Source organism: Ceratotherium simum, chromosome 5 (genome assembly GCF_057802395.1).
Source record: "Ceratotherium simum simum isolate JZ-2026a chromosome 5, ASM5780239v1, whole genome shotgun sequence".
Lineage (NCBI taxonomy): Eukaryota > Metazoa > Chordata > Mammalia > Perissodactyla > Rhinocerotidae > Ceratotherium > Ceratotherium simum.
The window spans coordinates 182,054-248,462 of NC_141904.1; the positions used below are offsets into that span (position 1 = coordinate 182,054).

Genomic DNA, 66,409 nt, shown 5'->3' on the forward strand with positions numbered 1-66,409 from the left:
TCTGTTTACACAAAAACCTGTATGCAAGTATTTATAGTGAGTTTATTCATAATAGCCAAAAACTGGAAATAATCCAAATGTTCTTGAACTGGTGAATGGATAAACACACACTGGTACCTCCATCTGATGAAATACTACTCTGCAAAAACAAAAAAGGAGGGTGGGGCAGAGCAGAGATTGCATCTCAATGCATAGTGCTGACTGGAAGAAGCCAGATTCCATCTATATGACATTTTGGAAAAGGCAAAGCTGTAGGGAGAGAAAACAGATCAGTGCTTGCCAGGGGCTGGGGGATGGGTAGAGAGATCGCCTTCAAAGGAGCACAAGGGAATTTTTTGGAGTGATGAAACTGGTCTATATCTTGATTGAGGTGGTGGTTACACAAGTATTTGTCAAAATCGTTTGTATTTGTCAAAATTCATAGAACTATACATTAAATTTTTACTATATGTAAGTTATTCCTCAGTAAATCTAACTCTCCCCCATAAAAGCAATTAAAATTCTGAGGATGAGAGTTAACTGGAAAACCAGCCAAGAAATCTGCAACCACACTTGGTATAGGAAGGAGCCACTAGGTGGTGGTATTGATTTTTGTCATAGAGCCCAGGAAAAACTTAAGGCTCAGAGATCACAGGCCTGGGAGTGGAGCTGTTTTTTTGGAAAATTTCCTGTAAATCCATAGCTGTAACTCCTGCTGTCTAGCCTTGAGCCAAATTGGTTTCTGCGTTCTTGCTAAGGCAGGTCTCCCAGCCTTTCACTGATTCTGGGAGGCCATCAATATCCTTCCAGTAAAATTCTGTCTCTCCGCTTTTTTTGTTTTCTGAAACAGACTGAATAGCAGAACTAATAACGGCTGTTACCCAATTTATTTTTTTGTTTGTTTTTCTTTTCATTATGGAGAATTTTGAACATGTACAAAATAAACAGAATGGTATAATGAACCCCCAGTACACCATCACCAAGCTTCAATAGTCATGAATAATCTGCCATTCTTAATTCATCAAACCCCCACCACCCCAACCCCCATGCAAATAGTTTTTTATAATCATTTTTTAAATGAGATAAAATTTACATATTTTGAAATGCACAGATTTTTTAAAAATAGATTTACTTTTGTGTGTGTGTGTGTGAGAGAGGAAGATTAGCCCTGAGCTAACATCCGTTGCCAATCCTCCTCTTTTTGCTGAGGAAGATTGGCCCTGGGTTAACATCCATGCCCATCTTCCTCTACTTTATATGGGACGCCATCATAGCATGGCTTGACAAACGGTGCTTTGGTCTGCCCCCTTGATCGGAACCTGCGAACCCTGGGTCGCTGAAGCGGAGTGCATGAACTTAACTGCTACACCACCAGGCCGGCCCCTACATTTACTTTTTTAAAGCAGTTTTAGGTTCACAGCAAAATTGAGCAGAATATACGAACAGAGATTTCCCATATACCCCATGTCCCCACTCATACACAGCCTCCCCCATTATCAATATCCCCTACCAGAGTGGTACATTTGTTACAACTGATGAACCTACATTGACTCATTATCACCCAAAGTCAATAGTTTACATTAGGGTTCACTCGTACATTCTATGGGTTTGGACAAATATATAATGACATGTAACTACCATTATAGTACCATACAAAGTAGTTTGATTCCTCTAAACATTGCATGCGCTCCACCTAGTCATCCCTCCCTCCCCCTAACCTCTGGCGAAATGCACAAATTTTAACTGTACAATTCCAATTTGTTTTTGAAAAACTTAGTTTAGAAGTTTCCAATAACATAGAGCAAAAGAAAAAAGAAAGTTATGAGAGAAAATTTCAAAGATAAATCCAGTAAACAAACTAAAAGTTTACTAGGAATTCCAGGAGGAATTAACGAAGAGGAAAAAAATGTCAACTTAAAAAGCAAATTCACCTGTTATTTTATCCTCGAAACAAGTTTATTCAGGAATAGCCCAAAGAATTGCCGTTGCGGGTGTACATGCTATGGTGAACAATAGGCAAATCCAGAGAACAAAGGAGGGAGCTGCTTTTATAGAGAAAAGGGGGGAGTAGGGACGGGCTCTAAAGAAAAGTCCATTGGGGGAGAGTAACAGTTCAGGGCAGCAACAGCTTCTCATTGGCTGAGCTGCAGTGTTTCTCATTGGCTGAGCTGCAGCACTTCTCACTGGCTGAGCTGCAGCATTTCTCATTGGCTGAACTGCAACATTTCTCATTGGCTGAGCTGCAGCATTTCTCATTGGCTGAGCTGTGGGCTTTCTCATTGGCTGAGCTGCAGCATTTCTCATTGGCTGAGCTGCAGGGTTCTCACTGGCTGAGCTGTGGGGTTTCTCATTGGCTGGCCATTGTTTGATGGGGAGAGAAATCTTTCAGCAGTAAGTAGTTTTACTTTCTTTCCAAGATGTAAGCTCTCTTTCTGTTTGGTGTAACTGACGTGTGATAGGTGTGATAGCTCCCCCTACAGGCCTTCCCGACTGCAGTTTAGTCACGGTTTCTTCTATTAATTCCCAGAGCCACCACCAGGAGGGTTTTGTGTTTGGCAGTTTCACCAGGTTCACCAGAGCACATCAATCAGGGAAGACCAGTTTCCCAGAGAGGGAGTGAGGGCACTGAGTGTGCAGGAACAGCTGTTCCTGACTGTACTGGCTGAAGGTCCCACCTGGCATCGGTCTTGTTCCATGGTGGCGGTGACTGCTCCTCCACATTTGCTGAGGGACACTGAGGGCCTGGTGGGGGGTGCCCTCGGGTTTGCAGGAATGTCTCAGGCTGTCCCACAGACAACCATGAGGTCTCCTGAGGAGGAAATAGCAGTTTGGGTGTGGCTTGGTGGTGAAGGCTTGTCTCTGCTCCACTGGCATCAGCAAGGGCAGATCATCTTGGGGGTGGAGGATTCACTTCCAAGACACACACACACACACACACACACCCGGTTGTTGACTGGGAGCTCAGCTAGTGCCGAGAGCCACAGGCCTTAGTTCCCTTCCAGGTCGTCCCTTAGTGCATGGGACTGGTCCAAGAGTGACCATCTCAAGAGACAGGAAGTGGAAGCTGCCAGTTTCATAAGACCTGGGCTGGAATTATTCCAGCATCACCCAGCTGTGTTCCATCAGTCAGTCGTTGAGCCAGAGTCAAGCGAAGGGACACAGACTCCACCTCTCAAAGGACAAAGTGACAAAGAATTTGGAAGCTAAGCTTTAAAACTGCCACATTAGTTTCAGGGAAAACAATTTCAGTTACTTGTAGATCCTCTAAAAGGCCTTGAGAGTTTAGATGTGGAGTCTGTGTGATGTATGACCGGCTGGCTTCACATTACATGGTCACCTACACCTTGCTGTAGTTAAACCAAGAATGCACCATATTCTCATCAGAATTTCCTGACCCACCCCTCACCCCCAACCTGCTTTTGGTTAAAATTCAGCTCCTTAAGGAGAGGACTTGACTAAGAAGGAGTTGGTCTCTTTTCGATGCAGTATCATCAGTTGAACGTCAGCTCTGGAGAGCCATGTAGAAACATTTACACCTCTGGCAGATGGCGGAGAAAGGCATAATGAGGACAATCATAAACATGAAAGAGACATTTGGAAACTATTTTGTATTTAATTTTTCAGTCAGCCTACACTTAACCAGGAGAATAAATATCAAGGATCAGTTTGATTAACCTTAGTTGACCAAACAGCCTTTAAAAAAATTGACTGTTTCATCTTTTTTTGGTGGGAATAAGATGTATTACCTATTGCATGGACTCTCTTGGCTGGCCTGTAAAAGTCGAGGGCGAATTGCATTATTTTGGATGATTTTAGACAACAAATTTATGTTGGTCCGTTGAATTTCTTGTTTTGTTTTTTGTGCCATAGTCAGTATGATCACATTTTAGTTTAGAAACTTCTAGCTAGTGTAGGCTCCTGTGTCCTGGATTCCTCCTGGTAAATTAACTGGGCTTTTAAAAACAATTAAGTACTGAGAGGTTTGTTTCAAATACTTGGAAAGGCAGGATGACCTGTCCAAAGTACAGGTCATGGTTGATGTGGAAAGTACACGAAGGCCATCTGAATACACAGGAGTAGCCCCGAGGGTTCACACTAAGGAGATCCAAATGTTTTGTTTATAGTAATCCATAGGTACCAATTACTATATGAATTTAGTTGGTCTGGGTGGACTTAAATAAATTTTGTTATAGTTTCTGAGTATCTTTCTAAGAAAATAATTTGACTATATAGTTTATTTCATTAATCCATGTTTCTTTTTATCCTTGATGTCCCTAGGGTTTCTTTGAGGCTCTAAGAAACATCACTCACAGTAACCATACCATTTATCAGAGTCCAGAGATACAGAGGAGGTGTGTCAGGGTTAGTAACATTAACTATAATTATATAACTATATAATACATACAAATATAACTATAGTTAATATTAACTATAATAGTAACCTACAGGATTTAGATGGCAAATACAACAGATTTGGTAATTCAAAAGATTTATAATATACCAGTATCCTTCCATTGGCACCTCTACCTAAGTTAAGCCAGAATTGCACCATTTCCTTCATGAAAAATTTTCAATTTAAAAAAACCCTTGAAAATCTGCAGATAAACTATTACATATAATTTTTTAAATAATACAAGAAAACTTCCCTGAAGTTTTTTTTTTTTTTTTTTTTTTTTTTTTTTGCTGAGAAAGATTCATCCTGAGCTAACTTATGTTGCCAATCTTCCTCTTTTTTCGCTCAGGAAGATTAGCCCTAACATCTGTGCCAATCTTCCTCCATTTTGTATGTGGGTCACTGCCACAGCATGGCTGACGAGTGACGTAGGTCCATGCCCGGGATCCGAACCCGCAAACCCAGGCTGCCAAAGTGGAGCACGCCAAACCTAACCACCACAGCACAGGGCCCACCCAAAATTTTTATCTTCGGATTGAAATGATTCACTAATTCCCAGTGTGGTTTTAAAATATGCCTACAGTCCTTTGATCTCCTCTCAAGAGGTGGAGCTTTATTCTCCTTCCCTTGAGTGTAGGCTGGACTTAGTGACTTGCTTCTGACAAACAGAATATGGTGAAAGTGACAGTGGCTGACTTTTGAGACTGTGTCATGAAAGCACTGTAACTTCCTCTTTGCTCCTTCTCTTAGATCACTTGCTCTGGGTGTAGTTGGCTGCCATGTCAGAAAGACACCTAAGCAGCTCTACAGAGAGACTCACATGGCAAGGAACTGAGGCCTCCTGCTAACAGCCATGTGAGTGTGCCGTCTAGGAAGTGACCCCTGCAGCCCCAGCTGACATCTTCTCTGCAACCTCCTGAGAGATACTGAGCCAGAACCATCCAGCTAAGCCATTTCTGAATTCCTAACCAACAGCAACGGTGAGATAAAACATTTATTGTCTTGAGGTGCTAAGTTTCAGAGTGACATGTAACCCAGCAACAGATAATGAATATATCCAGGAAGGATCAAGATTTTTTTTTTTTTTAAAAGGCACATCTAGAAATTAAGAAAAAATCTTACAAGCATCAGACAGAAAGAACAAGCTACTTACAAAAGAAACAAAATCAGACGAATATTTCTTTCTTATCAGTAATAATGGAAGCTGGAAGTCAACAACTACAATTTTTGGACAAGCAAAGATTCAGTTTACCTATACACCATATTTTCAAAAATAATGGAAGAGATTCTCCAACCATTTTAGAATGGAATAGAATTTAACCATGACTATACCAAGATCTTAGGGGTAAGACAGAGTACAAAAAAAAGCTATTATGCAATATTTAAGTTAAATCTAAATGAACAGAGACAATAGTTTAATAGCTAAATAGTTAAATCTAAATAATTTCCACTTACATAGCTTAGTATTAAACTTTCTAATACATAATTCATCATTCAACAAGTATTCAGTTCTAACTTACTGTGCATATATAGTAAGTACTTATAAAAAAACGTCTTAGCAAGTTCATTGAACTTTTATGCACACAAATGGAACTTCTCAGGATTACCATTCTTTAAAGAGTTGCAAAAAATTTCCTGAAACACTGCATAAAATTAGTTTTCAGAAATGTGGTATTTCTATAGTCTGGCTTCCTATCTAAACTCTAGGTTAAATTTAACAAATGTGTAACTTTTTGTATTCAAATTTTAATGTCCATCTTCATGAAACCAACCTTTTTTTCTCAACAATTCTGAGATGGAGAACATTATTTCAACATTTGTGTGAAAGCCCAGCAATAAAGTTTCATCTCTTAAACGGTGTGAGGTGTGGTACGTTTAACTTTTAAGTATAGCTTTTTTTGTTTTCAGTATTGAGTTAGTTAGCCAATGGAAATCAATCTATATTATACGTAAACTTTTATGAAACGTTCGATAGGTAACGTACTTTGTGCACATCACGCAGAACGCTTTGGTTCTCTATTTCAATAACGCGCACGTGTTGAGTCAACATGAAACAACATTTTAGTCTCTAGCTCCCACAAGACCCCCTCCAGTAGCTCAGAAAGACGCAGCGGGTCACAGTTCAGGGGACCCGCGGACCCCAACCAGCGCCCACCTCCGACGCCCAAGCCCTGCTCCCTGCAGCGGACCGCAGGGAGACCGCCCTCCCGAGCGCGTCTATCCCTCACCACGCAGGCGCTGCCGCCCAGCCCCGCCCGCGGACAAGGAATGTTCGGGAACGCCAGGCCCGGTCTTCCTGTGTGTGCGCGGCCCGCGACAGCCCCGCGTCACAGAGCCCGCCGCCGCGCAGGCCCCGCCCCCTTCCCTCACGTGGCCTCGCCGGCCCAATAAGCGAGGCCCACGCCAGACAGACGGGCGCATGCGCTCACAAAGTTTGGGTCGCGCGGTGCGCCGGCGTCAATCCTCCGGGGAGGTCCCGACCGCCAGGCCTGCGGGTACCTATCGCGCGTCGTTTCCGAACTCGGCCACGGGAGCGTGTGCTGATTGGCTCTCTCTGGAAGCGGGGAGAGGACTCATTTGAGCGTGGGACACTTCCTGCAGCGCGAGGCAGGAAGTGATCCGGTGGCTCTGGAGTCCTGTGGAGAAAGTGTTGTTCGCCGCGTCTGTGGCGGCGGGAGCCGGGGTGCCTGGGGAGGCTGGCCGTCCGGCCTCGCCGCAGCGGGGTGCCGTTGCCAGCGCAGCGCCACGGCCCGTCCTCCAGCCCCGAGCCCGGGGCGGGGTCGCCGCTCCTTCGGGCTCCTTAGCGGCGCTCCACGGGGCGCCCACCCGGGCATCTCCCGGGCCTCCGGCCAGGGCCCTGCGCCGGGCCCCCGCGCTCCGGGCCCCCGCGCCCTGCCCCGCTCCCCGAGCCGGCGAGACCCTGGTCCCGAGCGGCAGCCTCGGACCCGGGACTGGACGCCTCCAAGACGCTGAGCCCCGGCCCGCCGCAGACGGGGCTCTGCATCCTCCCCGACATGTCCCCCACCGTCTCCCACAAGGACAGCAGTCGGCAGCGACGGCCGGGCGCCTTCGCCCACTCTCTGGACGGGAAGAGCGGGCCTCTGCCGCCGGGCGCCTGGGATGACAGCCACCCGGACATGGGGGGCGGGGAGGGCGACAGGGAAGCGCTTCTGCCGAACGCCGGCGCCGCCGACGCGAGGCCCAGCCGGAGCTGCCGCGCCGAGCTGAGCAGCATTTTGCTGTTGCTTTTCTTTTACGTGCTTCAGGGCATTCCGCTGGGCCTGGCGGGAAGCATCCCGCTCATTTTGCAGAGCAAAAATGTCAGCTATACGGATCAAGCCTTCTTCAGCTTTGTCTTTTGGCCCTTCAGCCTCAAGTTGCTCTGGGCGCCCTTGGTTGATGCGGTCTACTTCAGGAACTTCGGTCGTCGCAAGTCGTGGCTTGTCCCTACACAGTACATACTGGGCCTCTTCATGATCTATCTGTCCACGCAGGTGGACCGTCTGCTCGGGGATGCTGACGGCAGAACCCCTGATGTGGTTGCGCTCACTGTGGCCTTCTTTCTGTTTGAATTCCTGGCCGCCACTCAGGACATCGCTGTGGATGGTTGGGCGTTAACTATGTTATCCCGGGAAAACGTGGGTTATGCTTCCACTTGCAATTCAGTGGGCCAAACAGCTGGCTACTTTTTGGGCAATGTTTTATTTTTGGCCCTGGAATCTGCCGACTTTTGTAACAAATACTTGCGGTTTCAGCCTCAACCCAGGGGAATCGTTACTCTTTCAGGTAGTGTATTTAAGCTGTTACACGGTTAGATTTCTTTTACGTCTATGAATCCCTTCCACAGAGTGTGTGACGTTGGAAGGGAGCTCATTATCTGATAGAAATAATTGTATGGGAGGTGACCCGAGGTGAGTTTTCTCTTCTGCTGAAATGAGCTTCAGCCAGAGTGATACATTGGAGCAGTCGTAATTGGTCAGGACTCTGCAGTGAGCAGGGAGAGCGGCCCATCCAGTAACGTCGCCTAGTGGCGAACAAGACTCAGGGATCACTTGGCACTTGCCTAATATTTAGATGCACATTTTTTACAAGACTGGTTCACGTTTTCCTTTTGTCTTTTGTTGGATTGGGATTTCTAGCTCCATGCGTTCTGGTCCATTTCTGCCTCTACTCTCATACCAAGAGTCCTCATCTAGCCTTCTGGTGAATGGAACAGGGTTAATTCATTCAAACGTTAATGAGTTGGCTGAATGACCGAGTTCTGAGGGCCTGCTATGTATGAGGCAGAGTCTGGCCCACAGGAAGGGGAGAGATGAAAATTTCAAGGGAGCTCAGAGTTGCCAGTCATTAGCTGCTTGTGCAAGTCAGGCTTCACGTTGCAGGAAACATTTGACCTTGTTGAATTATGAGTCCTTGAAGTGGATAAGTGGCATTCCAGATGGCAAAACACTAGGTGCATGGAAGCAGCAAAGTACAGAAAGATACAGGACAGTGCCCAGACGTTCAAAGTGCCTGAAGCCGTGATCATGGGCACTGGGTTTGGGAAATGGTCTGAAAGAAAGATTGTGGCCAAATGAGTAAGATTTTCTTTAATTGCTATGAGAAAGAGTTTGAAGTTTATCCAGTGGGAAATTGAGTGTAAGTTCTACAAAATTTACTGTTTTTCTGCATGAGTAAAATACATGCACGTGTAAGGTTTTCTGAGGTTTTTGTTTTTTTGTGAGGAAGATCAGCCCTGAGCTAACATCTAATGCTAATTCTCCTCTTTTTTGGTGAGGAAGATTAGCCTTGAGCTAACCTCTGTCACCAATCCTCCTCTTTTTGCTGGAGATTGGCCCTGGGCTAACATCTGTGCCCATCTTCCTCTACTTTATATGGGACGCCACCACAGCATGGCTTGACAAGCGGTGTGACGGTGCATGCCCGGGATCCAAACCCGTGAACCCTGGGCCACCGAAGGGAGCACGCGCTTAACTGCTGCGCCACCGGACTGGCCCTGAGGTGTTTTTTTTAACTTTGCTAACAACTAGGACACAAGTAAAATCACCAGTAACAGGAATAACCAAAGTCAGGAATATAGTAGAATTCTTCATTCTGATAGTGATGATGAATTTAGGTGATTCTCCTTTGAAATTTAAACAGCTAAAGTTTCTCTCATCTTCCCAGTACTAGGGGATTCTCAACAGGGTAAATGTGAGGGGTAGGTGTGTGGTGAGGGAAGTGTAAGGGTTATATCATAATATTCAGGAAGTGGGGGTGGGGGGATTCACAACTGTGCCGCTCATGTCATGAAATCTTACATACCCCCTCCACACCCCTGTAGCCTGTAAGGGACCCTCCTTCTACTTCTTCACACTGCTAGGGAGCCACTGCTACTGATGAAATGAGAATTATACTTTTCCTCAGTTGGTTTGAGGCAAAAAATGGTTGAGAGATAGACAGGTTTGTCTCTGAGTGTTCTGGGGTCCCACTCCTGCTATGTGGATAATTCTCTGCCTGAAATGCTTTGTGTGTGTCTCATGTCAGCACCTTGTTGCTTATGTATCTTGCTTTTCATTTTGTACTGGGACTGTTCATTTCAAGTAAGGACTAATGAGTTGATGTCTTGCCTAACGTGGGAAAATCTCAGTAGATAAGTCAAGATTTAAGAGGCTATGGAAATTAAATTACAAAGTAAATTAGAGCTTTTTCTTAAGTATGATATAAGAGTGATTGAAAAAATATCATTGTAGAGAATGCCATTATGCATTCAGGAACCGTTATAATCATATCCTCCCATAGCCACAGCTGTTCCCCATTGGGAAGATAAAAATTGTGCTGTTGGAGTTTGATTTACACTGATTTACTTTGAATAGCTGTTTGTTGTGTGGAATTTGAACTTTGTTCTCCAGGAAACTTAAAAATAACTTTTTAATTCAACTTTTTATATCTGTAGTGGACTGTCTATGATATGATTCAAACATTTTAGTAAGTTAAGAGTTGAAGAGTTCCTATGTTTTCATTCACCTTTTTATGACTGCACATATCACATTTATAGCCTTGTACTTTCTGGAACTTAGTAAGAGTATAACTAAGAAAAATCAGCAGTTTTGAGGAATTGAGAAAGAATCATAAAATGCAATTGCTTAGGTAATATAAGAAGAGTCAATCACTGAGATAGATGTTTAGAAAATCAGAAAATTAAAAAGAGGCATAATTATTTTTTCAAATTCTAAAATATGTTGTGATTAACACTGTTTTTAGTGTTACAGATACATGGAGATGGAGTATATTGAGAAAGAACAATTTTTACCATCCAGAAAGCAGTATTATAAGTAATAAATTTAGAACAGGAAGAATAGGATGAGAAATAAATGCCTTAGAAACAAAACCTTGATTATGCCGAGGTTGGCTTTCTGGTGCCTTCAGAGATCCAGGACAGTCCTGAACTCAGAAGTGGGCTTTTTCTGTCCTGCCTCCTTTGGTTTTCAAGGCCCTTTAGTAGCAGAAAGAGATGACCTTTTAAGCTACAAGAAATGATGAAAGTAACCCAGAAGAACATAGAGATTAGAAGTTAAAGAACATAAACTTGAAAACATCATATATTTCAGTTCCTTCATTCTTACAAATGAGGAAACTGAGGTCAAGTGGCTAGTTAGAGGTGGAGATATACCTATATCTTAGGTTTCCTGACTCCTTATCTGGTGTTTTTCCTGAAGTTGGCAGGAAACACCTCAAGGAAAACCTTACAACCTAAGTATAATATGTGCTGATTGGACTTTTCTCCCAGAGAAAAGTAGCACTCAGACTGCTGACGTCTAAAAACGTCAGCCCACCCCTGGAATGCCCGATGCCCAGAAGTGACAGACTCCAGTTTGGTTTGCTTAAGGGGCTCCTGTCTGTCGTTCGTGTACTCAGCGCTGAGTGCCTGTTTGGTGCCAGCTATGTGATAGGTGTTAAAATGATGAATGAGACCTGGGAATTCTCTGCTCCCAAGGAATTTAGAGTCTATAATGAAAGTTTGCGGAACAAAATTGTGGAGGGATGGATAATGTAAATGAGTCAAGTGAGTTGGTGCAAGACTGTGGGGATTGGAAGAGATATTGATGACCTGTGCCCATCTAAAGGTGGGGAGCTTCAATTCCAGGAAATTGTTGTCTTGTGGCAATAGGATCCCAGGATTGCTAGATCTTATGAGTATTCAAGAGAAGCTGGAAATTCCTTTTTTTTTTTGTTTATTTCCTAATGTTGGAAACATTTGTTAGACTCAGGTAAAATGTATCTTTAGGCCAGATCCAGCCTGTGAACTGGTAGTTGAGGCCCACTTGTCTAGAAGCAGTAGTAACAGTAATGAATAGAAGTGATTGGGATGGGATGCAGGATATTTGGGTTTGGGAAGCAGAATAGCCTGATTGCAGAGAGGAGAACTAAACATATGAGGGCTCGTGAATCAGTTTGCTTATAGGTAAGCATGCATTTACAGGAGTCACTTGGAGAAAAGGGGAGTGTTGCTTTGAAAAAAACTCATGCCCTAAGTATGAACTAATCAAACTTTGAGGGTAATTTAAAAAGCTGTATTTGTAAGACATTCATCCTTTGAACTAGGAAGAGAGCAGGACCATTAATTCTGACTTATTGACAAATTTCTCTGTCTTGATTTCTGAAGCAGTACTCATTAATACATTTTATGTAACTACTAGAAATGCTACTCAGAATTTGGGCAGGACTAACTGACCAATTTCTAGATAGACCAGTCATTCTTGTATAGGTAGTAATACATTCTTTAGCATCTATATTTAGGCTTAAAACAGTCCCTTACATTCTCGAAAGATAAGACTGTAGAGATGGAGAAGAGATCAGCAGTCATTAGGGGCTGTGGGTGAGGAGAAGGTGACTGTAAGTGAGTAGCATGAGGGAGTTTTGGGGGGTGATGGAGCTCTTCTGTATCTTGATTATGGTGGTGGTGATTTGAAATTTATACATGTGTTAAAATTCCTAGAGCTCTACACCAAAGAAATTTAGTTTTACTGAATAATAATTTTAAAAGTAAGACTTATAAAAATAAAAAAAAGTAATGTTACCTTAAAAGCTAATCTCTGGGTGAATATCATACAAAGTATATGATATAAAGTCCTTGAGTTTAGCTCCCTTTTTGCCTTGAATGGAACAAGTTCATAAATCTGGTGGGTCTTGCATCTCAATATAGACAAATGGAGCAAATTTGAACATCTTTTCAAATGTTGGGTCCTAGCGGTCAAGTGAGACCAGTGGAGGACAAGTGGGGCTGGTAGGTTCGGGAGGAGTTAGATATCGAAATCTGGAGCGCACACACCCCAGATGGAAGGTCATAAAGCCTTTTCTCTTTCTTCAAAGCAAGCAAAGGAGAAATGAAACTGTGTGCTTTCTTTGTCCAGTAAAGAACTGTGGAATTGCATTTGTGTACAAAAGTCAATTTACAGAAAACATTGTAAACCAAAAAATTATTTGATTTTATTTGGCATATTTCTTACTCTGAATTTTACTTCTAATTTTATTGCAATTTATTTAGAGGCCAATTGAATTAGCCTTTACTATATAAATTTATCAATGAAAGAATCACAGAGCCTTACTAATTACAAGCAGTCTCCTACTTTCATTTATAGTGTTCCTGAAAACTATATTTAATTTAAGAAAGCAAAATAGACTTAACTCGTATAAGGAGATGTTGTGTTCCTAGAAAATTAAAAATGAAAAACCTCTGGTTTCAGCTGTTCTTTTAAACACAATTTTGGATAAATCTTGCATTTTATACATGTTCTTTAATTTCATTCTCTTTTAAAAGCATTTCATAAATTTTAATTTGGGGTTTATATTTTACAGTGTATATATATGTATTAGTATAGGAGGTTACAAATACGTAATTTATATGTGAGAGTGCATGCTGAAACATTTTTAAGCATAAGACACATATTTAAAAAGCAAGATGTTGGGGCCGGCCTAGTGGCGTAGCAGCACGCACTCCACTGCCATGGCCCAGGGTTCGGATCCCGGGTGCGCACCGACGCACCGCTTGTCAGGCCATGCTGTGGTGGCGTCCCATGTAAAGTGGAGGAAGATGGGCACAGATGTTAGCCCAGGGCTAGTCTTCCTCAGCAAAAAGTGGAGGATTGGCAGATGTTAGCTCAGGGCTAGTCTTCCTCACAGAAAAATAAAAAGCAAGATGTTGGTTACCTTCCACCATTTCTATTCCCTGGTTTGGTGTCATTTAAGAATTTTTTTTTTTTATTCATTCTTTCCTTTCACTTTTGAACACTCTTCACTGGCTGAAGTCCAATGGTCATCAATTAAAGCTATAGAATATGTGATTTCAACACACCTAAAGATTTCTGTCGTTTTGGATTGTTTTATATTGTCTTGTATTTGAGACCTACATTTCTGATTTCTAGCACAGTCTTAGAACTGTTACATTCTTAAATTTCCCATTAATTTTTTTTAACCTTTTATTTTAAACAAATTGTACATTCACATGGGGTTGCAAAGGAATGTTTAGGGAGACCCATGCACCCTTCCTCCAGCCTCCTCCATTGTTAACAATATCAAAACCGAGAAATGGACACTGGTACACTCCACAGAGCTGATTCAGATTTCACCAGTCACACGTGTGCTCATTTGTGTGTACACGTGTGTAGCTCTGTGCAGTTTCATCACGTGTAGCCTTGCATAGCCAGCACCACCACAATCAGAATACTCAACTGTACCATCACCACAAGACTCCTTTGTGTTGCCGCTTTATTGGCATACCCTTTTCTCCTCTCCATCCCCAACCTAGCAGTTACTAATCTGTTTTCCATCTTTATAATTATGTTATTTCAGAAATGTTACGTAAATGAAATCATGTAGTATGTATCCTTTGGACATTGGCTCTTTTCATTCAGCATAATTTCTTTGAGGTTCATCCCAGCTGTTGCATGTATTGGTGATTTGTTCCTTCTTATTGCTGAGAAGTACTCCGTTTGTTAGACATACCACAGTTTATTTCACGACTCATCCATTGAAGGAGATTTGTGTAGTTTCCAGTTTTGGGCCATTGCTATATGAAGATAAGTATGTCTCTGAGATAAATGCCTAAGAGTGCAAATGCTGGTTTATGGTAAAGTCCATTTTTAGTTTTGAAAGGAATTGCTGAACTTTTTTCTAGAGCGGCTATACCATTTTGTCATCTTAACAGCAATATAGGAGTAATCCAGTTTCTCTGCATCTTTGCTAGCATTTGATGTTATCGTTATTTTTAGCTATTCTGATGTACGCTACATCTTCATGTGATAGTTCGGAATGTTCATTGTCAGCTGTTTATGGAAGTCTGAATTCAGCTTACAAAAAGTGATTTAGGTGTGTCAGGATATAGGTTGTACAAAAGCTGAATGCAAGAACCTCCTATCATAGCATCAGAGTAGAGATATATATATATTTTTTTTAAAGATTTTATTTATTTTATTTTTTCCCCCCAAAGCCCCAGTGGATAGTTGTATGTCGTAGCTGCACATCCTTCTAGTTGCTGTATGCGGGACTCGGCCTCAGGATGAACGGAGAAGTGGTGCCTCGATGCGCACCCGGGATCCGAACCCGGGCCACCAGCATCGCAGCGCGCGCACTTAACCACCAAGCCACAGGGCCGGCCCTATATGTTTAATTAAAGTGGATTTCGTGCCTGACCAGCACATATTTTAAAAAAACAAAAAGAATGATTCACTTCCATCGATTTAGTGATATAGGTTCACTTCCATCGATTTAGTGATATAGGCCCCAGAGACAGCATGAGATCGGAGCACTGAGTCTATTGGCCTCTCAGCCTCAGTCTTGTAGCCTGGACTGTGTTTGAGCCTAGTGTTTGGGGACCATCTGGCCCTTAGTAGAAAGACAGCTGCTTGATCTGGTGCTTGATTGAAGAAACAATCTCTCTTAGCCCAGAGGAAAATCTGAAATTGTTGGAGATAATGAAAAGGTATGTGATCTCAAACATGGCACCTTCCTAAGAGGTTAGAAAAACTAAGAGATTGGAAGATTTCAAAATCAGCTTTGTATTTACTCCATTTTTCCATTACACGCTGTCTTTTAAAAACCTAATCTCCAAGTAAGATATGACTGTATAATCAAAATAGCATTTTCTGAGAGTGCTCTTCAACAGCATGGATATTTTGAGGAAATGCTTGAGAGAGAGATTTGTGGAATGGAAGAAAGGTCTGTTTCTGCTAAGACTCAGCTGGTGATCCAGGGCCAGACACGTACTATTTCTATTTCAGTTTCCTCTGCTCTGAGAGTGAGAGGGTTGGACGGGGTGATGGGTGTCTGAAGTCTCTTCATTCTCCAACTTGTGAAGTAGAGAGCTGTGCCAAAAGCAGGGAGGTGAAAGGAAGGCCTAACAGTCATTTAGAACAGAAACCGGAAGTTTGTTTTCCTGCCACTGACTTCTGAAGGACTAAAGTTAATTTCCATACCATGAGAGTTAGAGAGAGAGAACCTCTAACTCTGAGGTTAGGATGAGCCAAGGATGGTTATGTCAGACAATGCTTCTTAATTTTTCTCTCTTCTGATGGTGCAAGAGAGTGAACCTACAGCACAAATGGTCTGGGAGCCTGGCCCAAACCTTTCAAAGCTTGACATTTTTTTGAAATCTAATATTTTATCTTAAAAGTTCTTGGAAATTTTGCCTTCTCCTTAATATTTGTGTGTGTGTGTGTGTGTGTGTGTGTATGTGAGGAAGATTGGCCCTGAGCTGACATCTGCCAGTCCTCCTCTTTTTTTTTTTTTGGCTGAGGAAGACTGGCCCTGGGCTAACATCCATGCCCATCTTCCTCCACTATATATGGGACGCCGCCACAGCATGGCCTGACAAGCAGTGTGTCGGTGCACGCCGGGATCCGAACCAGCGAGCGAACCCTTGGCCGCTGCCGCAGCAGCGGGCGCATGCACTTAACCACTTGCATCACCAGGCCGGCCCCTCTCCATAATATTTTGTTCACTAAAATGCTTCCCTATAAGTTATTGAGTAAAGTGAAGTCTTTAGGAAGATGCACTGTGTTTGTTTATCCTGTGGGTTTGCATACCCTTTGACGTGCCCCACATGGGGAGACGGAAGTGAGAGGGGATACAAGTAGCTGTGTAAAGAAGCACGTCCAGGTGTCTGTGCTCCAGACTCCGTGGGTAGAGCTAACATAGGGACCTTTTTTCCCAGGCGTACCTGGTTGATGGGAAAGAGAGCCTGCTTGCTACAGGTATGTCTGAACATCTGGATAGTACAGTGGAAAACATTCTTGCTTTAGAATCAGATCTGAGTTTGACTCCTACCTCTGGTGCTTTCTGGCTTGTGATCCTGTTTCATTGTATATAACGTAGGAATAATAATGCTTGTCTTGGAGAGTGATTTTGAGATTTATTACACTGTCCTGTGTTTTGCCTTGGCATAAGAGGCACTCAGTACTAGCTATTATATCCTACTTGGTTACTGGTGAATTGTTACCTGCTCTTAATTTTTGCATTCATGGGAGCACTAGGTAAGATCTAGTAGCTACTTCAGAATACTTAGTTTGTCTTACAGGTCTTTGCTCAAAAATCATGTTTATGAAACTTCAGTATCAGCTTTGACATCTTGATCATACACATATACATCATAATGCTTTTGTAGATAAAATATATAAATCAAAATTAAGCAAAATGTTAATAATGAAATATTTAGATTATTTTTGGTGATAATATCTTTATAGTAGTTGGTATCAGACTATGGATGTTCTCTAGCATCAAAGCAATGTTAATAAACAATAGACAGTAGACTAAAGCTCAGTTTATGATAATTACATTCGTAAAACTTCTTAATACATTTTCTGGCACTGGCTCAGCCTCTCTTTCTGAGCTCTTAGCTTCATTCTTTGTCTGTTTGAGCCAGGGACAACCTTGGAATTGGAACTCTGAATGATGCCTTGTCACGGCTTCCTTCTATCATGTGTACTCTTATGTTATCCTCAAAGCACAAAGAAACGAGAAATAATCTCATCTGCAAACAGTACTGAAAGCTGTTTAACTTGTTCTTTTTTCCTGGTATTGGTATCAAGAAGTTTAAATTCTAGATGAAGATTATGTTCATTAAGTTTGGGAGAATATACTAAGCAATTTAAAATATTTTTGCTTAGAGAACTGGAACCCGTAAAGTAGTATGTAACTGAAAAACTTTTAATTTTCATTAAACATTTATATAGAGACCATTAATTAAAAATTTCTGGTGAAAATAAAAGTAATATAGTTTTTTTTAGAGTTTTTAAAACAACAAATTTAAACCAAATGATGAACAGAGACTTTCTCAATGAGAACAATATTGTAGATGAAAAATTTGTAAACAAGTCATTATTTGTCACATTTCACAGATGAAATTAAGAATGCAGAAAGAATGAACTTTAGCCTCAGCAGAATAATCTTAAATTATTGTTATATTAACATTAACTAGAAATATATGTTATGATGTTATTTTGATGAACTTTAATCATGAGACTTGTATATATTACTGCATTTTAAAATGGATACCTTTGCATTTAAGAATGTTTTATGTTTTTCTTCTGATATCTAAAATTGATTATAAATTTCCCATGGTAGAGAAAAGAATTTACCCAGAATACGAATTTCCATTTATGTTTCAAAGCATTTAGACTTCTTTAATTTGCATAATTTGAGTAGCAGAGCCTTGTTTTTGGTTAAGCTTGTGGAGGCTAAATAATTTGCCAGTCTAGTAGATTCTTATTTCAACATTAATTAAAAGAACTCTTTAGGTAGCCAATGAGAAATAATGGAAAGAGGATGAAACCCAAATTCAGAAGATTTGGCAGAACCCAAATTCAAGTTCTGCCTCTTAGTAATTTGACCTTTGGCAAAGATTTCAATATTCTGAGCTTCTTTTCCTCATCTCTATGTAGTAATATTGCCTGCTTTGCATGTCTCTCATGTTTGCTATGAAAATCAAATGAGATAACATACAAGAGAGGAACGTTTAAATACTAAGGTGAAATTGGTCAGTACACAAGTGAAACTGGTCTGAACGCATCTGTTGTTTGCCTCCACCATCAGTGAGGCTCGAGCCGTAGTCGTCAGCCTCAGCCAGCACAGCAGCGGAGCCAGAGCAAACACACAGAAAACCCCGACTGAAGAACGTTCTGCTTGTTTCTGACAAAAGGTGACCGGGCTCCATGAACAGTTAGTTGTGCTAGATGAGCAATAAAATAAAAAGTACTATTCTAGAGTACTATTCTAGAATGTTAGAGCTAAAAAGCATCTGGGCCTTTCTAGCCAAGTCCTCTTATTTTACAAGTGAAGAAACTGAGACAGGGTTATCCAATAAGTTTTGTAGTGGCAGACTAAAATACGTTTCTCAGGGTGGTTAAGGATCTAGGTTTTGAAATTAGTTGTATAGAGCGTCAGATCACAGTTTTTCTGGTGACTTAAAATGTAACTTCAGGCAAGGTAACCTCTCTAAGCTTGTTTCTTCTGTGAATTGGGGCTAGTAATAACCTGGTCTATTGGGTTGTTGTAGTAAAGCAGATGACGGATGCAAAGTGCTTAGCACACTTATGGCGCATGTATGCACTCAATAAATGGTTCTATTATTTCTATTATTTTTAGCTATTATGCAGAATCTTACAGAACATTATTCACTCCGCCTGCTTAATTTGTTCAAAATAATGGTTAATGACCCAGCTATCTTTCACTGAAACAACCCAAGCGGTACTCTTAATGTTTCCCCATTGTGCACCTACGCTATGAGGACATTGCTTCTGTGTCACAGGGTTGAGAAGAGAAGGCTGTTCTTAGATTAAAAGCATTAGAAAGTTTAAAAATAAAAGTTGGAAAATCTAATGTAAATAATCATCTATTTGTTGTCTAAATTGTCATAATAAAGGACTGAAATGGCTTAGGTGCTTAAGAAGCATGACTAATGGATCTTACAGGATTCTTATGGGATATGAAAATCATCTCCCACTCCTAGCACTTTCCTTGAATAAAATGACTCGATAGACTTTGTTTCTTTCAACCCATTCATTCAGTTCAGTTCGTTCATACAGACTAAATGTCTGTAACCCTTTTCTTTTTCCTTGTTGGGTATCACTGTCTATTTGGGGTCTATGTAATGTAGGTACCATAGAACCAGGACTGTCTTGTGCCTCTGCTGTGCCTGGTATGATGCCTTCAACATGATAGTCACCTAAGTGTTGATTTTTTTCAACAGATTTTAGTTGAGGAAAAGTTGTATACAGAATTATTATTTAGTATCAATAAAGATATGTCATTTCAAAAGTTAATTACAGATTTAAACGTTTTTAATTTCAGATTTCCTTTTTTTCTGGGGAACTATATTTTTGATAACAACAACTTTAGTTGCCCTTCTGAAGAAAGAAAACAAAGAAGTATCAGTCGATAAAGAAGAAATGCAGGGGATCTCAGATACTTACAAGCTGCTTTTTGCAATTGTAAAAATGCCAGCAGTTCTAACATTTTGCCTTCTGATTCTAACTTCAAAGGTAAGAGATTTAAGGCCGGCCCTGTGGCATTGTGGTTAAGTTCAGCACACTCTTCTTTGGTGGTGGCCCGGGGTTCGGTTCCTGGGCACAGACCTACACCACTCGTCAGCCATGCTGTGGCAGCAACCCACATACTAAAGGAAGATTGGCACAGATGTTAGCTCGGGGTGAATCTTCCTCAAGCCAAAAAAAAAAAAATTGAGAGGAGATTGGCAACAGATTTTAGCTCAGGGTGACTCTTCTTCAGGGAAAAAAAAAAAAAGATTTATAAAGCAAATTTACCATTCTGTTGTAATTACCAATATCACGGGATACTTTCCTTGCCTTTTCACATCATAAGTCCCTTTCTACTATTATTAGAATTTAACAATAAAAAACAATATTTTCAGTTTATTAAGTGTGTTTTAAAGGTGTGATGATATCAGATATAGTTTCAAAATAAGCTAAATGTCTTGGGATCTTGAAAAGAATTATGCCAATTTGAAGTACTTCTAATGTGAATTTTATTAATGAATGATATTAATGCTTGGTATGGAAATTAATGTTTGAAAAAATAATAGCTCTCTACTGTTACAATGAGTATACATTTAAAGTCAGAGGTAGTAAAATTATGTACTTAAAATGTGATTTACAAAGATATGGAAATATATGAGTATTAGAAGTGTATTTAAAAATCAACCGAATTATTTTTTTAAATATTGGAAGGAAATATACCATCAAATAGACAGAGATTTTGGTGACATTTAGTTTGTTTTTTATGTTTTTGTATTAAGATGTCCTAATTTTATAGTTCTAAAACATTTTAAAACCATTATGCTAGGGCCGGCCTGGTGGCTTAGCAGTTAAGTGCGCGCGCTCCACTACTGGCGGACTGGGTTCGGATCCCGGGCGCGCACCGACGCACCGCTTCTCCGGCCATACTGAGGCCACGTCCCACATACAGCAACTAGAAGGATGTGCAACTATGACATACAACTATCTACTGGGGCTTTGGGGAAGAAAAAAAGGAGGAGGATTGGCAATAGATGTTAGCTCAGAGCTGGTCTTCCTCAGCAAAAAGAGGAGGATTAGCACAGATGTTAGCTCAGGGCTGATCTCCCTCACACACACACAAAAAAAACATTGTGCTAGAAGAAAGGTAAGTATATTTTGGTATAGTGAGCTATTGCTAGTGTTGGAATTAATATTCCTAAAATCTAAAATCAGTTATAGGATTTTCATATTACATATTTAAACCTATCTACATAAGCACATTACAGTTATCTTTTGACAACCCTGAAGTAAAACTTGTAGCCTCGTTGTTTTGAAATAGTGAGGTTTTCCTCCTCTCTAATGACAGAGCAGGTTAAACTTTAAAGAATCACTAGGATGGTTTAAACTTAAGGAACTTAAGGTTCAAGTTTATGAAATGCTGAAAGTTTCAAGGAAGATAGTATCTAATTGTATCATTTAGAGATGGCCATTGGTAACATTTTTGGTATATTTCCTTCCAGCCCCCCCTTCCCCATATATATATGTGTGTGTGTATATATATATATATACATATATATATGGGGGGGCCATGCTGAGGCTGCGTCCCACATGCAGCAACTAGAAGGATGTGCAGCTATGACATACAACTATCTACTGGGGCTTTGGGGGAAAAATGAATAAATAAATAAAATTAAAAAAAAATTCACTAGTGAATATTTTTGTATATAAGTCTTTCTTTGATGTTCTGAATATTCCCTTCCAATAAATTCTTTTTTGTCTTTCTTTTTTTTTTTTGAGGACGATTGGCCCTGAGCTAACATCTGTTGCCAATCTTCCTCTTTTTTTCTTATTTTTTCCCCAAAGCCCCAGTACATAGTTGTATATCCTAGTTGTAGACCCTTCTAGTTCTCCCATGTGGGACGCCACCTCAGCGTGGCTTGATGAGCAGTGAATAGGTCCGCACCCAGGATCTGAACTGGTGAACCCCAGGCCGCCGAAGTGGAACTCGTGAACTTAACTGCTATGCCACCGGGCCGGCCCCAATAAATTCTTAAATGGGCAGTTAGTGGGTCAGTGAATATGATTGCTAAATTGCTTTTTAAAAGATTATAATAATTTATGCTGTCCCCAGAAATGTATAAGGAGATGCTTCAATAACAGAGTCTAGAATGCCAGGTTCCCCTTTTAAACCAAACATCACCAAAAGTAACATCTCTCCTGGCTTTTAATACCATAGATTAGTTTTCCCTCCTTTTGAGTTTCATATAAATGGAATACCCAGTGTATATTCTTATGTCTGGCTCTTGTATTTTTTCACTCAACATTATATTTGTATAATTTATCCATATTGTTTTTTATAGCAATAATTTGTTCATCTCATTGATTATAATATTCCATTATATGAATATGCCACAAGTTATTTATCCATTCCGTCAACAGATGTTTAGATTATTTCTACTTTGGGACTATTATGAATAGTGCTTCTATGAACATTCATGTATATTGCTTTTGGTGAACTTGGGTGCACATTTCTGATGGATAAATACCTAGGAGTAGAATTACTGGATTGTAAGAAATGCACAGTATATACTGCCAAACAGTTTTCCAAAGTGGTGATTCCAGTTTCCCCACCAGCAGCAGTGTAAGCAAGTTCCAGTTGCTTTACAGCCTTGAAAACACAAGTATTGTCTTTTCAATTTTAGTCTTTCTGGTGGGTGTGTAGTAGCATCTCATTCTGGTTATAATTTGCACTTCCACAATGACTAAAGAAGTTGAGCACATTTCCATGTGGTTATTGGCCATTTAAATATCCAGAGTTGCCTTTTTCTTTAAATTTGTAGAGTTTTTATTTTTATATATTCTGGATATGAGTTTTTGTTAGATATGTGTGTTACAAATATCTCCTCCTTTTACCACTTTTAAGACAAAGTAAATGTTGAAGTCAGTTTGTATATCTAATTTGCCAAAGAGAATGGGTGAAATATAAGTGAAATTATTTTCTGGACTTAAGTGAAATATCTTTGACCTTTAGTGTTTTTTTATGGTGAAATTTGGAGCTCTTTGGGTCCATCCCAAGAAGTTAAAGTATATAGTATTTATCATTTCTTTTAAAAAAAATTTTTTTTATTTGATATAATTTCACACTTGCTGAAAATTTACTTGTATAGTTGAAAGAATTCCCATTTATCTTTATCCAAATTCTTTAATCGTTAACATTTATCTCCACTTTCTTTATTCTGTAAATTTGCGCTTTATTACATATTTCCTCTGAAATATTTGAGAGTGATTTGTATGTAATTATAATGTACAACCTTTATAACTTTATTTTTCCTGGTCAGAGACCCAATCCAGGATGACAAATTGCATTTAGTTGGTCTGAGTCTTTCTTTGTCCTTCATGAACTGGATATGTTTATTTGTTTATTTTATTATTTTTTTTGGTGAGGGAGATAGGCCCTGAGCTAACGTCTGTGCCCATCTTCCTCTATTTTGTACATGGGATGCCGCCACAGCATGGCTTGATGAGCGGTGCACAGCTCCGCGCCCGGAATCAGAACCTGCGTAGCCTGGGCTGCCAAGCGGAGCACACAAACTTAACCGCTGTGCCACCGGGCTGGCCCTGACCGGGACACGTTTAAAGAATACTGGCCGGTTTTTCTGTAGAATAGCCTTCCATTTGCATTTGTCCGATGTTTCTTCATGTTTAGGTTGAGGTTATGCATATGTGGCAGGAATACCACAGAAGTAACATGGTAACATCTTCAGGGAATTATGTCAGGAGCCGTATTATGTCCCCCAGAAATCAAAAATGTGTGTCTGTGGCAGTGATTCTTCATTTTAACCAGGGTTATTTGGAGTCAGTTATAGGCTTTTCTTTTAAACTTAAAACATACGAATCAGTAAATTTGGATTTGGACACACTTTATTATAAAAGGTTAAATTTCTTGAAATTGAAATTTAGTTATAACTAGAGCCATCTGCAGTTCCTAAGAGTGCTGAATTCTCAGTTGTTTTCACTGAATATTGTCAGTGGATGATGTGCAGAGTGTGCCTTCTGGAACTTGATTGTTGTACCAGATATAACAATGTGACGCTTACTTATAACTGGCCTGGGTCAATGATGAGATTGAGGTTCTTGAAGAACTTAACGTGTGCTTGGAGGAAAATATTTCGTAAGTCACAAATTAAAATATTCTTTTGTTTTTATATTGCAGATTGGTTTTTCAGCAGCAGATGCAGTAACAGGACTGAAATTGGTAGAAGAGGGAGTACCCAAAGAGCATTTAGCCTTATTGGCAGTTCCAATGGTTCCTTTGCAGATAATATTGCCTCTGATTATCAGCAAATACACTGCAGGTCCCCAGCCACTAAACATATTTTACAAAGCCATGCCCTACAGGTAAAAACGAAATAAAACCTTACTAAATAAGAGAAGTTAAATGAGGAACATTCATCAGTATCACTAATATATGTAGAGTATATACAGAAAAAGGCTTGAAAAGCATCTTTAACTTCAATGTCATCTATATGCATTTTTATCTCTTTTTAACCTCCTAACAGGTTTTAGATACAGGCTTCTTTCCTATGGTAGGCACACAGATTTCTGTTTTTGCTGTTGTTTTTTACCCTGAAGTGGAAGTCAGCTCCACGTTTCTTTCTTTTTCTGTAGATTATTGCTTGGATTGGAATATGCTCTGCTGGTTTGGTGGACTCCTAAAGTGGAACATCAAGGAGGATTCCCTGTGTATTACTACATTGTAGTGCTGCTGAGTTACGCGTTACATCAGGTAAGCTTGCGGTGGTTTTCTCAGGAAGGAAACTGTTCTATATAAAATAAAGAAGTAATTTTTCTACAATGGCGTTAGAATAATGCTAATAAATTTTAAGACTGAAGTACCAGTCTTATACTGAAGAAATTATTTGATGTGAACTTTAAACCTTGTGGCTTTTGATTTAATGAGTTCTTTTCGTGGAAAGAGAGTTCCTTCTTCATTCATTTCATTGTTTTTTTTTTTTTGTTTTTGTTTTTTTTTTTTTTTTAAAGATTTTATTTATTTTATTTTTCCCCCCAAAGCCCCAGTGGATAGTTGTATGTCGTAGCTGCACATCCTTCCAGTTGCTGTATGCGGGACTCGGCCTCAGGATGAACGGAGAAGTGGTGCCTCGATGCGCACCCGGGATCCGAACCCGGGCCACCAGCATCGCAGTGCGCGCACTTAACCACCAAGCCACAGGGCCGGCCGATTTCATTGTTTTGTTCATTCAGCAAGTATTTGGTACATTTCAGAATTTATTCCAAAGCTTGTAATTCTACCCTGGCTGAGTATCCCTCAGTCCATCTCTAGATTTGGGTTCTTTCTTCTATTCCTGATATTTTTTCTTTCTCAAAGTATTGAGAAATAATGATGGCTGCTGGGTTAGAAGTCCCAGCTTTTTGTTTAGATTTTGTATTGAAAGTTATGACTTACTCTTTGTGCTTTTGGAAGATATGTGTTAATCTGCTTTTTCTTTCTTTATTAAATATGTTTGTAATCCCTAAAAGAAGTGATCCCCACTTTGCCCCAGCCTCACCTACGCTGCTGTTGCAGAATGGAGTTCCATTCTGGGGGCATATGATTCAAGTAAATGGCAGGCACCCAGCAGTGACCGTTGATACTCAGTTGCAGTTGTTGCTAATGTGTGTTTCAGGGTCACTTTGGAGTTTTCTGTGGAACCTAGTTTAAACTCTTTGAAAGTTATATTTACCAAGTCCTCACTTTGTTTTTAATTGAAACTTAAAAATATGGCTACCAGGTAATATCAATAATTTTCTGCATACAATTATATCATTTAGGAGAATTCCATAGTGGATCATGTCTGACTAATTGTATGTTTGTAAAATCGCTGAGGCTAGGGCATCAAATAATAATTTTTTTCTGTTTTGTACATACTTAGTTAATGCTAGGCACAAAATCAAGTTAAAAGAAGTGCTTTAGCTTAGTAAATGCTTCACCATCTGTGTAAGTGAAGGAAAACTATGATGGAGTAGTCCAAAAATCATGAGTTTGGCTTCGGATTCCATTAGAGAATTTACCAAAGTGTAGTCATTGAACCTCAGACTACCAGATGCTTTCTGAAAAAAAGGTACAAGGCCAAGTAAATTTGAGAAGTGAAACATGACATAATCCTTCTTTATGCAGCATCTTAATCATTTCTTCAGGAAATATTAAGTGGACAGTTATTCCGTGCCAGAAACCATTCTAAGTACTAAAATACAACAGTGAATAAATCATGCCCAAATCCTGCCCTTAAGGAGTTTATATCATAAAGGCTTTCAGGAGGCCCGCAGTGAAAGGTACTTGCTTAATTTTGTGTCACTTAGTGTTTCTGAGTCTTATGACTTTGGAACTCCTCTTTCTGTGACCATCCATGGAGCAGTACTCAAAGGAATGCTATTTTGGAAATATGGCTTGTTTACATGTTCCCATGGAGGGTTAATTCTTGCCTCGTAAGCACTTTTTGCCTCTTAACTGCCTCTTCAGTTTGTCACATAAATTTTGAAATGTTCTTTTTCTTCTATACATGTAGAAGAAAATTGTATATAAATATATAATCATATATTCACATTCCTGTGACTATTTGCTTACATGTATAACATATATACATATAAATATATACATACACATATATGATATATTTAGGTACAGTACAAATATGGGGTTTTGCTTCTTGCTGTATGTATCCTTCAGTGCCACCTCATCTGTCATTTTCTCTCTTGAGCCTTCCTTGACTACTTGGGTAGAATTAACTCTCATTTATTTATGAGTACATATGTACATTTCTATTTACAGTACTTACTGCATTTCATCATAATTATCTATTCCCTATTTTCCCAGCCTAAGATATAAATACTTCAAGGGCCAAAGGGACTGTGTCTTATTCATCTTTGTATTGCTGTGATCTAGCTTAAAGCCTGGCCTACAGGAGGTGATAAATAAATGTTTGTTGATTAGAGTTTAATAAGGGTCATGAAAATTGATTTTCAGGTTTATGCTTTCAGTGTTCTTAATTCAGACCATAGCTTTATAAAGTTGAGTCATACTAAAGATGTTTTCCATTTTCCCTCTAGGTTACATTGTACAGCATGTATGTTTCCATAATGGCTTTCAACGCAAAGGTTAGTGATCCACTTATTGGAGGAACCTATATGACCCTTCTAAATACCGTGTCCAATCTGGGAGGAAACTGGCCTTCTACAGTAGTTCTTTGGCTGGTCGATCCCCTCACAGTGAAGGAGTGTGTAGGAGCATCAAACCAGAATTGTGGAACACCTGATGCTGTTGAGGTAAGCGTGTTGTGATTTTAGATAATATTAAGGTATTAATTTTCTTGTTTTGCCTCTAGACGTACTATATCTTTTAAAAATCATATCTGCCCATAGTTTCTAGTGTAGAAATCTACATGTTTTTTCCTTTCCCACCAGAACTGAGGGTTATAACACACTCAGATCAGGAAGAGTGGCTCACCTGAAGGAGCTTCTGAGCTGGGGAGGAGCTGTCTCTCTGCCACCTTGAGGATCACTGTCCTACACCACAGGCACTTAATAAGTGCATAATTAATAGCTAAGTTTTATAATGATAGAAAAAGGCAGGGGGTGCAGCCTGGTGGTGTAGCGGTTAACTTCCTGCATTCCTCTTCGGCGGCCCAGGGTTTGCTGGTTCGGATCCCGGGCGTGGACCTACCCACCACTTATCAAGCTATGCTGAGGCGGCATCCCACATAGAAGAACTAGAACAACCTATGACTAGGATATACAGCTATGTACTGGGGCTTTGGGGGAAAAAAAGAGGAAGATTGGCAACAGATGTTAGCTTAGGGCCTATCTTCCTCAAAAAAAAAAAAAGAAAGAAAGAAAAAGTAAGAGAAAATTCAGTAGCTGTTCATGTCACAATTGTAGCTAAAACCAAATGGTTGGTAGTTTGTTGATAAATTATTTCAAAGTAACATTAGCCCATTTCTAGAGTAGACTCATTGGAAATTTCTTCACATTTCCAAATATGAAAAGCTGTATCTTGAAAATGAGTAGTGTTTGCAGCAGGAGCTGAAAATTATTTTTAATCCTATTAGTAGCATTAGAGACATTAAGATACGTTAACATGTTTTGCCATTTGAAGTGAATGAAATGTTGAAATGTAACAAAAATGTTTTGATTAATCCTTTAAATTACAAAGTAAAAACGTGTAAGTTGCTGAATACTTCCATTTGGAAATTGTGGAATAGTTATTATTATTTTATTTTTACAGCTTTGCAAAAAACTTGGTGGCTCATGTGTTACAGCACTGGATGGGTATTATGTGGAGTCCATTATCTGTGTTTTTATTGGATTTGGTTGGTGGTTCTTTCTTGGTCCAACATTTAAAAAGTTACAGGATGAAGGCCCGTCTTCATGGAAGTGCAAAAGGAGTAATTAATGCGCTCACTACTGGGCATTCTGGAAAGGTAACCATACTCGAGCTTTGCTTCCGAGAGCCGTGACAGTCAGTGCACAAAAGTATATGTTATTTTAAACAAGGAAATTATTGATATAAAATGCCAAATGGTTAAAAAATAGAGACCTCTCTGTATATTTGATTCTATCTTTCCTTGCCTTGTCGATATATTTAAAGTTTGCCTAAGGTCAGGAAATTGGTTCTAAAACAACTCATCTGGCCTTGTTATTTGATTTATATCATTTTAATTTACTGACCAAAGTGTGTTTTAAGCTGCAATGCAGTTGTCATGGGGGGTAACCATGCAGTCAAGTATTGTTATCAGTACCCACATTGAGCTGTATTTTCAATTTTGGTAAAATATATTAAATGGAACAGAGCTTGATATTCAGGTACGAACTACAACTAGTCCGGCCTTGTTGGCAATTAAATCTTATTTTGAATTGCAAATTGGTAAAATTCTATGTAGGCTACTGAAATGTCATTTTAGTTGTTATTTTTCTGACCATAACCACGTTGTACTAATGAGTCTGTTAAAAAAGACTATCTTAAATGTATTCCCTGCTTTTGTAAGCATTAAAGATTTATAAGGTTATTCAGACTATTTTTTATAAAATGAAAGCTTTGATTTTTAATTTATTGATTCCCCTGCCTCCCTTTTTTTGGAAGATATTTTGATTCCTTGTTAAGTTTACATAAAGCTTATATATGTTTTTTGTTATAAGTGCTTCTTGGCACACAGACAGCACATGAGGGGATCAAATTTAGTGTGGTATGTATGTTTATGGCAAAGTTCTGAAAATAAAAATCAAATGTTTTTCTTCAAGTAGTTTCTTTTTGTTACTGAGAGAAAAAACAGTAAAGCTTTTCGATTAAGTAAAATTTAAATGAGTAATACCGTAATTGTAGAAACTAATGCTTTAAAGAGAGGGACAAAGACATTTTGTGCCTTTGACAAATTAAATCATGTGGTGAAAGGATGTTTCTTAATGAAGCACTTTACTAGTGAGAAAGATCTCACAATTACTTTATACCAAATCAGGTACTGTATTTCCACTTATGAAAACGCAGCCTTCTGTTTGTAAACTATAGTTTCCAGTGGAGAATTGATATCCTGGGAGAATTAAGTTTTTGAGTACCTTAGCGACTTCCAACATATTATGTATTCCCAGTAATAGGTTCTTTGCGTGTTTTGTGTTGTGTATTTCTCTGACTCTTTAGAAATTATAAAAATCCTTCAAAAGTTAGAGAAAAAGATTAAGTTGAATCTTAGTAATTTTGTCTTTGTGGGAAAATGTATACTAACTCCTGATTTTGTTAATTTTATAACATCGGTTGAATTTTAGAGTGGGGTTTTTATAAGTAATGGAGGATAAAATGGGTGGGAGAAAATGCACTCAGCCTCTGGAGGAAGATGAGGCGGTTGCCTCTGGAACCTGTGCGCTGCCACTGGAGAGCCTGTGTGGGCACCGAGGTCAAGTCCAGAAGAATCACCTCGAGTCGTCCTAGAGACGAGGAGGCCCCGCTGAACCACAGACTACAGAAATGTGTCACGTGGGCTGTTCATTATCTTGTATTATAATCAGAATGTTTCCTTGAATAAAGAAAAAAACCCACTTAATTCTCACATGTGAAATGTATTTTGACTTTTAATTTTTGGATTAAGAAGCTCACATTGCCATAATTACCTTTTATTTCTTCCCCATTCATATTATTACAAATTATACATACTTTCAAATATACTTTGAAGTCTGTAAATCTTTAATCACTTGAAGTTTTAAGATATATTTTAAGCCTTTAACTATAAGGTGAAAGCCACTACCTGTGTTTGCTCTAGAAATGAGCAGTTCTTTTGAATGTGGTCATTTGGTTATTTGGGCACATGGTTGTCATGCATGCCAAAAATGACGTGTTAACAGCTGCTTGCAGCTGCGATGCATGTACTCACCACTGGCGGCACCTTATGGACAGTCTGCCTGAATCTGAGAGTCTGCTCCTCATACATCAGTAGCACCAGAAAACACTGCCTATGTGTGTGTGTGTTTTCTTCACTGGTAGATCCTCATAAACTCTATCCTCCAGTATGAGCACTCACTCCCCTAGTTAAGGTATTGTGTACTTACTGGCTAATGCTGGGTGTGAGCACGTGTCTCGTTATCATCAGTGTCTCCATTTGCACATTGGTTGCAGCCTGCATACATCACATATGGGTTTGAAAAGTTCTTACAAGATTAGCTAAGACTAAGACTAAAACCTCCTTCCTTTGTAACTATTTTAATTTTGCCTGATCAATCATAAAAAATGTGTTCAACCTCTAAAATAGATTTCTCTATATTTTTTATATTAAACCTTTGAAATCTAAACCTACAATCTAAACTACTGTTTGATTTCATCCCTTTATTATAAGAGTTTTTATTCTAAAAAGATGTCAGTGAGGCCTTGAAACCCCTGAATTGCTTGCAAAACTCTGGATATGTAATTTTTTGTTTTTTCATGTTAAAATCTTAAATGGACTGTGATCCAAAAAAGTGTGAAAGCCATGGCCTGATTGAACGTGGGCTGTACTGTGAATTGTAAATACATTTGAAATAATAGTTGTGAAGCTAATTATTTAAAGCATCCTGAAAACAATGTTAAAAGAAAAATTTATGATGCAAACTGGAAAATCTCTGCATTTGTAATACTGCACTTGAACCTTGAAGGGGTTGGAGCAGATGAGACATCTCTGGTAGAAGAGGGACAAAAGCGTGGATTATATCCCACGAAAGGCATAGCTCAGTCATTTTGTCTTTTTTCTATGAATAACTTCTATTTTGCCTTGTTAACAGAAACCCAAAAAAGTATGTGGTTTTATATTAAGTGGTTGTGATCATCTTTTAATATAACAGAAGACCAGATTTGCTCTTGTATTTTGGGGGATCGTGTTTTTTCATGTAGTTGAAAGAAGGAGTAAAAACACAGGACCCTGCTCAAAAAAAGAACAAACATGTTGGGAACATTCCATGCAGATTTCCAAAATATATTTTACCTTCGCATTAGAAACAAAATAAACTTTTTAAAAAATAATTCCATCATAACTAGGATTAATATACTTAATAGCCATTTTAGTCACAGAAGGGAAGGGGATTTGGTGTATTATAACTACTGAGACTTTTTGTTTTTCCCCCTTTTCCTTTATTTATTTATTTATTTTTGTGAGGAGGACCAGCCCTGAGCTAACATCTGTTGCCAATCCCCCCCTTTTTGCTGAGAAAGACTGGCCCTGGGCTAACATCCGTGCCCATCTTCCTCTACTTTATAAGGGACACCACCACAGCATGGCTTGACAAGCAGTGCATCGGTGCATGCCCGGGATCCGAACCCCGGGCTGCCAGCAGCGGAGACCGTGCACTTAACTGCTACACCACCAGCCCAGCCCCCTGAGACTCTTTTTAACCAATGTCTTTGGTAGATAGCAAGGCATAAATATTTGATTTTCTCTTAGAAGATTTAAAGAACCTATTATAGACCGTGTTCTTTTCCAGTTCAGCTTAATCTCTGCCCTATCTGACTGTGCCAGATTTCTAATGTAATCACTATCTAGTTTGGGCCTGAGAGCCTTTCCGTTTCCTCCCTGTCAGAACTGCTATTGGAGTCTTCATTTCTGAATTGTTAGCAAGGCAGAATGGATGTGGAGAGCTTACTGTCCTTCCTGGAATTCTGTTTCAGTAGAGGCAGGCCTGTATCAGGGCAGAATGGTTAATGTACAGGACCATGCCCTCTCCCTTATGTGAACAGAAACTTTTTTTTGACTCTTGGATTATAAAGATTGCTTTTAAGGAGTTTTGTTATTTTTATTGTGGAGGCAGTAGACATTTTGTAGGAGAAAATAGTTTTATGTAGCAGGATGAAAATTTCATGATTAATCATAGTTCTTTTAAAAATTTTTGCCAAGTGTATAACGTAGAAGATCATATTAAAATATTAGCAATATTAATTTGCATAGTTTATATGAAGTCTTGAAGCATTGAGAAGGTTGCTACATTTTAGTAGTTTTTTATTGTCAATATAGATGTGACTTTTTATAACAATTTTGTGTGAAGAATAAGGGTTAAATAGCACGACTGAAATGAACAAGGTACTGGTATAATTCTTAGGAAATTATCATAAGTCTCTAAAATGTAGTACCTTAGTTACAGTTAATCAGTCACTATTATAAAATGTAAATATTAAAGCTTCTTATTTTCATCAAAATGACCTTAAATGTTGGGAAAAGTTCACTTTTTATAGCCTTATAGTTAATGAAATTGAATTTTTTTTTATCAAATTCATCTATAAAATGTAGGAAAATATAAAATTGGGACAATTTTGATATTTTAAAAAGTGAGTTTGGCGTATTTGATAAATTGATAGATTACCACTGTTAAGTTATATTGGAGAGTCTATGCCTATTGTTGTCCTTAGATATTGCCTTTGCAAGAATTAGTCTAGAATTGAAAAAAATACTCAGTGTTGAAAGCTGTCGTTGTTGAGGTCTTTATGAAATTATTGTACCCATGTACAGTTGTGAATTAAAAATGCATAGCACAAAATCTATTATCATTTTTGGAAGATCTAGCATTACCTTTGATAGTTTATCATTATTTAATTGTCTTAGTATATGTGAAATGTTTGGTTAATTTATTAAAATATGTGCATTAAAGCTTGATATTTATGCAATGTTTAAATATTTGGAGTATATTTGAAATAAATTCTAAAGATTTTTATATAAAGGATTATTTAAATCCTCAAAATGATTGCTTTACAATCAACCTCTAAAAAATAAAACATTAATGAAATATTCTTGTCTTCATTTTTAAGTAATAGCCAAATTTACCTTCAAATCATTCATGTTAAAATTATACTAGATTGGCATTATATAATTAAAAGCAAATACAGTAATTTCAAGTGATGTACACTTACCACCAAACCTTTTTTCTCCTTTTATAGAAGCCAGCCTGAATTGTTGGTTGTGTTATATCTTCTGTTAGTAACATGGGTGAAAGGAGACTGGCCAGAGGCCCACCGCTTGTTCTTCAAGAGGAGACAATCTGGGGATAGTTGGGGGTTATAAAAAATTTAACTGGGAAACTCGACTGCAAAATCTCTCATTTTTGAAGCATTTGTATTTGGATATTGGCTTCTTCAGTAGTTGCAATTTTGAAGAATTTCTTTAAAGGATAGTTTGGGACTATAGAGAAAATATTTTGTTTCTGCACAGTTAGAGCTTTCTGAGCAAATTTTAGTGTAACTTGGGACCTGTGCTGAAAGAGAAGCCTTTGAAGTTGAATTGACTGAATAGATGGTGAGAACCCATCCAGAGTGTGTGAATTTGCTAGGACTGCTGTAACAAAACATTACAGACTGGGTGGCTTAAACAACAGACATTTATTTCATAGTTCTGGAGGCTGGAAGTCTGAGATCACGGTGGTGGCAGGTTTGGTTTCTCCTGAGGTTTGGAAACTGCCACCTTCTTGCTGTGTCTGCACATGACCTTTCCTCTGTGGACACACATCCCTGGTGTCTCTTCCTCTTATAAGGACACCAGTCCTATTGGATTAGAGCCTACACTTATAAACTCACTTAGCCTTAATTACCTCCGTAAAGGCTCTTTCTCCAGATACAGTCATACTGGAGGTTAGGGCTTCAACATATGAATTTTGGTGGGACACGGTTCAGTCTGTGACAGAGGTAGTTACTTCTCCAGTATGCACATTTTAAGAGAGGGTGAGACCTGGGACCATGGAGACATCTCTGGGTTGTAAATCTGGAGACACAAGTCTTGTCTTCCCCTCTAAAGACATATCCCAAAGGGTAAGAACCCAGGATCCTTCCCAAGGAGAATTTGTTCACATTAAGGAGATAAGATTACTCTGGAAGAGCAGAGGAGTTCTGTACATCTGTTGTACGTAGCCACACAGGTTCATATTTTGGGGTTCCTCACCTGCAGTACAAACCCCAGGATATGTAGGCTTTTGTCAGTCTAATAAGCTGTTACGGGCCTGGCTCTCTTCGATCACACACAGGTGAGAATTGGAGTGTTGGGGAACCAGTGTGCTTATTATCAGTGAGCAATAATCAAATCCATCCCTGCCCTATGGGCATTCTTCTAAAATGAGCAGTGGGCTTTTATTCCCTCCTTTGTCCGCAGGACCACAGGCAGTTTCTGTAGAAGAAAACAAAGAAAGGCTCTGTCTTGGACAGTTACTGAGACCATGATAGACAGTGCTGAGATCATAGTGGGTTCCTAGAATAGTAATAATGATAACAGCCAACATTTATGTAGTGCTTTCTTCCTTCTGTGTACTGTTCTGAACTCTTCACGTAAATTAGCTTATTTAGTCTTCATGAGGACCCATAATCTTAAAATATAGGTGATCGTTGTGATTCCTGTTTTACACACGAGCAAATAGAGACATGGAGAAAGTAAGGGATTTGTCCAAGGTCAGACTCCTAGGAAGTAGCAGAGTCGGATTCCAACCAAGGTAATCTAGCTCCAGGGTCCACACTCAGATCACTTAACTGCCAAAACTGTGGTCCCAGCACCAACTCACCTACTCCACCTCACAGCTCATCATTATTCTATCCTGAACCCTTTGCACCATTTCTCTTAACCCTCAAATGATGATGCAATTCCTCATGGAAAAATTGGTGCTCCTCATTCTTGAACCAACATTCCAGTTTCCTTGGTTCATGCCGTCTCCTATACTTCAAATCCTTTTCCTCTTAAAAGTGACCTTTTATTGAAGATAATTATTTGGCAGAGAGAAGAGTTTTAGCCAGAAGAGACATATCATCCTCTGAAACTGAAGAAAAGAACATGAGAGAAAATTAAGAATTTGTTGATGGAGAGGGGAGAGAAGTTGAAATTAATTTTTTCCAGGTATTTTGATAGAAGTAAATAAAGGGTCAAAAAGAAACAGAAGAGTGAGAAGATTCAACTGAAAGGACAGAAAATGTTTGAGATAGGGACAAGTGGTGAGGAATCAATTGGAAATTAATCAAGGCCAAGTTTAGAGTTTAGATAGTAGAATTTTAAAGTGGGACTAGTCAGTTTTCTGACTTTCCCAGAAGTTCTTGGAATCTCAAGAGATTCTTAGCAGTCTTAGGAGTGGTGGCAGGAGTTAGCCATGGTTACTTGGCCCTATAGATAACAGCACAAGGGTATGGGACCAAGAGATTCTAGGGCAGCAGATCTCAAAGATATTTCTAGACTGATGACACATTCACTCTTAAGCACATATCTGTTATTTCTAATTCCTGAAGGACTAGCTATTTAACTTCTTTTTTTTACTCAAGAAAACACACTAGGGTGTAAGAGTAATAACTTACTTTAATCTGGAACAGTTTCCCAGTCGTTCTTTGTATTAGATGCCCTTCACACATGTATGTGCATACACATGTGCACACACACATTACTTGGGCACGTGTAATTTTGAAGAACAAAAGTAAACTTCCCAAATGAGTTGGGTACAACAATCTCATTCATATCACTAAGAAAACCACTGATCTACAATATTATGTATTTGAATTGACCTCTGTAAGATAAGGGACATTTAAAAAATTATTTTTAATATTTTATTTTGGAAATATTTAAACATATATAAGTAGATAGGGTAATATACACCCTCGCAGAGTTAAATGGAGCAATCCACAAGACTGTCCTTCGGACACCAATTGCAGAGTTTGAGGGTTCTCAAGACCACCTTCAGGTGCAATAATTCATGAGAACTCACAGAACTTACTGAAAGCTGTTACATTCGTGGTTATGATTTATTATGGGGAAAGGATACAGATTAAAATCTGCCAAGGGAAGGCATGTATGAGGCAGAGTCCAGGCGAGTTCTAAGAGTAGAGATTCCAGTTGTCCCATCCCGGTGGAGTCATGGACGGCATTAGCCACTCCCAGCAATGATGTGTATGATGGGCATGGAGTATTGTCAACAGGAAAGCTAATCAGAGCCTTGGTGTCCAGCGTTTCTATTGGGACTGCATGGTTGACTGTACACTTAGCTGAACTCAGTCTCCAGTCCCTCTGGAGGTCAATTTGATGCCATGAGACTCAAAGCCCCTTTAGGAACTGTTTCTCAATTCGCTATAGCCTCGTGGGTCTCATGGATGCGTGCCCTGTTGGCTTTCAAAGCTAGATGTTTTGGGGGCTCTTCTCTCAGGTGTGGGTCTTAAAAGTTGGTGTGCCTGATGTGGGGTTCAAATCTTTCACTCCTCAGGCAGAAGCTCCAGGTGTTGAGTTCCCTCCCAATTGTGGGTTGCTGTGCAGGGGTGGGGTTTATGGTGAGATTGTGTCAGCCTCTCCTACCTGCTTTGATGTGGGTTTTTTTCATTTGCCTGATGAGTAGGAGTCGCTCAGCTAGGTTTTTTTTCAGAGGAAATTGTTCCATATGTAGCTGTAGATCCAATGTGTCCATGGGAGGAGGTGAATTCAGGATCTTCCTATGTCACCATCTTGAACCAAAACTTTTGTGGGTTTTTGTTTTAGTTTTTTTTTTAGTAAGATTAGCCCTGGGCAAACATCTGTTGCCAATCCTCCTCTTTTTGCTAAGGAAGATTGGCCCTGGGCTAACATTCGTGCCCATCTTCCTCTACTTTATATGTGGGACGCCGCCACAGCATGCCTTGATATGCTGTGCATAGGTCTGCGCCTGGGATCTGAACCTGCAAACCCTGGGCCACCAAAGCGGAGCACACAAACTTAACCACTATGCCACTGGGCCGGCCTCTCGGAACTCTCATGGTTTTAATTTGCATTTCCCTAATGGCTAGTGATGTTGAACATCTATTCTTCCTCCAATACCACATTCCTATTGTTTTAGTGAAGGTAGTATCCTGTGGGCCCTCCTGGAAAACATATTCAGATAGTGGATTCTCTGGTTTTCTTAGTGACTCCATTCTAACATGCCAATCTTTCTTTTGATTCATTCCTTAGTATTCTGCCAAGGCAGTTCTAGCGTCTCCACCTCATTTTTACTGTAGCTACCATTGTGTCACTATAAGGAAGCATCCCACTCGTGTAGCAGAATTGGCTCTAGGTGTCCTTCCAAGAATACCCATTAGCCATATATTCTGCTTCCCTGGTCCAACACCTATAAGATTCACTCCCACAAGGGTTTTCCCAGTCCCTGCTGATACATTAAAGCCTGGCCCTCTAATTTTCTCCATGAACAAGATATCTCTTCCTTTCACAGGTTTGTGTTATCTCCACTCGGGTTACACTGAGACTGACCTTGTTTTTGGCCTAGAAGCAATGAGTGGAGGCTGAACAGATCCCAGAGGCTTTTGCTGCAGGAGTAAGCTGAAGTTACAAGGAAGCCGAAATCGTGATAGGCATAAACGATGAGGCAGATAACAGAGTTACTGAATTTCCTGTGTTTCTACCGCAATAGAAGTTTATGTTAGTGATCCCAGCAAAATTATCACTAGCATATTTTTACACTGAAAAATCTCCTGGTTTTGATCTTAAATCGTATGGTCATCTTAGTGATAGAGAAGAGGGTAAGGAAGCCAATCTCATAGGGGGAAGGAAAGAAAGGAGGAAAATGTAGATGGAGGAAGAGAAAAGAGCGAGGTCGTGTGGTGGAGCCTTAGCGCTAAGACTCACCCATCCCTGAAGACTGACTCCTAAAGCTCACGGAGACCATTTCCATGTCTGAGTCCCGGGAGGCTCCCTCCCCTCCCGCTTCTGCTCCAGACGTCAACACTGTTGCACAGCTTCTCTGATGGGAAGAGACAAAGCAAAGCTCTGCTCTTGGCCCGCAGAAGAGCTCAACAAAATAACGATTGTCTGACCATAAAGGCTAAAACAAGGGATATATGTTAATATATTTCAGCTTTTATCTGTATAGAATTTACAATGATCTGCGAGAAATTCCTTACATAGACTCAATTTCCAGATTAATGCCCTGAAGTGAAAATAAACTGCGCATGTAAATTTAATATGCGCTGAGCACTTAGTGATGACCCCCAGAGGCAACATTACCGAATTTCACCATCCAGTTTTCTAAATTAGGCTTATGACATGATAGAATGGAATGGCAGAGCAACGGACTACAAAAAGGACAATACTGTAAAAATATTTAATCCTTAAATTAATGATATGAAGATTACAAGCTACATGACAGGAAAGTATCAATTTGTCCTTACTATGTTGGTGAATCTCTTTTAGTCTTTGACTCTTACTTCAATTCAACAAATTGACTGATTATCTTTTCTGCAAAATGTTCACTGTGGAAAGAATAAAAATTTCTTGACATATCTTTCTCCTTTAGAGATTCATAATTTGCTGAGCAAAGAAAGGGCAATGAAAGAGCTGAGGAGACAAAAATTAATTCTGTTTAATGGAGAGGAGGTTGCATCTTTGATGTGCTTTCCATATCCCCTTCTGAAGGCAAATGTCATGCTCAGGGCCCCAGGCTTAGCAAAGTAACACTAGCTTTTTTTCTTAATCTTAAATGGCCATGTTTTTGGCCACTTAACCTTGTCACACTGACTCCAGCTGATTGTGCTAGCGAGGTGAGCTCCTGACTGAAAGACAGGCAATCTATAGATCAGCTGTCAGTCCAGTAGGTGGCTTGGCATGAAAAATTTGCTTGATAAGGATGATAATGCCTGGACCAATCATAGTTTTTGAGGAGGTTGTGTAGGAGAGACACAAAGCATGTGCTGGCAGTGAAAGGAGAATAAGAGATACACACGGAGGGAGGCAGACTTCAAGTTGCTGCAGCTAGGTTAACAGTAATGTTTGTAGGGATCAACGCACTTCTGCTCCTGAGGAAGGGGGCAGTGTTGGTGGCTAACTCAGTAGAGCTATATTAGTTCCTGAACAACTTTTTGTTTCCCAAACTGCATTCCAGACATGAGACCTAACTATATTGCGATTTCTGGTCATTGCCTGATAAGTGACTTGAGGTTCCAGGGTTCCTAATTTCTACAAGTGTCCATATACTATTCAAACTCCTCCCTCCACCCCATTTCAAAAATATCCAGGTATGAGGTACACATAGTAAAGTGCACAAATCAATTTCAATAGTATACAAAAACGTTATTCAAATATAGTTCTGCTCGCTTTCCTCCTCTTCTGTGCTATTATTGTCATACAAATTATATCTTTATATATTACAAGCCCATCAACATACTTTTGTGATTATTGCTTTATCTAGTTGTCTTTTATATCATACAGGAGAAGGAAAGAATTATAAACAAAAATGCATTTATACAGCTTTTTATATTTACCGATATAGCTGCCTTTATTCTGGTACTCTTTAATTCTTCCTGTGAACTCAGGGTGTGTTCTACTCCCTAATGTCTGTAGGACTAAATTGGTCTGGAAGAAAATGGAAAGGAAGAGGACAAAATAGAGGAGGCGGGAAGAGGTAGAGAACTGAAAAGGCTATGTCTCCTTCAGCTAGAACTTAACGAGATTCTGCTACGTACCAGGAACTACACTCAGCTCTGGCTATTCAGTCACACACACAGACAGTAAAGAGACACAGTCCCTGACCTACTGTTAGTGGGGAAGGAAGGAAATAAAAAGAAACTCCATAAAATTACAAGTTAAATTTAATGTTGTGTATGGTGAGGACCTACTTGAGATAGAGTGTTTATAAAGGACCTCTTTATGGATATGAGTTGAAACTGAGACCTGAAGGATGAGGAGCCAGCTTGGTGGTTGGGGTGGGGTGCGCAGAGAGGAGAAAATGGAAGAGGGATTAGGGTTGTAGGCAGCTGTCGTGAGCATTTCACATGGGGTATAGAAAAAAAGAGTTTAGGATGGACAGTAGGGAGAATGTACTGAGCTGTCTTCACCTAGGACTGGGAGTAGGGGCAGAAAGGAGGTAAGAGATACAGAACATTGGAAAGGCAAAAGCACTGGAATTAGGCACATAATTGCCCATGACGAAATCTTTTTTTCCATTTATTAACTGAAGCTATTCAAAATCTATTAATATACAGAACTTTTGTTTTTATTTGAAATTTTGGTTGTAGTGTATATTTTTAGGTGGATTTTCCCCAGTATCATTTGGGTTGCACCCTCACTGGACATTCATAGGGGTTTATGTGATTTAGTGATTGCTAGTACCGGAGTCAGTGTCGTGGGTAAGTGCAGACTGAGCCGACTGGCTGAGTGGAACCCAGGACGACATTCTGGCTCACCACTTCTTGGCTGGTGACCTTGGCTACTGGCTTAATCACTCTGTGCGTTTTCCTCTTTGAAATTGGGATTAATAATAGTGTCTACCTCATAAAGTTGCTGTGAGGATCAAGGGAGTTAACATATGAAAAGTATTTAGAACAGTAAACAACGTGGCACATAGTAAGCAAGATCAAAGTGTTAGCTATCGTTACTTACTTTCCATTGGCTACAGTACCGAGACAACGCGTTCCTTGAAGGCACTATTCATGGTTGTTAGGAATACAACACACTCTATTTTTGCTTTTAAAGGTAATATATGCACAAGGTAAAAAAAAAAAATTCCAACAGTATACCGGCACAGTCCAATACGGTAGCCACCAGCCACATATGACTATTTAAATTGATTAAAATTAATAAAAGTAAAAATTCAGTTCCTCACTGGCACTAGCTACATTTCAAGCACATAATAGCCACATGTGGCTACGAAATTGGACAGTGCCGTTTTAGAACATTTCCATCACTGCAAAATGTTCTATTAGACAGAGCTGGCCGGTAGTGACTCTCCCTCCCATCCCGCCCCCAATCCCTCTCCCAGGGGTAATCACTGTCACAGGTTTCTTGCATAGCTTTTCATGGTTCAGACACACATTTTTTTGTACACAAATGTTACTGTATCATTTGCACGGTCCTGTACTTTATTTCTTTATTTTTATTTATTTTAAAACACACTAATGGACAGATCCGACCCGCCTACGGAGACCGCGCCGCGGGAAAACCCAGCGCAGATGCTCAGGGGTCCCCTAGTCTGGACTTATCAATGCCTTGAGGCCCGGCCCGAGCGACCCCAAGAGCGACAGGGTGCGTCGGTCCCCGCTCAGGCCGCGGAGAGGTGCCGCCGTCCCGTCCGCGACGAGCGCGCGCCCACCACGGGGGGAAGCCCCTGTCGTCTGTCCCCCCCGAGGACCCCGCCTCCCCGCCCGCCGCCGACGCCCCCAGCAGGGCCACTGCCGTCGTCCGTCCGAGGAGCCCCCCCCGACAGTTGCGCCCCCTGCCGTCGTCCGTCCGAGGAGCCCCCCCCCGACAGTTGCGCCCCCTGCCGTCGGCCGTCCGAGGAGACCCTCCCCCCCCCACAGTTGCGCCCCCTGCCGTCGTCTGTCCGAGCAGCCCCTCACCCCAGCAGCGCCCCCTGCCGTCGTCCGCCGGGAGCAGCAGGCGGGCAGCGCGGCGCCGGCGCGCGCAGGAGGCCGGGAAGATGGCGGAGCGGCCCGCGGCCTCCTCCTCAGCGCCCGGCAGGGCCGGAGCGGCGCCCAACGCGGTGGCACGCGTCTCGCAGTGGGCGGACGACCACCTGCGCCTGGTCCGGGTACGGCCGCCCGCCGGCCGGGCACTGGGGAGCGCTGGGCGCCGGGAGCGAGCGGGCGGGGGGCGGGCCGGGAGGGCGCAGGTGTCCCCGGAGGGAGAGTGAGGCCCGGACCCGGTGTTGGACGGTCCGGGGGGAGGGGACAGGCTGAGGCGGGCGGTCTTTGGGGGGCGGACGGTCCGGGGTGAGGGGACAAGCTGAGGCGGGCGGTCTTGGGGGGGCGGGCGGTCCTGGGGAGGGACAGGCTGAGGCGGGCGGTCTTGGGGGCGGGCGGTCCTGGGGAGGGGACAGACTGAGGCGGGCGGTCTTGGGGGCGGGCGGTCTTGGGGGCGGGCGGTCTTGGGGGCGGGCGGTCTTGGGGGCGGGCGGTCCGGGGTGAGGGGACGGTCCGGGGTGAGGGGACGGTCCGGGGTGAGGGGACAGGCTGAGGCGGGCGGTCTTGGGGGCGGGCGGTCCTGGGGAGGGGACAGACTGAGGTGGGCGGTCTTGGGGGTCTTGGGGGCGGGCGGTCCGGGGAGGAGAGGCTGAAGCGGGCGGTCTTGGGGGCCGGGCGGTCCGGGGAGGGGACAGGCTGAGGTGGGCGGTCTTGGGGGCCGGGCGGTCCGGGGTGAGGGGACAGGCTGAGGCGGGCGGTCTTGGGGGCGGGCGGTCCTGGGGAGGGGACAGACTGAGGCGGGCGGTCTTGGGGGCGGGCGGTCCTGGGGAGGGGACAGACTGAGGTGGGCGGTCTTGGGGGTCTTGGGGGCGGGCGGTCCGGGGAGGGGAGAGGCTGAAGCGGGCGGTCTTGGGGGCCGGGCGGTCCGGGGAGGGGACAGGCTGAGGTGGGCGGTCTTGGGGGCCGGGCGGTCCGGGGTGAGGGGACAGGCTGAGGCGGGCGGTCTTGGGGGCGGGCGGTCCTGGGGGAGGAGACAGGCTGAGGTGGGCGGTCTCGGGGGGGGGCGGACGGTCCGGGGTGGCGGGCGGTCTCGGGGGGGCGGGCGGTCTCGGGGCGGGGGACGGTCTGAGGCCGGCTGCAGCCACGGCTGCGAGGAGTTGCGGCGCTGGGCCGGGGTAGTCGCGGCGCTGGGCCGGGATGGGCGCGGCGGACGCAGACGAGGAGCGGGGTGACCGACTGTCCGGAGACTCGGAGACCGGGACGCGGGTGTAGACGTGGCCCTGGGCCGCGCCCGGGTCTGCTGCGCGGGAGCGGAGCGCACGGGCTGCGGGCCCACGTGAAGAAGTCGGGGCGCGGCCTGGGGCGGCGGGCCGGGGAGAGCGGGGCGGGGCGGGCCGGCGCGCTCGCCGCCTGCCGCGCCGGGTCGTGTCTGCGAGGGAGGCGCAGGAGCCTGGCGCTCGCGCGGGCGCCGCTGTGTGTAAAGCGAACGTCTCTGGGTCCACTTCCGTGGCAGACGTCGCCGAGCCCCCGACGGCTCGCCACGCCTGTCCCGCGCGCTTCTGAGGGCTCTGGTGACGGCGTGTCCTCCGGAGCGCTGGCGTTCCCGCCGTGGGTTCCGGTGCGCGGGCGCGTCGGGTAAAGGGGGAGCGGGGTGGGCGGCGGGGGGAGTCGTTGGGAGGAAACGGGCCTTCAGGTGAAGGGCTTATTTGGACCGTCGGAAACCGGGGACTGCCTTCTTCTTCCCTGTAACGAGTGCTTTCTCTGTTGTGAACGATGTTACTGAGCGTTAACCGTTACCTCTTTTTCTGAAGAGCGTCGGCACCGTGATGGCCGTGGCCGGGGTGGTGGTACTTCTCAGAAGCGTGCGCCTGGTAAGAGACGCGGGAGACGCGTCAGGTGTAAACATCGCGTCGCGCGGTGTTCACCCTACGCGGTGTCTCGTTTGGTTGTTTACGCTGGAAACTCGTAAGCGGTGCGTTAGGACAGCAGCCTGTTGTAAGATCTGGGTTCGAAAGGAACACGTCCGCAGGGTTTAAGGGAGGTGATAGTACAGTCCGCGTTTCCAGTCACTTTTCTTCATGCTCAAAAAGGAATCTGAAAAGGGTTGAGTTTGCCAGAATGGTATGATCACAAGTTTGTGTTTCAGACGTTGTGGAATAGCTCAAAACTGTTTTCGGTAGTCGTTTTAGATGTAGATCACGGTTGAATTATGTTCCTTAGCACTGAACACTTTATGCTGTCCCTGATTTCCAACCATCTGTAAGATCTGTTGTTTGATGAATGAAGCAAGATGTACAATGTGAAAAAAGAATAGTGAGGGGCCGGCCTGGTGGCGTAGCCGTTAAGTGCGCGTGCTCCCCTTAGGTGGCTGGGGTTCTAGGCCGGGTTCGCAGGTGTGGATCCGAGCGGGGAATGAGGATGCACTGCTTATCAAGCCATGCTGTGGGGGTGCCCCATACAAAGTAGAGGAAGGTGGGCACGCATGTTAGCCCAGGGCCAGTCTTCCTCAGCAAAAAAAAAAAAAAAAAGGCTTGGCAGATGTTAGCACAGGGCTGATCTTCCTCACACATAGAAAAAAATAATAGTAATTTGTTTTCAGTTGGCATGGGTTTTTTCGCCCCTTTGAATAATTTTTTTTCTTCTCCCCCGCTAAAGCCCCAGTACATAGTTGTATATTCTAGTTGTAACTCCTTCTAGTTCTTCCGTGTGAGCCTTGCCACAGCATGGCAACTGACAGGTGGTGGGGCAACCAGGCACGGAACCCCAGCGGCCACATCAGTGAGAGCACCAAACTTGAATCACTAGGCCATCAGGGTTGGCTCTCAATAATGTTTTACTAATAGACATTGTTGAAATCCATTTGATAATTCATGGTTTACAGGTATTTTTTCAGGTAACTGATTCTTGCCGTAGGATGTAATTTTAGAGTCATGTTACAATCTGGCATGGCTTTATTGCTTCTGTGTATACTCATTTCCTACATTTATTATCTGTCTGTTGTTTCATGTTATCGTTGGCTACGTAGCCTCACTCTACTATTCTACATCTTTCCAACTGTTGCCTTTTTCCCCTGACTCCGAAGTCAGAACATTTATCCTCTTTTTTTTTCTAAATGCCTTGAACTCGTTTTAATCTTATATCTAATAGGCTCTTTCTTGTAACACCTGCATGATTTTGTAAGTTCATTTTTAGCTTGTGTGTATATATAGATATATTTAGAATGAAACTTTTGAAAATTTAGTTTTCATTCTACTTTTTTTCTTTACCTTATAATCTATATGTTCCAGGGCCGTTGTATTTTGAAGGTTTCAAAATTGCCAAAATATTAAGTGATTTGATTAAGAGTTTAGGTAAAAATAATGCTGAGGGATCATTTCTCTTGTTAGCCCTTAAAAAATTCATGAATTAATTATGGATCAATTTAAGCTCTTTGTTGTTTTCATATATAGTTCAATACTTCACTTTGGTAATATTAAAACCAGAGTGAGTTACTGTTTATTATTTTCACTTTTATTCTCATTGGCTTTCATATCCCAATCCTGCTTAAACAGTATTAGGTATATTATTGATTTATGCAAATTGGTTATTGATCTATACAAGTTGATATTAGTATGTTATGAAGTTATTAATTTTAGACTTTAGTTCTGGTGCCTTTTTTTGTTAGATTTTATGGTTTTTGATAATAGTAACTAACCAGTGTTGAGAAGAGCAAGCTAAGGAGGTTAGAAAAAGAACATTGGAACAGTACGGGATAAATAACTGTTGGAGGAGATTGGCTACAAGTGAGAGAAATCCCAACCAGTGGCGGCTTAACCTAGTAAACATCTTATTTTTTAGTAAGAGGCTGCTCGCGTTGCTTCCCTGGCTCAGTAACATAGTTCAGATCAGTATCGTTCTCTTGGCCTTTCTTCATGGCATGGAATGGCTGCTGTAGCTCCGAACAGCATATCCATGTTCAAGGCAGGAGGAGAGGGAAAAGGAAGATGCCAGCCACATCTTTTCCTTTTAGCAAGAAAGCAAAAATTTTCCTAGAAGCCTCAGTAGACTTTTGCTTACATCCTATTGTCACATGGCCATCTCTAGCTGGAAGGAAGGCTGGGAAAGCAGCCTTTTAGCTTTTCCCTCCCTCACCGTGCGTGCTGGCAAGGGAGAAGGGGCTTGGGAATGGATGTTGCATTAACCAACCAAGGGCTTGCCTTGATCGCTCCTCCTCAGCTTTCTTTTTGTATTGCTGTTTTTCTCCCCTTCTTCCTCCCTCTGAGAGTTTATTAAGCTCTTATATTCTTTCAATTACTGGTAGACAATTCCAAATTTCATATTTAGAAAATAAAAAAGATTATTGAGTTTGGTGCTCTGCCAAACACTTTAAATACATAATTTCATTGAATACTTATAATAATTCTGTGATATAGGTATTCTTATACCTAATTTTTATAGATGAAGAGATGGATGCTCAAAGAAGTGAAATAATTTTCATAAGATCAGCTAGTACCTGGCAGAACAGGATTTCAAATTACATCTTCCTGAATTTAAAGCCTTTATTATTTTCTCTTCACTACGATGCTTCCAGCCTTTGTCTGTTTGTCTTTAGGACATGTCCTTCATTACTGAAGCTTAGGGACAGCATTCTTGTTAGTGGCATCATCTTTCTGCCTCTTCTAGAGAGCAGGCTGTTGATCACAAGCTCAGGATTCACTTCCTTTAAAGATGTCTGTCCTTTCCACTTTTGACCCCTTAGCACTTACACTTTATCTTAAACCTATTCCTGTGTTTACAGGAATACAGTGTACAGCTGTATTCTGGTTTTATGTGCATTGTTCATCTTCCAGACAGTGCCTGCCGTGTCAGAAAAGCAGCACTGAGCTTTGTGCTGTGGAGGGATTACTGATCCGGAGAGGAAGATGCAGTGCGATCTGCCTTTCTAGGTTCTTCACACGGACTGTGAGCTCCTTGAGAGTAGGAACATTGGGTTCTATTTCAGTTTCCTCCCCTAGCTCCTTAATAATTTCTGAAAATTGAAACGTCGGGGCAGTGCTGTGTCTTTTTATGTATACCCTTTGATAAAAACACCTCAGAATTAAAAGGGATAGACTTTTAGGAATTGAAGACATCTTTTTTTTTGTTTTGTTTAAAGATTTTATTTATTTTATTTTTTCCCCCCAAAGCCCCAGTAGATAGTTGTATGTCATAGCTGCACATCCTTCTAGTTGCTGTATGTGGGACTCGGCCTCAGGATGGACGGAGAAGTGGTGCCTCAATGCGCACCCGGGATCCGAACCCCGGGCCACCAGCATTGCAGTGCGCGCACTTAACCACCAAGCCACAGGGCCGGCCCTGAAGACATCTGTAATGGCCCTCTTTACTCCTTCTAGGACTTGCCTTCCCTATGCAAAATACTTTTCTCATGTGATGTGGTTTCCAGGCTCTTTACCATCTTTTTTCTTCTCTTCTGGCTTTGTTCCAGTTTGTTGAAGTCTTTTTTGAAATGTGATACCCAGAACAGCACAATCTATTCCACTTAGGGCCTGATGTAGAGCAGTCTCTCCCTCACCTCTCTTGTTCTGTATCCTGCTCCTAATAATGTTGCCTTGTGGGGGAGTGGGGGAGCAGGGGAGTGGAGGGGAGAGGGAGTTTGCACTTTTTTTTTGGTAGGCTTGTCACTCTTTCACTCATCTTGAGTTCACAATTAACTAAAACCTCTAAATCTTTTTATATATGCTACTATTAGTTTATTGTCTTCTATCCTTCATTAGTTTTGGGGAGTACAGGGGCAGACTTTTACATTTTAGCCTGTCGTTCTAGTTGTCAAGATCTTTTTAAATAATAACTCTGACTTTCATTATTCATACTCTCCCAAGCATCAGACCGTGCTGTGTTTGAGCCTTACACTGTCCTTCAGGTCATTTGTGATCATATTAAACTGGAGAGGATCCAGGTGAGAGCCCCATGGCTTCCTCCTAGAGTGCCCCTCCATTGACACTGATAAATTCATCAGTGCCACCTTAGTGATGACACAAAACCATAATGGGAGCCATCTATGTGGACATTTAGCCCACATTTCTCTTTTTTCCTACAAACTGCTCATAAACAACTTTTGTCAGGTGACTCAGTCTTCATGGTTTGATTTAGAATTTCTCCTTTTTGTTTACATTCTGCATATTTCGCATTCTTGAATGAATGCTGACAACAGATCCAGAATCTCCGCGCCCCCCCCCCCAACGTTTCTTCAAAAAAATCTTGTAACACTCACTTACTTTTCATCTAGATCAGTTGTTTTGGCACGTTTTGTGCTTCCTCCCTCTCTCTATGAAACCGTTTGAAAGCCAGTTGCAGACATCATGAAACTCGTCCTATAAATACTTCATAGTCTACTTCCTAAGAATAGGGATATTTTCCTACATAACCACATTAATATCATCACAGCTAAGAAATTTAATATTTTTGTAGTAATATCTAAAATACAGTTCATGTTCAGATTTATTTTCTCAAAATATCCTTTGTAGCTGTTTTTTTTCCAATCTAAGATTCAGTCAAGCATCACACATTGGTTTAGTTGTCACGTCTCTTTAGTCTTCTTTAATCTAGCATATTACCCTCACCTCATCTTTAATTTTAATTTTTGTCTTTCATGACACTGTCATTTTGAAGAGTCCTATTGTCTTATCCCACGATCTGGATTTGTGTGTTTCCTGGTTAGATGTAGTGTAAACAAGTAGGTAATGCTGTAAACTTCCTCTTGTATTGCATCAAGAGGCTTATAATGTCAGTTTGTCCTATAATGTTATCACACCTGATATAATTAGTAATCCCCTAGTATCATCTAATACCCAGTATATATTAAAATATAATATATTTTGTATTTTATTGTCTCAATGATGTCTCTTTTTAATAGAAGATCTGTTCAAATCACGATTGAAATGGTACATATATTGATTTGTTTGTTCTATCTCTTAAGTCTCATTTATTTTATAATCTCTTAAGTCTCATTTATTTTATAACAATCCATTCTTTCTCCCCTCCCCTGCCCCTCCTTTTTTTCCCTCAAGCCACTGATTTGTTAGAGCAACCAAGTCGTTTATCCCATTGAACGTTTCACCTTCAGGATTTGTCTGCTACAATATTTTTCTTGTGTGGAAAATTTTTTTTTAAAGTTTGTGTTTAGTTCAACTTTACTGTCTTAGGAAGTTGGGTGCTAATTTATCTTTCTGTGTATGTGCAGCTCTTACCTAGCCATGATTATGAATGAAGCTTGTCCTATAGTATTGTTAATATGGAAGACATAGGTATAAAATGTTGACTAACCCCAGGGCATTACCTAAGTAAATTTATTTAAGTAAATTCCTAATGTTGGCCTTTTTCTCCTGTGGGATACAAAATAAGAAAGAAAATCTTGTTGATTAAGATTTCTAATTTAATTTGACTCAGTTGTTTAGGTTTCCTAGCAGCACCTGCATGAAGGGACTGTCTGTCTCTAGAACAGGATAGTGACTGTTTAACCAGATTTGTGTGGTGCCGGGCACGGATAGATACTCCCTGCTTTTTGATGAATTGTGTCATATTTTGAGAATGTGAGGTTTTTAGAAGTTAGGAATCTGTTTGATGTTCTATATATAGTAGCTTGAAATAGTAAAATAGTGACTAAAGATTTCTAAATAAGGTTGCTAAAAACACTTTTGATTAAATCATATTAAAATATTAATAAGAACCAAATTAAAATTTTTCAGTGATTATGTTTTCTTGTTAAATGTTTAGATAACAATTTGACATACTTAATTTTAATAGGAAAATAATAATAAAATCATGTTTTTCTCCTTGTGAATCAACAGACGTCAAAATTTACAAGTTCTTCAGAAATTCCAGTGGAATTTATAAGAAGGAATGTTAAACTACGTGGACGATTACGCCGAATAACTGAGAATGGTTTAGAAATTGAACATATTCCCATTACTTTACCTATTATATCTTCATGGAGAAGTAAGTAACGTGCAAGAATAATAAGACTAAATAGCTATTTTAGTGTTCCTTTATTAGAAGTTATTTATGGGGCTGGTCCTGTGGCCTAGTGGTTAAGTTCGGCACACTCCGCTTTAGCAGCCTGGGTTCGGTTCCCAGGCACAGACCTATGCCACTCCTTGGCAGCCATGCTGTGGCAGTGACCCACGTGCAAAATAGAGGAAGACTGGCAACAGATGTTATCTCAGGGCAAATCTTCCTCAGCAAAAAAAAAAGAAATTATTTATAAAATAGCAAAATAATGTCATTTTGATTTTTAATTACTCTTCACTGTCTGTGAGAGAAGGTCCGAACTCTTGGCCTTATGTACAAGGAACCTATTTAATTGGCTCTGGATTTCCTTTACTTCCTTTCCTGCTTTTTTTTTTTGTGAGGAAGACCAGCCCTGAGCTAATGTCCGATGCCAATCCTCCTCTTTTTTGCTGAGGAAGACTGGCCCTGGGCTAACATCTGTGCTCATCTTCCTCTACTTTATATGGGATGCCACCACAGCATGGCTTAACAAGTGGTGCCTCGGTGCGCGCCCGGGATCTGAACCGGTGAACCCTGGGCCGCCACAGCAGAGCGAGCGCACTTAACCACTTGCGCCACCGGGCCGGCCCCTTCCCTGCTTTTTTTATTCAGCCACTTGATATTTCATTCAGGCATGCCAGCATTCATTCAGCAAACACGGAGCACCTATGCCCTTGCCCTGTACCAGCCGTATGGTGCAGAGTGAAACAAGCAAGACCACTTTCTCCTGGAGCTTATAGTCTAGGGGAAGATGGGCAGTAAACAAAACAAAAATTATCCTAAGAGCTATGAAGACAAAGAGCAGAGTGCTGGGGTGAGAATTATGGAGGTCGTATGAAGGGGGACCTGCATGTCTATAGTGGTCAGAGAAGGTCACTGAGGAGTTGCTGCTTAGTGAGGGGGGCAGCTTGGAAGAATGTGTGTGAGATCGAGCTTGGCTCTTCTGATAAGGCTAGGGCACACAGAAGAAAGGGGCAAGAGGCACATAGGAGATTGGCCAGCTGGGCAGAGGCCAGCTCTTTCCTGCTGCGATTCCTGTTTCTCCCTGCTTCCTGTCCTACCCGGCTGCACAGACCTTCCTGCTGCTCACACATCTTCTCCTGCCCCTCGGCACCTGCCCCTCGGCGCCATTCGTGCCCAGAGGCCTTGGCTTCTGTTGAACTCTGGTTGATTCTCTAGTATCCAGCTCAAATGTCAGCTCTTCTGTGAAGCTTTCCCTAACTCCCAAGCAGAATTAGCCCTTCTCTCTACTATGCCCCACAGCAGTTTATACACACGGCAATTATAGTACTTATACATATTTTCCTATAATTATGTATTTAGGTTTCTATCCTCCCACTAAACTGTGAGCCCTGGTGGGCAGGGACCTTTTCCTATCTATCTCATTATTCACAGTTCCTAGAAAAATAATTGTTAGCCAATAGAGACTTAGTAAAATTCGTTGAATGAATGAATTTAGTTATATTTAAATATTTTCTTAATAGTATTTTAATTTTGTAAAGAAAAGAGTTCTTATTTTTTTACCCTCAGATGAATGAATATCATTCTGTTCAGTGAGATATGACTGTAAAGGAGTAAGAATGATATTTTTTTCCCCCAAACATACCTGACATGATTCAGTGTTTAACATGTCAAACAGAACTTACACAGTTTGAATGACTGCTGTTCCCTGAAGAGAGGTTCCTTAGGATGTTTATTTGTTGGCCATTTCAGCTCTAACCAGGGTTTTCACTTCACCAGTCCTCTAGCGTCTCAGTTGTTGTAATTAAACTCTCCTATCTAAACAGTAGAGTACACTGCACAACTCTGAGGGTGAGACTCAATGCAGATCTGCCCCCGGAAGTCGACCAGCACACAGCACTGTAATTGCCATATATGCGTGTTGTTATTAATGGGTTTCACATCCAATAAAAATGTGTTTATCTACTTGGTACATAGAATCAAAATGTTAGAGCTGAGAGGAGCCTCAGGAAGCCTTAATTCCTACCTGACTTTTCTCCCCTACTTATTTTAATCTTTTCTATAGAGGTGAAATGGCATGTGTGTAGCCATGTACCTAATAACTCATGAGATCAAGGCTAGAAAACAGATTTCTGCTACCAGAAATTCCATGTTTAGAAATGCAAAAGTTAAATGGATGCATGTGTTACATTTCTTAACAGATGTTAACCACTACAAATGTGATGATAGTATTAATACTTTTTTTGTGACTGACATAAATTGCTCCTGCGAAAGAGATCATTTTGCACTTACATTAGTTAAACCTGTTTGCCTGTAAAATGGTTGTAGAACTAGAAAGTTGCTATCCAGCACCATTTTGAGTGATATAATAAGATACTAGAGCATAATCTTGTTCATTTAAAAATAGCTATTAATTGAAAGCTCCTTTCGTTCCTTTCACTGTTTTTACTACCTGGCTTATAGGATAGAAATGGACTTTGATTTTGTTCTTAGGAGGGCTAAGATCCAGGCCCCCGAAATTGAGGCCATTGTAACCAAAAAGGTTTGGTTTGGATAACTCTACATCAGAGTAGAGGCTACATGGCCTAGTAGAACATGTGTTGCTGTGGGGACCTGTGTTCTGTTTCCAGTTCTGTTCTATGGTTTCCACTACTGTCAAACAAGCCTCCTTCCTTATGACCTGTGTGACATACCTCCCTTCCATGATCTTATCAGAGGTGTGTATGATGAGGAGGCGCACACACACACACAGCTTAAAAATTTGATGAAGTGAAACTTTTTTTTTTTTTTTAATTTTTATTTATTTATTTTTTTCCCCCAAAGCCCCAATAGATAGTTGTATGTCATAGTTGCACATCCTTCTAGTCGCTGTATGTGGGACGCGGCCTCAGCATGGCCGGGATCCGAACCCGGGCCGCCAGTAGCGGAGCGCGCGCACTCAACCGCTAAGCCACGGGGCCGGCCCTAAGTGAAACTTTTAGAACACTTCATTTCTTCAATAGATATTTACTGAATGTCTGCTCTTCTTACAGTCTCAGTATATAGCGGCAAACAAAATGGATATGAGCCTATGGAAGTCACAAAACCTGCAGTGTAGTGAGGAAATTATTCAAAGCTTCTTCTATCCCTGATGGTAAAAAATAATGTTTTTGACATATGTGATGCCCCTGTCTTATGAAGTCGTCACTTGTCATGAATCCACTTAGAATATTATGTAAATCTAGGGTACACATCAGTTGTCTTGTCTCATGTACTATTTTTCTAAAAACCTTAAGAATATTTAGTCATGAAGTTGCCTACCCATCTGATGGAGCAGAAATATAACAACCTCCTTAGAGGTGGTTTACTTCAGAATTCCTCTCAGGTCTGCATGGTCTTCCTCTAACTTGACGTGCTCACTCCCAGCTCCTCCGATGCATCTCTGTTTGTTCTGCAAAACTCAAGTCCTACCCTTTTCGCAGAATGCTTTTGGGCGACTCCTCTGGAACCCATGTTGCTATCCCCTCATAACCTCAACCTCATGCCAACAGGTTATGAGGGGATCTGTGTCTGTGTCATCCCATCCAGTATGAACTGGGCTTTTTTTTTTTTTAATGTGTGCATAAAAGATTTGTTGAAGGGCTGGGAAGATGGAGGGATTCATATCACAGAAACAAGGTCTACTGTTTAGGTGAAAATATTTTATGTATAATTTATTTATACATAAGTTTAATTTTATACATAATTTATAAATAAGTAAACCTTATTTAGATTTGTTCCGGAAGATTTGTTTTTATATTTTTATTGACCACTTCATACTTTAAATGCTCAATGGGGAATGCTAATTTTAAAGGAATCTGGTGACCTTTTATAGAGTGAAGAATTAAGACATTAATACTTAAGGTTTATAGTGTTGAATCAGATTCGTGTTTTTGGTCCCCAAAGCCTTGGTCTCAAAGCTTTTATTGGAAAACAGTTGGTGTTGATGGCAAGATTAAAGGATTGAAGAGAACCCTCAGAATCTTCAGGTTTCCCTTAGCTCATTATGTACCAACAATTTGAATTCATTTGATCTTTATTATATGTTTTTCCCTGATCTAATTTGTGTATTTACTGTATCACAGGTTTTTGCTAAGGGTGTAATCTTCCTACGTACATCTTTAGATACTTCTCTAACTGAAATTCTAGGACAGGTTTCGAGAAACCCAGGTCCTAAAGAAGTTGTTTTTCTTTTATCAAATAATATTGTATCAGGGGCCTAGGATATCTTCTTGAAATCAAGTATTATTTTTTTCCTAGCAGTTAGATGAAGTTAACTACATACTTTCAACTACTTATATAAGAGTTCAGTGTATGTTAAATGTATAATTCCTTTTTAAAAAGAGACATTAACATTTTTTTGTCAGCCATTATCCCTTTTGGAAAGTTATAAACTTATTCTGAGATAAAATCCTGTTATTAAAGTTAAATTGGTTAATATTTTATCAGGAGTTTGGGTAAACAAACCTTCTTAATACTATGTTACTTTAAATTTAAATTGATAAAATTCTGTCTGGAAGTGTTTCACAAAATGTATAAAAAAATAATGTTGATGTAAATCAAGATTCATTGAGATGGGAAGAAAGCCTCAATAAGTTAAGTGAAAGAGCAGTTTATACACTACTGTTGGTAGTAAAAGCCCATATTATTGAACTACATATCTGATACCAACTCAAGACAAGGTTGACATAAGGGAAGACATACTGTAGAAAAGAAAAACCCTCTTTTAGCTTTGAATGACCTCTGACAAACTAACCCAGCTGCATATGCACCCTTCAGGAGATCTGACTGCTCTGTAGGTTTTACAACCCCTGCTGTGCATGTACCTTCCAGCCTCAATAAGATGATACCTTTGTTCTTTTGAGTTCCTTAGGAATGTGATGACCCCTGAACAGAGAGTGTATGCTGATAGCCATCATCAGTGAAAACTGAAAGATCTGGTGTGGCTGTAACACCAGTCTGTAACACCCAAGGGTCAACATTCCTAACCCCCTCTCCTATAACTCAGTGGCGTATATAACTGCTGTAAGATTTTGTGCCCCTCACCTTTTTTTAAGGTTTTATTTATTTATTTATTTTCCCACCAAAGCCCCAGTAGATAGTTGTATGTCATAGCTGCACATCCTTCTAGTTGCTGTATGTGGAATGCGGCCTCAGCATGGCTGGAGAAGCAGTGCGTCGGTCCGCGCCCGGGATCCGAACCCGGGCTGTCAGCAGCGGAGCGTGTGCACTTAACCGCTAAGCCACGGGGCCGGCCCTGTGCCCCCTTAAGATGGTTCTTTCCGACATTAGTTGGCCATCTTCCCCCTTGTTAGTAAGCTGTAATAAACTGCCCTTTCTTTTCCACCATCTTGACAATTTGCTTTTGTCTCGCTGCGAGCAGATCTTGCCCTTTGTGCAGTAACGTATCTGTAGCTTTATGTGTATATATACACAGAAATAAATCTGGAAGGTTTAAAAAAAAAGGTAAATTGGTTAAACTCTACATCTTATTCTGGAGCTTATTGAAATGAGTTTTTGAAATTATTCCATGTGTATACTTGTATTGTTTTAAAAGAAAACTTAAATCTAGAAATAAATGGACCTACCTCTAGAGAGTCTGGGTGTTTATAAATATATTCGGTTGTTTTTTGGGGGCTAATTTTGGATTTGCTTTTGCAGCATGATGTTAAAGCTAAACTCTTTCCTACCTGACCTTTGTAGAAGAGCCGTGTGGTGTTTTGCTCGTTAAGCTGGCCGGAGTAGAACTCACTGAAACTGGGAAGGTGTGGTTACAGAAAGAGCTAAAACCTTCCCAACTTCTATGGTTCCAACTTCTTGGAAAGGAGAATTCAGCACTCTTTTGCTACCTTTTGGTGAATAAGGTAAGTAATGTGAAGAAAGAATGAGCAATATTTTATTCTTATTATTTATACGTAAACATGTCATTAATTAGAACCTTGAATATATAATGAGACTGAATTTTTTTTTGTCTTTTTAAACTGCTACTCAGTGATATTATGTAGAGAGAGTAGGTGTTCCACATATAAATTTTGTTATAAAATTTTAGTTATATGTGTTTATTATAGAAAAAATAGAAAATGAAAAAAACTTCAAATTATCAGTGACTGGAGATTGCTAATTTAAGGAGTATCTTTATACATTTATTTATGCATAAGTGTGTTATACCACACTTGTTATGAGAAACCAATTGTTGAGTGAGGCTTGTCAAGTGGAAACTGCAAAGAGTAAGGGTATTTTCTGAAGGTAAATATTGCTCAATCTGGTCTAATACCTCATAGATAGGTATGTCTTAACGTGTAAGTCTTTGAACTCTACAAGCATTGAGCATATTTGGTACTATTGGGCATATTTAAGTTGAGCATGTTTAAATACTATTTATGATCAGTAGTGGGTCATCTGAAGACATTGTCTCAGAGTTTTCTTACCTTTACATAGCCTTTGTGTACCTGGGAACGCATCAGTGTTGCCGTGTCACTGTCCTGAGTCCTTGGATGTGCTTTATTCCAAATTTGTTTTGGTGGGCAATTACTGAAAAAAAATACGGAAAAATGAAATAGTTGAAATATTATGACAGGATTAAGAGTAGTTTTTCTTAAAGTTCCTTATTAAATAACAAACAAGAATAATCTGAAGAAAAAAATAACTTCACATTAAAGTGATTAGAATTGTAACCATTTTAATTCTTAAAAGCTTTTTGAGGGGGCCGGCCCCATGGCTTAGTGATTAAGTGCACGCGCTCTGCTACTGGTGGCCAGGGTTCAGATCCCGGGCACGCACCAACACACCGCTTCTCCAGCCATGCTGGGGTGGCATCCCACATACAGCAACTAGAAGGATGCACAACTATGACATACAACTATCTACTGGGGCTTTAGAGGAAAAAAGGAGGAGGATTGGCAATAGATGTTAGCGCAGAGCTGGTCTTCCTCAGCAAAAAGAGGAGGATTGGCATGGATGTTAGCTCAGGGCTGATCTTCCTCACACACACACAAAAAAAGCTTTTTGAATTATTAATAGAAAGCCTAATGAAATCCATTAATTTTTGCATGTCCAGATCATAGTCAGTTCTTTCAACATAAGAATTATCCAACACTGATTGGTTGAAACGTCTTACGTTAAAAAGTAAATTGATGATACAGAATTATATAAAAGATACCAAAGGCCTTCCAAAAATATTATCTTCTCTTTTAAGTTGCGAAGCATGTTTTATTTATCCTCAAAACCACCGTATGGAGTCATTGTTTTTATTCCTGTTTCCAGGTGGGACTCAGGGTAACACAGTGGAAGAGCCTGTATTCATGCCCAGCTCCTCCTGGCTCCTGAGCCCACACTTCACTTGAAATACTTTACCTCATATTGTTTTCTAGAAGGTGACCAAACTATACTATATGCATATTGTGGTAATTTACATCTGTTAAATTTTACCAATGTGTGAGGTTGAATTTTAATTATTCTGATTTTGAAACAGTTTTTTTAAATTTATTTTATTTATTTATTTTTTTTGTGAGGAAGATCAGCCCTGAGCTAACATCCATCCTAATCCTCCTCTTTTTGCTGAGGAAGACTGGCTCTGAGCTAACATCTATTGCCAATCCTCTTCCTTTTTTTCCCCAAAGCCCCAGTAGATATTTGTATGTCGTAGTTGCACATCCTTCTAGTTGCTGTACGTGGGACGCAGCCTCAGCATGGCCAGAGAAGCGGTGCGTTGGTGCGCACCTGGGATCCGAACCCTGGCCGCCAGTAGCGGAGCGCCCTCACTTAACCGCTAAGCCATGGGGCCGGCCCCTGATTTTGGTTTAACGGAATGAGCTCCTAAAATTTAAGATTGAGAAAAATATGATAAACCTTTGAAAACTATATTTCTTTACCTCTTATCATCATGTACCAAAAGTTACTGCATTTAAAGGCACCGAAGGTTACTTTGTTCCTTTCAATAGTGCTAGAAAATGTCTCCTACTTTAAACCTAAAGTTTTTGCATTTTTAGAACTTAACTGTAAATTACTTGTCTAATGAAGCTATTAAATTATTAAAACTTTATTAATCTTTTTTTTTAAAGATTTTTATTTATTTATTATTTCCCCCCAAAGCCCCAGTAGATAGTTGTATGTCATAGTTGCACATCCTTCTAGTTGCTGCATGTGGGACGCGGCCCCAGCATGGCCGGAGAAGCGGTGCATCGGTGCGTGCCCGGGATCCAAACCCGGGCCGCCAGCAGCAGAGCGTGAGCACTCAACCGCTAAGCCACGGAGCCGGCCCTGTTAAAATTAATCTTATTAGGTTAAAATATCACAAGGACTATAGAAATAGCTAAGCAGGATCCCCTTTATGCTGTAAATTAATGGGAAAAAAATCCCATTTATCCGTTTCATTAGGGAGTGAGATATTCCATGAATGAAATTTCCTGAAGGATGAAGATTCAAGGGCCAGAAGTACTTTTATGTTAATTATTTTGTGGGAAATCTTTTAAAAATGTATTTACATTATTTACATGCCAGTGTCTTCCTAAACACTGGAATTCTCAACCTAATTTAACAGTTCAGTGATGATTCAGTTCATTTTGCATTTGTCTACTTTTTAGTTTTTTTAGTTGCTTTTGCTGTGGCCTCCTGTCATTTTGCTTGTTTTGTGTGCTCCATTCCCCCTCCAAACAATAGCAAACAAACCAAAAAACACTTTTTGTACTTTATGCTTCTATGCCTCTTTGGGTTAGGAGACCAATGAGCCTGTGGAGAACTATATGTTATAAAAGAGACAATTGACTTTGAGCAAGGATCTCTTCCAGTAATGAAATTCTTGGATTTAGCATTAGCTGTTTTAAGCTCTTGGGGACCCTTTTGCTTTATATTTTTGGCTTTTCTCTGGAGGACTAAAGCTGCTGAATGATTGATTTTAAAGTGAATAGATGTCATGGATATACTAGCAATTTTCTTAAATAATTGGTTTGTGTTATTTTTTATTCAAGGGTAGATATCTTACTGTGAGTCTGAATGAAGAAATTTTGAGAAGAGGCCTTGGCAAAACTGTTCTTGTTCAAGGGCTAAATTATGATTCTAAAATCTATTGGACAATTCACAGAAACTTACTTAAAGCTGAATTAACAGCCTTAAAAAAAGGAGAAGGAATATGGAAGGAAGAATCTGAAAAAGAAAGTTATTTGGAAAAATTCAAAGGCTCCTGGAGAGAAATATGGAAAAAAGACAGTAATTTAAAAAAAATTGGATCAAATTTCAACTTGAAAAAGAGTTATTATGACAAATTTAGAAGGACTTATGAAGCATGGAAAGACAACATGGAAAACTACTCCTTAATACTGAAGTTCAGAGAACTTATGAGTCGCATACACTTTCGTAGAAAAGAGTAAAACATTCCAAGAGATCTGGAGGTGACACACTCTGAGGAGTGAAATATGTAAATATATGGATATTTTTCATTGAGTTGAAATGGAAATTTTCCCAAATGATCAAAGTTATCTGCTAATGGTATTTAAATATTTAGGAGATGATTGTTATGGATGTAATATCAGAATAATTTAAACAAATTGTGATTAATGTAATATACTTTTAGGAAAAATGAAACACTCTATAAAAAGTTACCAGGTTGAAGGATGTATACACACAGTGCTAATATTTGAAGAGAGAGCTTAACTATTGGCCATTGTGTTATAGTTATTTTGGGCAGCCGTATTTAATTTTTGTTTAAAGAGAGTATTTGTTTATTTTTCCAGTTTTATCAACTTTGATGATTTATAATAAAGGAACTGCTTATACCTCATGTCTAAGGCTCCTCTTTTCTCCAACTGCTTTCTGACTGCTTGTGCATTTGGGGCAGTGCTGCAGGAGAAGCTCACTTAGACCATTCCTAGTAATAAATAATGGTAATTTCTACCTGTTGTTAGATGGATGAGGGACATAGCCTTGAGGACAAGATCATGAGGATGATTATGAGGACAAGAAGCAGTGTACCGAGGTTGGCAGCACAGAGGATAGAAAGAATAGGGTGCCTTATGACATTGTTGAGCCCCTAAAGTAGCCAATCCTTGAACTGTCTTGCCTCCCAATTTCTCTTTATGTGAGATAGTAAATTTCTTTTTTTTTTTTTTTTTTTTGCTGAGGAAGATTAGCCCCGAGCTAACATCTGTGCCCATCTTCCTCCATTTTGTATATGGGATGCTGCCACAGCATGGCTTGATGAGCAGTGCATATGTTCACACCAGGGATTTGAACTCACAAACCCCAGGCAGCCAAAGCAGAGCGTGTGAACTTAACCACTATGCCACTGGGCCAGCCCCTAAATTTCTTTATTTTTAAAGCCAGTTTGAGTTGGTTTGAGGATTTGACATACACATATATGTACTTGCTGCTAAAATCATCCTGATAGTACAAGTTTCTTTTACAACTCCAGCAATAATCCACTAACATCCATAGTGTCTACAGAAGTTTTTCTTAATGATTTGTGATACTGACAAAAGTCAGACGTGTCATCTGGTCCAAATAGTTGACTCCTGTTACGATCAATAATGCAGAATGAGAAGTTTACTGCTGCTGCCTGACTCCTGGTTAAAACATAACAGTGGATTTCCCAACATTTTCTAATTAAACAACATTAATTTTTAATGAGGTCCAGAATCTTCCAAAGATTCTTTTTTTGTGTGATTTTATTTCATCTCTTTTGGGGTAGGATAGGAAGTTACATTCTAGTTTTTATTCCCTGGGTCTAATGCCTCAATGTTTTATTTTGAGGGGATGTTTTTATTTACAGAGAAGTTAACAGTTCATTTAAACTGGTTTTGTGGCGAGCTCTTGAGCCGTTTTCTTTTCCAGTTTGCCTCCCAGTGATGTCAGATCTCATTGTAGCTATCATTGTCATTAGTTCTGATGACCTCTACCAGCTCAGCTAGTGCGCTGTTGTCTTTCCAGTTAAGCTGTGTGAAGGTGAGGCTGGTACACGTCTTTCTGTGGACTAGATGGCCCAGTCTGACCTTTCCCTTCGTGATGAAGTAAGGAACCCTGATTTTATGGACAAGGTGGGCAAGAAGAAAAATAGATCAATGGGACTCCTGTCATGTGCAGTCCTCACGCTGAGTATTCTGTTCTCCACTTAGGTAGTGGCAGTATGTAACACCCACTTGAAGGTTAGGAGGAATCCCATTGGCCAGCAGCTTTCTTCTGGGCCAACAACATCTGCTTTCCTGGCTTTTATCTCTGGTCTCTATTGCAGACCAGCTTGTTTGATGTTCTAAGGGCAAGGTGAAGTAGATCATTGGAGAGGCTAGATCTTTGTCACTGGAGATGGTCATAATGGGGCCATCTGAAAAAGTGGAAAAGTTCCTTTTGGGCTGAATTTTTGACCAAAGCCCAGGTTATTTGCCTTTCTCAAATAGAGGATTTACTACTTCTTGGTCTCTTGTCTTCAACAGGGTCCATGACCACCTTTTCCCCTGGTCTTCTTGCCTTGCAGTATCTTGGGTATCAAACCTGTTTACTTTTTTTTTTTTTTTTGGTGAGGAAGATTAGCCCTGAGCTAACATCTGTGCCAATCTTTGCCTATTTTCTATGTGGGATGCCTGCCACAGCATGGCTTGATGAGCGGTGCATAGGTCTATGCCGGGGATCTGAACCTGCGAACCCCGGGCCGCCGAAGCAGAGCACGCGGACTTAACCACTACACCACCAGGCAGGCTCCCTAAGCCTGTTTACTTTTTTTTTAAAGATTTTATTTATTTTATTTTTTTTCCCCCCAAAGCCCCAGTGGATAGTTGTATGTCGTAGCTGCACATCCTTCTAGTTGCTGTATGTGGGACTCGGCCTCAGGATGAACGGAGAAGCGGTGCCTCGATGCGCACCCGGGATCCGAACCCGGGCCACCAGCATCGCAGTGCGCGCACTTAACCACCAAGCCACAGGGCCGGCCCTAAGCCTGTTTACTTTTTAAATGTATTTCTATCAAAGGAATTTAATTCTTACTGTATTTCTAAAGGATTAGATTTTTATGGCCCTTTTCAGTCTACTTTGTCTTAGATCCATGTTTCCTTTTTTGGGTTTTATTTATTTTTCATTTTCCAATCATACTTATGTCTGAAATGTTGACAGCAACACCAGCTTTATCATAATTAATGGTGAATAAAACTTGGGAGAAGAGTGAAAAACTATGCTATACATATGATCCAGCACTGTCATTATTTGGCAGCTAAAAGCATATTCCAGCAACTCCCGGAGAGGGAAAACAGACAAGCAAGGTCTCCTCACATTTTGCTTTCTGTTTGTGGTGTTGATGTTTGTGTTCGTTCCACCCATGAAGCAGGTGTCCAAATACCGGCTGTTCTGCAGCAATTTGGTCAGGGTTATTGTTCCATGAGGGCTCTCTAGGGGGTCCCTATCATAGTCTTCTTGCTTGACAGTCTTACCTCTTTCTCTCCCCACCTGCTTAACTGCCAAGGCAGTCTAGTCCACAGCCTTTTACTGCTGGGTCCCCACTGTCGGGGATGGCAGGGACACATGAGTTTGCTTGTGGAAGGTGACTCGCTTCACCACTCCACTCATGGGTGTGTGGGGGGGGATGTATTAGCAACTCTGCTCAGTCCTGCCACTTTTCATGGTGTCAGTTCAATTTACAGGAAACTCACGTGTTCTTAAACTAAGTGATGGGTATATGATTGGTATCCACCAGGCACTTCCTCTCTCTTGCTTCCCTCTTTTTATCGTGCTTCTTTCTCCTTGTCTCAGGAAAACAAGGTGCTGGCAGGTCCAGTAGCTTAGCAAATGTCAGAAAAGAGATAATCACTATTTCCCAACTTAGCGGAAACAGGACATGGCACCCTCAGTTTGCAGAAAGGGGAATGAAGTGCTAATGTCAAACCTTCTCCCCATGTGAACAGGAGAGGGAAGGGGTGGTTGCTGCCCCATAGACAGGTGAACATGATGTAGTCTACACCGAAATTGAAATATAATGATGTGCACGTGGAATTTATATACTGCTATAAACCAGTATTACCTCAATAAAAAACTCCTATGCAAATAGAAAAAAAGTGGCTTTTTATAAAGAGGCGACATGGTTCGAGAAGCCAAGTAACAGCAGCATTTCAGAATTTCAAGGCACCGACAGAATCATTACTTAAGCCACCATTAAAAGGGATGGCAGATATACTATGGGGCAGCAGCTGCTGCAGGTTAGCTAGGGTGGAGATGTTTTCCCAGCTCTTCTTTGTGCTGAAGGGGAGGAAAAGTTTTCCTTGATCCTCTTGGGATCCCTGGGTGGTTCTGAAAATTAAACTGACAGAGACAGATTAACAGGAGGAAAGCATACAAGTTTATTTAATATAAGTTTTATGTGAACCCAAGAGCATTCCAAAGGAAACAAAAACGCAAAGAAACAGACCTGAGCATTTTACGCCAGGTTTGAGGAAGAGTGAGTGCAGTCGTGGAGGAATATGATGGGTTAAGGAGTGTGTGTCAATTGTAGTCAACTGGGGTAAAGTGAGCAAGTCCTGTTTGTCTGGATTATTCTTGGCGTCCCTTTGTCTTTGCAGATAAGGATGCTCCTTTCCTCCAACTGTAGGGAGGGCTACATGTGAGGATTTTATGACCTGTTTCAGGAGAGACGGGCCAAGGAAGAAGGAGGTCAGAGAGACCTTTGTGCTTCTGCCATTTCCTCAAACTCCTTCAGCTTAAAATACTCAATATGCTCATGTGCCATATTTTGGGGTAGGATGTCCTGAACCCCATCAGTGGTTTGGAGCTTCTCTAAATGCCATTACCAAGGCAGCTATTTCAATGAAGGCAAATCACAGGGAGAAAGTAATGCAAATTTATGCAAAGACTGAAGAAAATAAAAAACCCAAGATTAAAAATTAAAATGTTAAGAATAGAAATTTAAAAGTAAAATAGTAAAAATGCTTAAAAATGAACCAACTATACTTCTATTTCGAGATGGTTATTGAACTCATTCAACTTTCATTCAAATTACCTCAAAATATCAAACAAATATTAAAATAGAAGAAAATTGTATCAATGATGGAAAGCAGGAGAAGATGCCATTGATTAGCCAGTATTTTGAAGTTTTGCGAACTGTGATGAAGTGGAAGTGGATTGAGATACTGACAGTTCTAGGATTCAGGATTCTTCAGGAAAGAAGGTGGGGTCCATGCCCTAGTCTGGGGTCTCTGAGTGATAAGAATTCCTTTTGGTCAGGTCCAGAGGTAGTTCCTCACAATCTGGAAGCCTAAGACCAAGTGTCAACGCACCTAACATATAACAGGGAGGGAAAACAGGATGTTGATGCTTCATAGCATATGTCTCATCCTGCTGGACAGGGATGGTGATGACTCCTAGTCCTGGCAGTGGGTGAATTTCTTTTCAGTCAACCTGGGGGCCCCAGTTCTGCTCTCTGGAAGATTGCCCTTATCCTCCATGGTCTCTTCAAAAGCAGGCATTGGAGGGGCCAGCCCCATGGCTTAGCGGTTAAGTGCGTGTGCTCCGCTACTGGCCGCCTGGGTTTGGATCCTGGGCGCGCACCGACGCACTGCTTGTCCAGCCATGCTGAGACCGCATCCCACATACAGCAACTAGAAAGATGTGCAACTATGGCATACAACTATCTACTGGGGCTTTGGGGGGGAAAAAAAAAAGGAGGAGGATTGGCAATAGATGTTAGCTCGGGGCTGGTCTTCCTCAGCAAAAAGAGGAGGATTGGCATGGATGTTAGCTCAGGGCTGATCGTCCTCACACATACACACACAAAAAACGTAGGCATTGGGGAGGATCTGCCCTCTGAGGGCTGGACAGCTTTAGAAGCCCCCCCTTTTTTTTTGGCAGGGAAGGATTTGCCCTGAGCTAACATCTGTTGCCAATCTTCCTTTTTTTTTTCTCCCCAAAGCCCCAGTGCATGTTTGTACATCCTAGTTGTAAGCCCTTCTAGTTCTTCTATGTGAGCCACCACCACAGCATGGCTACTGACAGACAGGCAGTGTGGTTACATGAGCAGGAAGCAAACTCGGGCCACCGAGCGGTGAGAGCGCCAAACTTTAACCTCTAGGCCATCAGGGCTGGCTCTAGAAGCCCCTTTCTGTTGATGTGGTTCAATTAAAAAAAAAAAAAATTACTGTTAATGGGACTGTTTTCTGTTTTGGTTATCAAAACACAGCTGGTAGATACTTTAACTAGCAATGGAATGGAGTAATTAGTGCCCTCTTCTATTCTTCCACAACACCTTCACATATCTGTTTTAGCACTTGTCTCATTCTAATTACTTATCTCTCTCTCGCTTCTCTCCTCCGAGGTATTGTGGGTCCTCAAACCATACCTTATTAAATTTGGTATTCTTTCTGCTCCCTCCACAGTTTCTTGCTCATTGGGAACTCTATAAATATTTGTTAATAAAGGAATGAAATGAAGAACAAAGTGGACGTCACAGTACTGCCTTCTCATTTTGTCCAGAACCTATTTTTTCAGTCTAATTTTCCCCTAAAAAACCTCATGATCCTACACCATGAAGATTAATTTGCCTTAAATGGTCTGAACATTTTGTAAACTTGTCAAATTTGAAAATATTTATTTTGGACAAATCAAGCCCCCTCAATATATGTTTAAGTAAGCAAATAAATGAAACAAAAACTAACACGGTTTTTAAAATGCAGTTTTTCCTTTTACCATGTTTGTGTGGAAAAACCTAACCATTTGTTTTCTGCTTAAAAAAAACAGATGTTGGGGCCAGTTGTGTAGTGGTTAAGGTCCCCAGCTCTGCTTTGGTGGCCCAGGGTTTTCGAGTTTGGATCCTGGGTGTGGACCTACACACTGCTCATCAAGCCATGCTGTGGTGGCATCCCACATGCGAAATAGAAGATTGGCATAGGTGTTAGCTCAGGGCCACTCTTCCACACCAGAAAAAGAGAAACAGCTGTTAGTAATAGAGAGTTCATCCCCATTAGGATTCCCAATAGTAAGGAAATAGAAGAATTTTCTTTGTGGGGTAAATTGCCTCTCCCTCCCTCCCCCTGCAGCTTTCAGAGCATTAGAATTTGCATTCTGTATTACCAGTTTCTTTCTTCATTTTCTCTCCCCAATACAGTTCACTCATTTGGCTAAACTTCTGTTCAATGTTTATAAAAATGATACCTGTATTAGGTGACTGCTCTGCAATTGGATAAATTATGAGGATATGTTCTTCTTTTAATTATATTATGAGAGTCAACAGGAATTTTTAATGGTGGTGTGGGAGGCGGAACCCCGTATATTTCATAATGGGAATATGAAATATTTGGAAACATGTAATCTCAAAGTTTCAATATTTCCTAGGCGGAAGAGAGTCCTTCAGTTACAGGTCTGTCCTGCCCAGAGGCTCTGGCCTCTTGCAAGTCACAAATACTGGCTCTGTGGGAGGTCTTTCTGGAAAGAGCACACACACAACGAACTGTGAAGCTCTTAGGAAGAGGGAGAAGGGGCCCTGTCCTCTGACACTATTGTTTCCTCTAAAATACTTCATTCTCCGCCCTCTCATTCCACCTGCCCCAGGAGAAAAAACAATGAAACAAATTGGAGAAAAATGGAAAATAGGAAAAGTTCACTTTAATTAGCATACTCTCTGCCTTTTAAAAAGTATTCATTCTATGCTGGGAACTAAAAATCTCCTGAGAAGTCTACTTGGGGTATAAGACAGTCTTAGTTGAACTGAAGAACTTA

At 40.9% G+C, this 66,409-nt stretch overlaps 2 protein-coding genes across 5 annotated transcripts; both read left to right on the forward strand.

Moving 5' to 3' along the window:
- The first annotated feature begins 6,884 nt into the window (after window positions 1–6,884).
- SLC33A1 (solute carrier family 33 member 1) lies at window positions 6,885–29,954 on the forward strand. 3 transcript variants are annotated; one of them, XM_087430347.1, is made up of 6 exons: window positions 6,899–8,158; window positions 19,697–19,887; window positions 24,074–24,258; window positions 24,529–24,646; window positions 26,968–27,183; window positions 27,322–28,117. In XM_087430347.1, the coding sequence occupies exons 1-6, from the start codon at window positions 7,387–7,389 to the stop codon at window positions 27,325–27,327; spliced, it is 1,488 nt and encodes a 495-aa protein (XP_087286473.1). In that variant the 5' UTR covers window positions 6,899–7,386; the 3' UTR covers window positions 27,328–28,117. The 3 variants fall into 3 exon arrangements, with proteins under 3 accessions (XP_087286475.1, XP_087286473.1, XP_004442268.1); XM_004442211.3 differs by lacking the exon at window positions 27,322–28,117 and adding an exon at window positions 28,142–29,954 and having other exon boundaries at window positions 6,906–8,158; XM_087430349.1 differs by lacking the exons at window positions 19,697–19,887; window positions 24,529–24,646; window positions 27,322–28,117 and adding an exon at window positions 28,142–29,954 and having other exon boundaries at window positions 6,885–8,158.
- An 11,790-nt stretch (window positions 29,955–41,744) lies between these two features.
- Window positions 41,745–59,507, forward strand: MISO1 (mitochondrial inner membrane subdomain organizer 1). 2 transcript variants are annotated; one of them, XM_087430350.1, is made up of 5 exons: window positions 41,745–41,856; window positions 43,540–43,599; window positions 49,555–49,702; window positions 55,436–55,596; window positions 58,699–59,507. In XM_087430350.1, the coding sequence occupies exons 1-5, from the start codon at window positions 41,746–41,748 to the stop codon at window positions 59,095–59,097; spliced, it is 879 nt and encodes a 292-aa protein (XP_087286476.1). In that variant the 5' UTR covers window position 41,745; the 3' UTR covers window positions 59,098–59,507. The 2 variants fall into 2 exon arrangements, with proteins under 2 accessions (XP_087286476.1, XP_087286477.1); XM_087430351.1 differs by lacking the exon at window positions 41,745–41,856 and adding an exon at window positions 43,145–43,346.
- Window positions 59,508–66,409: the final 6,902 nt, after the last annotated feature.

Excerpts from the sequence above, each read along its gene's own strand:
- SLC33A1 (XM_004442211.3), top strand. The coding sequence starts at position 7,387 with ATGTCCCCCACCGTCTCCCACAAGGACAGCAGTCGGCAGCGACGGCCG. Across the intron at positions 24,259-24,528 it reads TACAAAGCCATGCCCTACAG|ATTATTGCTTGGATTGGAAT; the intron begins GTAAAAACGAAA and ends CTTTTTCTGTAG. Across the intron at positions 27,184-28,141 it reads GAACACCTGATGCTGTTGAG|CTTTGCAAAAAACTTGGTGG; the intron begins GTAAGCGTGTTG and ends TTATTTTTACAG.
- MISO1 (XM_087430350.1), top strand. The coding sequence starts at position 41,746 with ATGGCGGAGCGGCCCGCGGCCTCCTCCTCAGCGCCCGGCAGGGCCGGA. Across the intron at positions 43,600-49,554 it reads TTCTCAGAAGCGTGCGCCTG|ACGTCAAAATTTACAAGTTC; the intron begins GTAAGAGACGCG and ends GTGAATCAACAG. Across the intron at positions 55,597-58,698 it reads GCTACCTTTTGGTGAATAAG|GGTAGATATCTTACTGTGAG; the intron begins GTAAGTAATGTG and ends TTTTTATTCAAG.